The sequence below is a fragment of the Tiliqua scincoides genome, chromosome 11, assembly GCF_035046505.1.
Source record: "Tiliqua scincoides isolate rTilSci1 chromosome 11, rTilSci1.hap2, whole genome shotgun sequence".
Lineage (NCBI taxonomy): Eukaryota > Metazoa > Chordata > Lepidosauria > Squamata > Scincidae > Tiliqua > Tiliqua scincoides.
In genome coordinates, this window is record NC_089831.1 from 5383615 (window position 1) to 5455194 (window position 71580).

The window sequence follows — 71580 nt, forward strand, 5'->3', positions numbered from 1 at the left end:
TGCCCTCAAGCAAGAATGCTGGGTCTCGTTGTCCCAGGAGTCCTCTCTCCTGTTCCATAACCTCAAATTTTCCATGGCAGGAGGTGAGGTCTGGAGGTTGAGCTGTTGCCCTGCCAGAAGGAGCTAAGTGGGAGTAACTCTTGTCACAGCTTGGATGGGGGACTGAATCTGCAGAGTGGCCCTTGTTAGAGAACAGGGCCATGGGGAGTCCCTGTGATAAGCTGCCAGGAGACGGTGGAGGAGTGTGGAGGTCCTCAGCTGCCAAGACTGAATAACAGCCTGGCTGATTTGCCACTGCTCCCGCAGGAAGCTTGGAAGGCATTTGAGCTCTGCAGCAAAAAGAAGGATGACCCCACCCTGAAGGGAAACATCTGGAAATGAAGGGATGTAGTATAGCAGTGTAGAGGCACTGGGCTTCAGAGCTTTAGGCAAGACTTGGCAACAACTGGCGGGCACGCCCGCCCCTTCCGAGGCAAACCTTGGTATGGGCTTTGTGAGCGTGAGGACCAGTGCAGGAAAACAGGGATGAGCTATGGCTTTTTAGCTAAGAGTTAGTGCTCAGAAGTGAGGAATGTGTTGTTGCTTGAGAAAGAGTGTTTTATCAGTGGCCGAAAGCAACCCAAGTTTTGATCTGTATTGTTTTCTGGGAGGGTGTGAATAAAAGGCCAGAGAGCTGCTAGTATAACAAGTTTGCTCCCTGCACTCAACCTGACACCCCGACCTCCGTGTCTTCTTGGTGTCAACTGGTCATTGCTTCAGAAGGGATCTCGGAGGTTCTCTTGCCAGCCAGGGGGAGGAAGGAGGAATTTGTGACTCTGCCTCTGGAAAGGGGTGGTCAAATTCATACTCAATCAATACAGCAAAAGTGGCTCAATTCCTGTTTGCTCTTGCAGACTTCCTGGGAGCAGAGCAAATGCGGCTCCCTATGCAAAAGACTCTGGGGCTAACCAGGTGGAAGAATGTGGAAATCGTCACTCCACCTTGGCTGGGCACCACCAGTGAATATGCTGATGCCTGATGTTATGGAAATGGGTGGGAAAAGCTGAAGACAGACAGGAAGACTCTTCTCTCCAGCATCTCCATAGAACAGGAAAGGAACACTTTCCCATACGCAGAGGTGCCCTGATCCGCAATCCTCTCCTCATATCTAAAGGAGAGACCTGGTTTCCCAAGAGCCAGGGTTCAGGGAGCCTTCAGGGGAGGCTGACTGAGGGATGCTCAGTGCCAGCGAAGGACCTTAAGCAATACTGCCGGGTCCCTTTGACCAGGGTCTGCCCAAGGGCTATGTTGGAGGGCATCTGGTTCCACTCTACCAGATGGATTTTTGGGCTGTACAACTCCTTGTCCAGTTCCATTGCTAAGCTCTTGGGTCATTCAAGAGTTTGCCCTCCACACAAAGTTCCCATGAGGCTCTGTGTTCTCCACCTTCAGATTCCTCCTCGCCAGGTGTAAAGGTGTTGCAACGTCAATACGCAGTTTCTGCTTTTGCGTTACAGGTTCCTTGGCTGCCTCCTGGATCTCCATCCTCTTGCGGACGAAGTTCCGATCCCGCTTCCGTCCAAAACCAGCAAATCCATGAGGGCCTGAGACGCTGCGACTAGCTCACGAATTCTCTGTGGTGGGACCTTGTCTGCCATCTTTTCAGTCCTCGTCACTGGGTCAGCGAGGGAGGCGGCTGGGTCTGTGGAGCAAGCAGAGTCGGATTCAGAGACCAGGAACCCCCTTCGTTCCCCCCGCCACTCACTCTTTTGCAAAGGCAAGCCTTCCAGAGACAGGAGAGACGGCTTCCCCTCTGCCCGGGTCTTCTCCTTCTCCAGGACAGGTGGAAAGACTTCTCCGTCTTCAAGAGAAAACAAAGTTATTTCCAGGACATGGATTTCACCTAGTTGTTAAAATCATCTCTCTTGATTTAGTCTGTTGTTTCATTCAATATTACTGACAACTTCAGACTTGCTCTCCAGCAACTCTGGGGAAAACTTCTCGTCCACCCAGGCCTGCAAGTCCAAAGCAGGCAACAGACATCAAGGTGACCCAGACTCTGTGGCTCCCTCCCTGCCTTTCTCATCCTCTGATCACCCTCCCTAACACACAATGAGAACCCTACGAGGGTTCCATGAGGGCCTGAGACTCTGCGACCAGCTCACAGATTCTCTGTGGTAGGACCTTGTCTGCCATCTTTTCAGTCCTCGTCACTGGGTCAGCGACGGAGGCGCCTGGGTCTGTGGAGCAAGCAGGTGCTTCCGGGAGGGGTCCCTCATAGACGGTGGCATTCCAGGTCTCGGTGGAGAAGCTGTTCCATATGGAGGACCCGAGGGGGGCCCACTTGCAACCCTGCCACAGGCATCCGGACACCAGACCGCATCCCAGGGTGTTGGAACTGAGCTCCAATCCCCACAGGTCAGTACAGGGTGGCCCCGGCCAGGCTGGGTCCTCGCAGGAACTCACCTCCTCCCAGCCCCAGTCGGAGCAGCCTGTGAAGAAACAGAGACAGAGCTCCTGTTAGAAGGACTTTGTACAGGGGGTGAGGGAACAAGACCCCTTCAAGATTCAGCTGTTTTCACTCAGCAACCCATAAGTCCCTGCACTTCTCCCGGCACCCAGGGCAGGGCAGGGCCGGAACCAGGAGACAGGCGCACTCAACTTGACACCCCCCCAGAGCCCACCATCCGGGATGGAGCCCCTCAGAGAGGTGACACCCCCTCCATGCCCTCAGACTTTCCATGATCCTTCCTCTCTTCTTCAGCTCCACTTTCCCTTCATCCACCCACAGCCTCCTTAAGCAGCTGCCCTATGGCACCACCATAGAACCAGAGGCAGGCTCCCTGGATCCCTCCCGATATTCCGCCTCAGTGCACTCTCTCTCTCTCTCTCTCTCTCTCTCTCTCTCTCTCTCTCTCTGTGCGTGTGCGTGCGCGTGCGTGTGTGTGTGGGGGGGGGCTTTTTCTTTCTCACCTGGGGTGCTCGCCTCCTGTTCTCCAGCGCCAGCCACTTGGCCTCCGCCCTCCTCGCACAGAACTTGGACCTCCTATTCTTTTCAAATAGGAGGCCCAAATCCTCTGCCTGGGGGACCTGCATGAGATAGTAGAGAAACTGGTCAGGAGAGAGACAGAGGCAGTGCCCTCCAACAGAGAAGTGCCCCCCCCCCACAGAGGCCTTGGCCAGACTCGGCAGTAGTGCTTGAATACTCACTGGAGGTGCCCAGCCGAGGTGGAGTTTCCACTTCCAGGTCCCTCCACCCGACCGGCCGCAGAGTTGTTTACACAGCAGGCTGCATCTGCTCTCCGGCTCGGAAGTCTGGGAGGGGAAACAGAAGCCATTTTTGCCATCTTTACTGAGTGTCATATTTACCCTCCCCCTTCAGAAGAAGAGCCCTGCTGGATCAGGCCCAGGGCCCATCTAGTCCAGCTTTCTGAGTCTCCCAGAGTCCCACCAGATGCCTCCAGGAGCACACAAGACCACAAGAGACCTGCATCTTGGTGCCACTCCCCTGCATGTGGTATTCTGTTGACCCTCACACCCCCCACAAAGACACCACAGTGACTAACTTTAAAAACAGGAATCTTACAGAACATCCCTCTCCCCCCCCCCCATTCTGGGACAGGCGAAAGAACTGAAAGAAAAGAAATTATCCACGGATAATTCAGAGGACGGAAAAAATTCCTACTCGGCCCTCATGATGAGTGACCGGCCAATCTCAGCCTGTACGTGCCCATCATGGCTTGTAACCTGTGATGGAGTTTTGCTCAACAAATCGGCCCAATCCCCTTTTCAAGGTATCTAGGCCAGACGGCATCACCACATCCTGTGGCAAGGAGTTCCACAGACTAATTACACGCTGGTTAAAGAAATATTTTCTTTTGTCGGTCCTAACTCTCCAAACACTCAATTTTCAGGAACGTCCCCTGGTTATGGTGTTCTGTGAGAGGGAAAACAGCATCTCTGTCCACTCTATCCATCCCCTGCATAATTTGGAATGTCTCAATCATGTCCCCCCCGCCCCGGGCACCTCTTTTCTAGTCTGAAGAGCCTCAAACTCCACAGCCTTTGCTCATATGGGAGGTGCCCCTAACCAGAGACTTGTTAGGATTGTGCCCTTCATTTCTCTGCAAGTCCTCTTTTATCTGTCCCTTTCCTCTCTCGCCATCTAGGGGGCCAACGGCCTCTCTGGCAGATTTCCTTCTAAGATGCTTGAAGAGGTTTTGTTCCTCCCCTTCATGTTGCTGGCCGGGTGTTCCTCAGAGTCTTTCTTGGCCTCCTGTTTCAGCTTCCTACATTTGTTTTGTCCCAGTTTCTGTTCCTGTTGATTCTCCTCCTCTGGGCAAGACTTCCCCTGATGGAAGGAAGCTTCCTTGCCTTTTACAGACTCTCACTAGCCGTGCCGGCACCCTCTTGGACTCAGTCGAGCCCTTCTTTCTATGCGGTACAGACGTCTGCTGGGCCTCTACCACCGCTATTCTCAACAGCCTCCCTGCACTCTGGAGGGACTGGACTCTTTGGACCTTCCCTTTCCACTTCTTTCCAACAGCCTCCGCATCTGGGGCAAATCTGAGCCCTCCTACCAACACCACTGTCTCAGCCACGCATTAACACCCCTGAGCTCCGCCTGCCTAACTGGCCCTGCACGTGGAACAGGCTGCACTTGCAAGAATGCTACCTTTGGGGTCCTGGCTTGGAGCTGACACTGGGCTCGCTCCAGCGCTCCGCCAGCGCTGAGGACTCGCAAATGTGCTTTACAGCACATTTCCTACTGTGCGTGGTGGAATGGGCACTCAGTCACTTACCTGGGCACTTGGTCCCAGTGAGGCACTTGGTCCCAGGAGGCACCCAATGCTCGTCTTTACAGCACCTCCACAGAACCCAAAGGAAGGCTCTCTGGCTCCCTACCGATTCTCTACTGAAATTCCATTTCGTTGCACTCTCTCCTTCCGTATGTGTGTGCAGGAGTGTTTTTCTTCCTCACCTGGGGTGTTTCCCTCCTTCGCTCGAGCAGCAGCCACCGCGCCTTGATGCTCCGGAGTTTGCACTTGGACCTCCGTTCCTTTAAGAAAAGGAGGCCCAGCTCATCACCCTGGGGGACCTGCAGGTGACAGAAGAGAATCTGGTCAGGGAACAGACAGAGGCAGTGCCCTCCAGCAGGGAATTGCCGCCCAAAAGACTCCTTAGCCAGACCTGGTCAAAGAGACACAGCAATATTGCTTGAGGTCTTCCCCGGGCTCTGAGCACCCCTTGGGCAGCCTCCCCCGAACCCTGAGCCCTGGCTCTTGGGAAACCAGGTCTCTCCTTTAGATGTGGGGAGAAGATGGCTCCCCAGGGGTGTGGACACTTCTGTGTGTAGGAAAGTGTTCAGTACCCATCCTATGGAGATGCTGGAGAGGAGAATCTCCCTTGAGGTTCCCGGCATGTCCAGTATTTCCAGAACATCAAGCATAAGCATACTTACTGGTGGTGCCCAGCCGAGGTGGAGTTTTGCTCTCCACGTTCGGCCACCCGACCGGCCGCACAGTCTTGGTCCCGGGTGGCCCCTTTGCTGCCTGGAAGACTGTAAGAGGAAAGAGAAGCTGAGCCGTTTTTGCCAAATTTCTGAGTGTAATTTTTACACACTCCTTCCCAGAGGCAGACCCACCTCCCTGGCTGTGTCCAAGTCCAGCAGTCCCTCCGTTATCAGGCACTCCAGGACCCTGGCCCTCAGGTCACAGCACTAGGTAGGGAGTCACTGTCAAACCTTCCCAGCTCCTGCTCTGGGAACTATACCTATGGGTGGTGACAAAGGCTGCAATCCTGACCTCACTGTCCTGGAAGTAAGTCCCATTGAACACTAGAGGACTTACTTCTGAGCAGACCTGTTTAGGATTGCGCCCAAATGAGGCCGACCGCTCCCCACCTTTCTGCTGGGGGCACCTCAGCTGCTCCTTCCTCCAGGCTTTGAAAAGAAAGAGGAGAGGAGGATAGCTTGCTAGGGCAGGGCTCTGCAGACTTTTCAGAAAGAGGCCACACCGTGTATTTTACTCATTTTCTTGGGCCACCAAAAACCCGCATTCTATGGGGAGGAGAGGAGGGATGTAAAGCACACATTGCAGAACCTGGATGGTGAGGATTTGTTGACGTGAGGAAAAGGACACTCTTTCCTCATTACCATCGTTTTAAAGCACTGTTGGAAAGTCAACCTGCGGAAACCTGATTTGAGGCAGGCAGAACTGCACATGTCAACTTTCTGATCATGTGGCTGGGAATAAAATGGCTGTGGGCCCAATCAAACTTGGTGGCAGGCCAGCTGTAGCCTGCCACAGCTGTAGGCCCTAGTTTGGAGACCCTTGGCTAGGGTCAAGGGTGTCGCTTCATCTCCACCCTCCTCTTGGCTTGCTCTTCCATTCCATCCCCTGTTCAGAGCTCAGTGCAATGCCATGTGCAGGACCCTAAGGGGCAGCAGGCAGGGGGCCCAGATGCTGCCTCTCTCTGAACTTCACTCTTCTCCACTCGGATCTGTGGAGGCGCTTCCCATGTGGCCACCTTCCACTTTCTCTCCCGTCCTGGTTTGCACTGTCAGGCACCTTCCCCAGGAGCACTGCCCGGCCAGCATGGAGTCCGCCAAGCCAGGAGGTTTCACACAGCAGTGCCCAAGGGAATTGCTCTGGGATGCCCTGCTCCCAATTCTGGGACAGGCATTCTTCATTGGGGATATGCATACTACTTGGTGATCTGTGGTGACCAAATGATGGGACTATAGGACTCCATCTCTGACCGAACTGTCAAAAATGGTTGTTAGCTTAGATCAGGGTCTCCAAACTTTTCAGTACGCGGGCCACATTGTATATTTTACACATTTTCATGAGTAAAAAAAAATCAGTTTTATAAATGAATGAATTAAAATGTAATGAATGAAGAAGTTTTACTTGGATCTTTTTTTAATGGGCATGATGTGATTTAGAACCAAAGAGGAATGTGGTAATGACAAAGAAAAAAACACCTGCTTAAACCGAGAAATAAATCATGAGTACAAATGTACGTTAGCAATTAGTACATTAGCAAATGCTCTGAGAAAAAGTTAAGTTTGTCGCATGGTGGAGCAAATCTTGCGGAGGGCCAAATTTGGCCCCCAGCCGTAGTTTGGAGACCCCTGGGATAGATGATTAACCTTCAGCATTATCAATACGGATTGAGGCGTTCTGTTCCCTACGGAACCTAAAACCAAGCTAAACTACTGAGATGTTTTTAAGTCATACAGGCACCAAATAGGACTGGTGGTGATGATGGTTTTGACAGTCTGGTGAAGGGGATATTATTGGGCACTGTATTGGGGGGGGGGGGTCTGTAAATCATAAGAAGGTTGAGGACCCCGGTCTAGGTCCTGTGCTACTACCAACTGAGCTGTGTATTTTGCAAACTGTATTCAAGGTTTTTCTTTGAAAACTTCTTACTTCCTGGGTTCGCATTTTAGTTTAAGGGGCAAAGGAATAGAGATGGATGAGGAGGAATCGGAAGAGCCCTGTGACTCTGCTTCAGGTTGTTTTGGACATCTTCCAGAGACAGGAGGGTGATGTTCACCACCCTGACCCTTCAAGCATGGTAAACAGAGGGCCTTTTTACAACCACCACATAGAGCAGTGGTGCTCAAACATTTGAACACTGGGACCCACTTTTTAAAATGACACTCCGTTGGAAACCACCTAGCTTGATGCAACTTTCAAAAAGGGTGATCTAGAATGAAAATATTTTTATTTATTTACAAATCCTATTTATTTATCTACGTATAAAAACCTTGATCCATATCTCGTGATGAGGCAGCCCTAATGAACAGCCTCAAGGCTCGAGGGGCTTCCTTCTGTGACCCAGCCTTCTCATGCCCTGACGACCTGTCCTGGACAGACTTGGAACAAAAAACACACCAGAAAAAAAGACGCTCCAACATTGATCTTCCTGCATTTCCAACAAACTTGAAACTGAGCAGCAGCCCAGCTCTTTGCAGGGCAGTTAGCAGCTATCTGGTTACTGAAGAGCCTCAGGGCTTGCGGCAATGAAGAAACTTTCAGTCGCCTGTGTGTTCACTGGAGGCTCTGAGGAACCCACCAGAAATTGGATCACGACTCTCCAAGTGGGTCCTGACCCGCAGTGTAAGAAACACTGAATAGAGTACTTGGTCTGGTAACACACTTCCTTCTAAAACACTCAGTGCACTCTGAGTAAGTGATTGAACGTGTATCTGTGTTTGTTTGTCTGTTTGTGTCTGTCTGGGGGGGCGTTTCTTCTTACTCACCTTTGGTGCTTGCCTCCTTGCTTCAAAGGAGAGCAACCGGGCCTCCGCTCTCACTGCGGCGAACTTGCATCTCCTACTGTTTTGAAGTAGGAGGTCCAAGTCGTCAGCCTGGGGGACCTGCAGGCGATAGAAGAGAAACTGGTCAGGGAACAGACAGAAGTAGCGCCCTCCAACAGAGTAGTGCCCCTCCCCACTGAGCCCTGGGCCAGACCTGGTCAAAGAGACCCAGCAGAACTGGTTCTCCCCGGGCTCTGAGCACCCCTCGCCCAGCCTCCCCGGAACCCTGAAGGATCCCCGAGCCCTGGCTCTTGGGAAACCAGGTCTCTCCTTTAGATGTGGGGAGAAGATGGCTCCCCAGGGGCGTGGGCACTTCTGTGTGCAGGAAAGTGTTCACTACCCATCCTAGGGAGATGCTGGAGAGGAGAATCTCCCTTTCATGTCCAGTATTTCCAGAACATCCAGTGTAAGCATACTTACTGGTGGTGCCCAGCCGAGGTGGAGTTTAGTTCTCCACGTTCGGCCACCCGACCGGCCGCACAGTCTTGGTCCCGGGTGGCCCCTTTGCTGCCTGGAAGACTGCAAGAGGAAAGAGAAGCTGAGCCGTTTTTGCCAAATTTCTGAGTGTAATTTTTACACACTCCTTCCCAGAGGCAGACCCACCTCCCTGGCTGTGTCCAAGTCCAGCAGTCCCTCCGTTATCAGGCGCTCCGGGACCCTGGCCCTCAGGACACAGCACTAGGTAGGGAGTCACTGTCAAACCTTCCCAGCTCCTGCTCTGGGAACTATACCTATGGGTGGTGACAAAGGCTGCAATCCTGACCTCACTGCCCTGGAAGTAAGTCCCATTGAACACTAGAGGACTTACTTCTGAGCAGACCTGCTTAGGATTGTGCCCAAAGAGAGGCGGGCCAAGGCCAACCGCTCCCCACCTCTGCTCTGCACCTCTGCTGCTCCTGGACTTGAAAGGGAAGAGGGAAACGGAGTGAAGGAGAAGAGGACAGATGCCAAGGGCAGGGCTCTGCAACCTTTTCAGAACGAGGGCCACACTGTGTATTTCACTCATTTTATTGAACCACAAGAAGTCTGCTTTCGATGGGACAAAGAGGAGCACTGCAAGGCACACAGTCTCAGCCCGAGCGTTGCAGAAGCCTGGATTGTGATGAAACGTTTACGTGAGGAAAAGGACACTCTTTCCTCACTGCAATCGTTTTACAGCATGGTTGAAAAAATCAACCTGCGGAAACCTGATTTGTTTCCTTGGCAGGGGTGAGACAAACCGTGAAAATTAACGATTGGCTGGTCTTAGAGCTTATGGCCCAGCTGACTGGAAACGGGTCACCAGCCTGACACCGCTCTGGCCATATGGAAAGGAATGTGGCAGAACATAACTGTTTTGGGCGCTGTCCTGAGACAGGAGGATGATGTTCACTGCCCTGATCCTTACAGAGTGGTAAACAGAGGGCCTTTGCACAATAAGCAAACAGAGCAGTGGTTCTCAAAGATTTTGGCACCAGGACCCCATTTTTAAAATGCCACTCTACAAGAACCCACCAAAGGGGTAATCTAGAAAAAAGTCATATCTTTATTTATTTGCTAAAACCTGGATCCATTTCTCCTAATGAAGCAGCCCTAATGAATAGTCTCGAGGCTTGAGGGGCTTCGTTCACCTTCCCCCACCACCTGGCACTGATGGAAAACACACACCCGAAAAAAGACTTTCCAGCATTGAGCTTCCCAAATTGACTCAGGCCTGAAAACTGCAGGAGCTCAGCTCTTTGCAGGGCACACAGCAGCTATCTGGTTTTGGAACAGCCTCAGGGCTGGAGGCATGAGTTATCTTTCGCTCACCCATGTTTACTTTGTAGGATCTGAGGGACCCAGCAGAATAGGGTCACACCCACCAAGTGGGTCCCGACCCACAGTTTGAGAAACACTGAATAGAATACTTAGGCAGGGAACACATTTCCATCCAAGACATAAGAACAAGAAAGCCCAAACAAGCAATAGTGTCCACTTCAGTTCCTCTGGCACTTTCCCAGCCCAATCTGGCATCCATGACCATCAATCTCCAGACCAACTCTCTGCCTTAGCCATCCATCCCAGACATGGCTTGAGGCCCAAAAGGGAGTGACAAGGTCCAGGGCAGGGCAGGGCAAAGACTGCGGGGCAGAGGTTTGGCACATCACATGAGCAAAACCACCGGAGCAGGTCTGGCGAGGGCCAGTATAAAGTGGAGTGGCACATACACGATTCTGTACTTCAAAAGTGCCATGTGGCCTGCTGGGGATTTGCCACTCCTGATATACCGTAACAGACGGAGGTTGCAGTCATGAAATTGTAAGGCGCTTGCTTCTTGGGAGGAAAGCTATGGGAAGCCTAGACAACTTAGTGCAAAGCCGAGGCATCACCTTGCCGACAAAGCTCGGTATAGTCAAAGCTATGGTTTTCCCAGTAGTAATGTATGGCTGTGAGAGCTGGACCATAAGGAGGGCTGAGCGCTGAAGAACAGACGCTTTCAAATGATGGTGTTGGAGAAGACTTTTGAGAGTCCCCTGGACTGCAAGGAGACCAAATCAGTTCGTCCTACAGGAAATCAACCCTGACTGTTCACTGGAAGGACAGACGCTGAAGCTGAAGCTTCAACATTTGGCCATCTCATGAGAAGGGAGGACTCCTTAGAAAAGACCCTGATGCTGGGAGAAATTGAAGGCAAAGGGAGAAGGGGACGGCAGAGGATGAGACGGTTAGATAGTGTCATGGAGTCAATGAACAGGAAAGGACAAACTCTGGCAGTTAGTGGTAGACAGGGGGGGCCTGATGTGCTTTGGTCCATGGGGTTACGAAGAGTCGGACACGACTTAACGACTGAACAACAAGTTCCAATTTGAAAAGAAAATTAACTCTTTTCCCCCTGCCCCCAACCTAGTGAGAGAGATTCAGACACCTTTATTAGGCATTATTAAGCATACAAAAAAAGAAAAAAAAACAAACATACAGAAGTGCACAAGCATAACATAGCAAACTACAAATAACACCTATAACCAAACACTTCAGAGAGAAGGGGCACGCTTCAGATTAGTCGCCACGATTTGTGAGATAAATTTGGCTATCTGAGAGACAATGTCAAAATCATTGGAGTTTAATATAAATTGCAATCTAGCAAAATCCTCAGCAAGGGCGTTAAGGTGAAATTGAAGGGCCAGACATTTCCTTCTGGCCTCATTGTGAAGCGGACAATGAAGAAGGAGGTGGTCTAACGTTTCTACAGCCCACTGAGGACAGGGACAAATTCTTTCCTGAAAAGGAATGCCATTAAATCTACCCCAAAGAACAGAAGATGGAATAGAGTTACAACGGGCCATAGAAAAGGCCCTTCTAATCTTTGGGCATTCCAAAATATAAAGATAATTGGGAATTTCGCCTACTTTAACCGGTAAGTGATAAAATAAAGGTGAACAAGTTTTATTGGCTGCAGATAAAATATTGGAGGAGTGAATATCCAGGAGTCTCCCTTTAATGAGCCTGAGAGCCTCGGCTTGGGACAGATGACCAAGTAAGTCAGGCTCAACTCCCAATGGTTTTATTTTTGCACTCCAGAGAAATAAGGGTCAACAAGGAGGTGATATAAAAGAGTGTTAGGGTCTGAATTATAGAATATTTTGAGCCAAAATATTGAGCTTCTTTCACAGTAAAGGTGGCAAGTTTATTCCGGCAGCGTTGAAGGCCTTCAATGCGAAATGCTCCCCCCTATTATTATATGGGGTTCCACTTTGGATTGGGTCATTCAATAATTCACTAGAGCAGATTCAATCAACTTTCTTAAGAAGCACACTGGGTTTGCCCTGGTGTGTGTCTTATGTGGTGCTCTGTCTTGAATCAGGCCAAATCCAACTTGAAACACTGGCGTGGATTAGAGCAATTAAATTTTGGCTCAAAATATTCTATAATTCTGACCCAACCTAGTGTCAGAGAGATGATGTGGCCCTCCTGCTAAATATTTGCCCACCCCTGCGAAAGGCCATTCCACGTAATCAGACTCACCTCCATGATTCGTTTCTTGGCCCACCAGTATTCGGAAATGACTGCTAGTACTGGACAGGACAGGACCAACTGCCAGTACTGAGTGAGCTCACTGCCCAGTGATCTCCTGTAGCATCGTTTGAAGTTCTTGGTCTCCATGGATGTCGGAATCCTGGCATTGTGACACGGGTCTGTGTCAGAGCTGGGGGGGGGGAGGCTGAACTCTGGCATCAGAGGCTGTGTTTGGGGCTGCTTGAATTGAAGCGGAAATGCCCCTTTGGCCAGGGAGGGGAAAGAGGCAGTGACCAACCCATTCTCCTTTCATGGAGACTTTGAGTTTGCCTACATTGGGAAGCCTTAGGGTAGCCCCTGCGGCCTGGAACTTTGGTTCTGCGTTGCAGAATCCGCTCTTCTCGGGGCTGAGTTTGGTTATCTGAGCAATGAACTCTTCTTTGCCGAAGACCGAATGCCACCACCAGTGCCGGTGCGGGCTGCCCACGTCTTTGTACTGCATCTATCAGAACAGCCCGACACACAGAACAGCAGGAAGGCCGGGCCAGGCCCAGACTGCACCACTGCCTGAAAGGGTGCCATTGATCCATTACCCAAAGATCATGGCAGTGAGTCTGCACTAAGACCAGGTAGCCTATCAAGAGAGCCCTGCCCCCTGCTCCAGTCCTGTTTCCACTCACTGTTAATATTCTCCAAATGCCAGGGGTCTTAGCTGATGATTCTACAGAGGAGGAGGACAAGGGAGGGGCAGAGGATGGCTGGTGGGGCAGCACCTTCGAAACAAGGGGAAAAGGGGGTATTCTGAAGAGGGCAGTCCTGGGTTTTAATTCTGGCAACTGTCTCAGGAGGTGGCTGGTGCTATTTGTTGTCATTTCCAAGACACCTCAATCTGTGATGGCTCCATTCAGAAGTTACAGAAATGCCCAGATGGCTCCTGAAGTTTTCATGTGCAAAGTATGGCGGGGGGGGGGGGAGGCTCGATGAGACCTCGAGTACAGCACTCTCCAGCACAGGTGGGTTCACAAACACACCCCTTGCAAAAGGCAGTGGATGCTACTGGGCCGCCACGGCTCAGACAAGCACAGCAAAACAGTGCCACCTCCCAGATGCACACAGAACAGCAGATGTGCTCCTTTCCACCCCTCCAACCTCCCTTGGCTGCCAGCTTGGGGGGGGGGGCAAATCCTGCAGATCGGGCCTCCTGTTGCCATTTCACAGCACCCAGAGTAGTTCAGATGCCTGATCCCTGCCAAGCGAGCAGAGTTGGGTTCCCAGGGCAGAAAAGCATGGGAGATCTGGTCACCCAGCAGTCCTGGTGATATTTAATAAATCATCAGAACTCCTCCCACCCCCGAAAAGAAATAGTTGCCTGTATGTCTCTGAGGATGTTCAGATGAGCTGAACTGCCCCCAAAGCCACCAGGGGAGCGATGGTTTTGTACCGGATCAGGTGCTGAGAGTCTTCTTCCAAACCAGTCACATACTCACTGAAAGAGGCAGAAAGCAAGCAGGCTTACAGCACAAGCCTAGGCATGTCTACTCAGAAGTAAGTCTCATTGTGCTCAATTGCACTTACTCCTAGGAAAGTGGGCATAGGATTGCAGCCATAGGTGGCAATCCCAACCATGCTAATTTGGGAATAAGCCCCATTAAACATCATGGGACTTTCTTTCAATGGGGGTTGGAAATCACTCTCCTACACACATTGTCACGCCTATCTTTAAAAAGGGAAAGAGGGGGGACCCGGGAAACTATAGGCTGGTCAGCCTAACATCCATACCGGGTAAGATGGTGGAATGCCTCATCAAAGATAGGATCTCAAAACACATAGACCGACAGGCCTTGCTGAGGGAGAATCAGCATGGCTTCTGTAAGGGTAAGTCTTGCCTCACGAACCTTATAGAATTCTTTGAAAAAGGTCAACAGGCATGGAATTAGAGGACAGGTCCTCTCATGGATTGAGAACTGGTTGGAGGTCAGGAAGCAGAGAGTGGTTGTCAATGGGCAATTTTCACAATGGAGAGAGGTGAAAAGCGGTGTGCCCCAAGGATCTGTCCTGGGACCGGTGCTTTTCAACCTCTTCATAAATGACCTGGAGACAGGGGTGAGCAGGTGAGGTGGCGAAGTTTGCAGACAACACCAAACTTTTCCGAGTGGTGAAGACCAGAAGTGATTGTGAGGAGCTCCAGAAAGATCTCTCCAGACTGGCAGAATGGGCAGCAAAATGGCAGATGCGCTTCAATGTCAGTAAGTGTAAAGTCATGCACATTGGGGCAAAAAATCAAAACTTTAGATATAGGCTGATGGGTTCTGAGCTGTCTGTGACAGATCAGGAGAGAGATCTTGGGGTGGTGGTGGACAGGTCGATGAAAGTGTCAACCCAATGTGCGGCGGCAGTGAAGAAGGCCAATTCTATACTTGGGATCATTAGGAAGGGTATTGAGAACAAAACGGATAATATTATAATGCCGTTGTACAAATCTATGGTAAGGCCACACCTGGAGTATTGTGTCCAGTTCTGGTCACCGCATCTCAAAAAAGACATAGTAGAAATGGAAAAGGTGCAAAAGAGAGCAACTAAGATGATTACGGGGCTGGATATACCTTCCTTATGAGGAAAGGCTACGGCGTTTGGGCCTCTTCAGCCTAGAAAAGAGACGCCTGAGGGGGGACATGATTGAGACATACAAAATTATGCAGGGGATGGACAGAGTGGATAGAGAGATGCTCTTTACACTCTTACATAACATCAGAACCAGGGGACATCCGCTAAAATTGAGTGTGGGAGGGTTAGGACAGACAAAAGAAAATTTCTTTACTCAGCGTGTGGTCGGTCTGTGGAACTCCTTGCCACAGGATGTGGCGCTGGCGTCTAGCCTAGACGCCTTTAAAAGGGGATTGGACAAGTTTCTGGAGGAAAACTCCATTATGGGGTACAAGCCATGATGTGTATGCGCAACCTCCTGATTTTTGAAATGGGCTATGTCAGAATGCCAGATGCAAGGGAGGGCACCAGGATGAGGTCTCTTGTTATCTGGTGTGCTCCCTGGGGCATTTGGTGGGCCGCTGTGAGATACAGGAAGCTGGACTAGATGGGCCTATGGCCTGATCCAGTGGGGCTGTTCTTATGTTCTTATTGTATGTTGCATGTTTTGGTTCCATGACTGGGTTGCATGTTTGTTACTGAGACTTTAAAAAATTCACTTTGGGCACAATCCTAACCCAGTTTCCAGCACGGACATAGCTGTGCCAGTGGGGCATGTGCTGCTTCCTGCAGTTGGGGGGGGGCAGTCACGGAGGCCCCCTCAAGGTAACACAACATTTGTTCCCTTACCTCGGAGGTGCATTGCCCTTCTGCCAGTCAGTTGGTTAGGATTGCAGCCTTTGTCTCTCTGCCTCACCAGCCTCCACTTCCCACACACACCCGCCCAAGATGGCATCCATCATAACACAAACACACCTGTGTTCAGATTTGGGACTCTCCAAAAGTCTCCAACAGACTCAGCCCCACCCAAGTGAGAGTGAAAGCTGGTTTCATGATGTGGATGGATTCAGACCCCTTGGCCAAAGCAATCTGGGGCAAGGCTGGCATTCACCAGCCATCTAAAACAGCCATTTTCATCTCACAGCACACTCTGAAGGTGCTCAAAATGCTCAAGGCACATCATCGGTTTTGGGACAATTGACACCGCACTGCCGGTGGGGGGCTCACATCCCCCAGTGACCCTACTAATAAATGACCCTCCCACAAACTCCCGTGGCACACCAGCAGACCATTCTCCGCACACTTATGTGCCACAGTAGAGTGGCTGAAAATCACTGATCTAAAAGCTCAAAGGGGTGAAGCCCAAGAACCATGTGGTTTTCTGCATCTAAGGTGCCCAACTGTCCCAGCTTCTGACCTCTGCTCGTCGGTCTCCGGCTCCACCAGGATGTTCTCTTGCTCCTCCTTCACCCGCAGGGACACAAAGGAGTCCAGATCAGGCTTGGGAACTGCAAGGAAGAGCGAGGAGCACAAACACACATGCACATGGGGAAGAAGGTTCTGCTGTTTCACTACATTAACCCGAAGAAGAGCCCTGTTGGCTCAGGCCAAAGGCCCCTCTTGTCCAGCTTGTTTGCTGGAGTCTCTTCTTCTAAAAAAAAAAAATTGGAAGCCAGTGGGGGCAGGGAACCAGGCTTTCATTCTTCTGGTCATATCAACCACTTTGTGGACTTTGGTTGGAAAGCAATATATAAATCCTCTTACCAATACAGGTGGGACTTTGGCATCCACTGATTTGACTCACCACTGCTACTGGGATCCACCTTTAAATGCCTTGTGACAAGGAGAAAAATCCCTTGTTTTTCCCATTTGCCAAAATTTCCCATTTCCCATTTCACAAAATCCCATTTCCTACCTTTGTGCTGTGAAATAATTAGAATTTCATTCCACTAGATTCCATTATTCACCCCACCTAGTGGCTGAATGCCGTTTCTCAAACTGTGGTTTAGGACCCACCAGGCTTCCAAGTGGCTAGTTGCACGGGCTTCCAAGGACTGGCTTTCCTCTCTCCCCTGTTACTGTGTGAGGATGTTCAAACCACTGGCCTGGCCTTTGTCTTCGTTTTGGATATTCATTTTGTTCCCTCTTCTGTTCTCTTCAGTGCCCCAGACTTCTATTTCTACTCCATACTGTTAATTGCACGTTCCAGCAATGCAAAAACACACATGATCCAGGGCCATGTGTTCCAGACACACATGAAACTAGCAGGGGGGGAGCTGATTGGAACCTGGGAATTCTGAGAACTGAACTGGGTGATCTGCTGCTGGGACCTGGTCTTTTGGGTCTGAAGGTATAAGTTTCACTTCCCTGGGTTTGGATTGTACTAACACATTGTCAGGAATATGTGCAGTTCAGGCCTAGCAGCATTGCAAAGCCTGAAAAAAAGTAACCCAGTAACCTAGAAGTGGCTTGCATCCTAGCTGCAAGGAATTTACAACTCAATGGAAGGGGATAATGTAGCACCTCAGTAGCCAGAGAGGCGCCCAGGAATCCCCATTGGGGAGGGGGAGAACGAAGAGGGCTAGCATCCAGCCCCACTTCAAGAAGATTCTGTCCCCAAGAGTTCTGATTGGTCAGTTCAAATAAGTACAGAATCACCCCATCCTGTTGGCATGAGAAGTGTAAGAACAGAGCCCAGGGGGGTGTGTTGGTCTTTTTTTCCTTTGTCTTTTGCCTTGTCTCTTGGTGGTAAAGGTGGTGGGTGCACATCCTGCCCCACCAGGACCATGTGGCCTCATAGGTAACTGGGCTAAAGGTCTACAAATGAAGCTGACCCGGGCGAGAGTTAGAAAATAATAGAGATAGCCAGTTAGCTTTATTATTTCAATGCTGATATATAAGTTTTTATGCCTCTAGCATTTGCTGACTTTTGCAACTTTTGTAACCCTATGTACTTAATAAAGTAAAAATCCTTTTACTATGTTGTTTCATTGTCTGTTGGGGACAAAGGTTCAGAATCCTGGCTAGCCGTTCAGCAAGCTACCAAAAATCCTCATTGTGGACTAGTAACTTGAGGACTGAGACTTTAAGTAAAGAAAGTGCTCAATGCCTACAAGGGATATAGTTAAGCCTAGAGGGTCTCAGTGTCCCTGCACGGAGGCACTGGCACATACAGGGTGGTGGCAGTTCTACCGAACAGGGGTTCTTGAAGCTCTAGGATTCAGGAATCAAGAACTCTGAGCACCCAAAACCCTGGGAGTGTAAGACGAAGTATACGACACACATGTTCTCATTCATACAGGGAGCATGTGGGGCAACGTTCTGTATGGTGTCTTGATTGTTTTTTATTAGGCTAATAAAGTTTTTAAAAAAATAATAATACATTTTGGTGCTTCTGGAGAAGACCTGGGCTGCATTTCCACTACAGCTTTAACCCACGGTCAGTGCACTTCTCTCCCTCCAATGCATTCTGGGTGGGGGGGCTGTCATTTGTTGAGGAATCTGGGACAGTGACCACCCAGCTCCGTGCCTCGGGGCAAAGACCCATTATGGCGCCCCCTGCAGGATGATGCCACCTCCCAAGCGCAAATCAGCTTTCATTTCCATCCACCCAGCCAGAATTGTGCAAATTCCAAACCAGTCTTTGTGGGTACAAAAACCTGGGAGCCTCCGAACTGACTTGAAGTCAATCGGACCCACACCCGCTCCTGGCAGCCCAGCCAGAGACCCTCTCACTGCGGATCTCCTCACCCAATGGCCTCTGTTCAGGGCTTATTTTTTACACGAAGTGCTCTCTGCTCAGGCCCCAGGTGACATCCTGCTAATTACCTGGACAGGTCAGCCTTCCCCACATTAGACCATGGCTGCAAAACTAACCATGCTTTCCTGAGAGTAAACCCCATTGAACAAAATCGGTCTTACTTCTGAGTAGACCTGGTCAGGATTGTGCCCCATCTCTCTGACTCCCCCTTCCTGCTTCTCGGGTAAGATGAATTCTGAAATGTTACATGTTCAAGGGGGGAGTAAACTGATATGTCCTTGCAGAGGTGGATCTGGAAGGGAGCAAGTGGGTCAAATTCCCCAGGTGTGAGGCCAGGCTAGCTGGAGAGGGGTGCTGATGCAATGCACCCCCCCCCCCCGGCATGGATCCCTGTTTAAAACAAAAAAAATTGGTTGTGTTGGCGAAGCGCTCGTCTTCGCAGCTTTTTTTTTTACAAGCCGTAGCATGTTTGGGGCTTAGGGAGGCCAATTTGCTTTTCCCCGCCCCCTGAGCCACGGAGCTTCCATCCTGCAGCCTCGCTGGCCCTCCTCAGCCTTCTTTGCAGCTTTCTTCCAAGCCACAGTGTGTTGAGGCTTGCCTTTCCTGCTCCTCCTTTACCTGGATGGTCCAGTGTTTGCTTTTTTGTCAGTGCTCAGGTGCTCCTCTGTTCATCAGCCAATGACATGTATTCAGATGTGCTTTCCCCTGCCCCCTGACCTCCTGTCCTACTGTTCCCATCCTGCTGGCATCCTTTTTTACTTCCTGGCACCAGAGCATTGCTGGAGTTCAACAGAAAGCATCGCCCATCCGTAAGCAGGAGGAAAGAAACCTGTATTTCCTTTCTTGGGAAGCGGGTAGAGGCAAGATGGAGCAGTGCTTTCCATGCTGGTGTCTCTGGACACTCAGTGCTTTTCCATGCTGGAGTCATCTAGCAGGACTCTTCCTCTGTCTTATGTCTACTGCTGGACTAGATGGGCCTTGGTCTGATCCTGCTGGACTCGTCCCTCTGCTCTTCAGTGAACCATCCACACAGATCCCTATTGTTCTCAGTCTAGGTGCTTTCCAATGCTGGTGTCTGTGGACCAATCCAGCAGGGCTCTACCAATGCTCGGATGTGAACTGTTCATGCCTATTATTGGGTGGTCTTTCCAAGCTTTCCAAGCTGGTGTCTCTGCACTGATCCAGCAGGGCTCTTCCTATGTCTACTGCTGCAAATCTAGCCTTTTGTGCTGTTGTGCTGCTTTTCCCCTGGGGGCTGGGGATAAGAATAGGCCCTCAGTTTGGCTGTACTTGTCGTAAGAGGCAACTAAACAGCCACTGGGTAGATGGGACTCGTCAGCCTGGGAAGGCAGCTCATCTGAGAGAAGGAAAACTCTGATCCCAAACCTCCACTGCCTTGTGGCTACATCCAGTTATGGAAAAGGCTTCAGGAATCAACCTCGAGGCAAAATCTGGAGCCGGAGTCCCTGAGGCAGTTCATGGCTGAACACAGTCACGTTCTGGCAACTCCTGCGATGCTGGAACCAACCGTATTGGCCTCTGCCTTTCTATTGGACCATTTCAGCGACGTGGAGAGGGGGGATTTGCTGCATGGGTAACAGCCTATCCTCCATACCTACTTTACCCAGGCTTCGCGCACTGGAGAGGACACTCTGTTCCAGAACCACCATTCAGAGTGTGACACCATAGTCTTCCGAGACTGAAGGATGCCAACAAGCTGCTTTTCAGCACTGCGCTGTGTCCCTTTGGCAGCTCTATGTGGGAAACCTCTGCAGCTGCAAAACACAGGACCATGTTGATGTTTTCCCCAATATTAACATTAACAGCACATGCATGCTGGAGAATAATGCAACCACTCAGAAGAATTCTCATTATGTACGCATCCTGCAGACATCTATTCGTGATACTCAACAGAAGGGTCCATCGAGTTCCATATTCTTCATTTTATTCATTGAAAATTAACCTAACATCATACATGGTGTGTTTTTAAAAAAATAAAATCACATAGTTTTAAATCAAAGTAACACAAAGAAAACATTTAATTAATTAATTAATTAATTAATTAATTAATTAATTAATTAATTAAATGGAGGACTCCAAAATTTTCCACTCCCCGAGTGACATTTCCCCAGCCGACAAAAGGGTCCCCTATATAACCAATAAAAATAACTCATAACCCATGTAAATGAGAGAGACCATCTGATTGCGCAGAGCAGAAATGGCCAGCGGAACGGAGAGGTCAGCATCTGCAGCCAGCTTCCAGTGTTGATCTTGAAAAACTTGGACCTATTCAGAATGCATCAGAGGAAGAAGTTCAAAGAAAGGAGGATGGAGGCCAGGTGGCTCAGAACTGCAGTGCGAAGAGAAATGAGTGAGGTGAGGAAGATATGAAGTTCCTAAGAACTAAGAGAGCCAGGGACCATCTTGCATCTGGCTGGGGAGGGAGGGCGGGGGAATGCTACATTTGATCAAGAGGGCAAAGAAGTCTAAACATCTGTTTCCTCTGCCAGTGTTCCAGAAAGCCAAAAACCAGGTGGGTCATCAGAGTGCAGCTGGTCTGGTGGGGGAACCTAGGGTTCTTTTCTCCACCTCGGTGGGCACCACCACTGGACAGGAGAAGACGACAGTGACGCTGGGGGAGGCAATGTTCTCCTCACAGCTAAAGGAAAGTTCTGGTTTCCCAAGAACCAGTGACCGAGGCCCCTGGCTGAATACCCAGCTTTCCGGGTTCGGGAGAGGGTGGCAAAGAGGTAGTCTGTGCCAGACACTGCCCTCAAGCAAGAATGCTGGGTCTCGTTGTCCCAGGAGTCCTCTCTCCTGTTCCATACGCTCAAATTTTCCATGGCAGGAGGTGTGGTCTGGAGGTTGAGTTGTTGCCCTGCCTGAAGGAGCTAAGTGGGAGTAACTCTTGTCACGGCTTGGATGGGGGACTGAATCTGCAGAGTAGCCCTTGTTAGAGAACAGAGCCATGGGGAGTCCCTGTGATAAGCTGCCAGGAGACGGTGGAGGAGTGTGGAGGTCCTCAGCTGCCAAGACTGAATAACAGCCTGGCTGATTTGCCACTGCTCCCACAGGAAGCTTGGAAGGCATGTGAGCTCTGCAGCAAAAAGAAGGATGACCCCACCCTGAAGGGAAACATCTGGAAATGAAGGCATTTTGAAATTTCTCTTGCCAGCCAGGCGGAGGAAGGAGGAATTTGTGACTCTGCCTCTGGAAAGGGGTGGTCAAATTCATACTCGATCAATACAGCAAAAATGGCTCAACTCCTGTTTGCTCTTGCAGACTTCCTGGGAGCAGAGCAAATGCGGCCCCCTGTGCAAAAGACTCTGGGGCTAACCAGGTGGAAGAATGTGGAAATCGTCACTCCACCTTGGCTGGGCACCACCAGTGAGTATGCTGATGCCTGACGTTATGGAAATGGGTGGGAAAAGCTGAAGACAGACAGGAAGACTCTTCTCTCCAGCATCTCCATAGAATGGGAAATGAACACTTTCCCATACACAGAGGTGCTCACGTCCCTGATCCGCAATCTTCTCCACATATCTAAAGGAGAGACCTGGTTTCCCAAGAGCCAGGGTTCAGGGAGCCTTCCGGGTTCAGGGGAGGCTGACTGAGGGATGCTCAGTGCCAGGGAAGGACCTCAAGCAATACTGCCTGGTCCCTTTGACCAGGGTCTGCCCAAGGGCTGTGTTGGAGGGCATGCAGGTCCACCAGGTAGATGACTTGGATCTCCTATTCCAAAAGGATAGGAGGTCCAAGTTCACAGCAAGGAGGACGGAGACCCGATGGCTGGCACTCAAGGGCAGGAGGCAAGCACCAAAGAAATGGAAGAAAAAACATTCCCCCCCCCACACACACACACATTCACTCACTTGCTTAGAATGCACTGAGAGTCTTGGATCAGAACTTGTTACTCGACCAAGTACTCTGTGTCAGAGCAAGAAAAGATAACCGCCTCTATGCCTTTATTTCTACTGGTAGGAACACGGTAGCCTCCATGTAATTGATTTTAACGACTCTTGTATGACTGGACACCATTTTGTCATTTTTCAAAAGAACCGCACTAGAAGCATGCTTGAGGCATGCTAGAAGTGTCACTTCCTCCTATCTCTCCAGCATCTCCATAGGACAGTAAATGAACAATTTCCCATACACGGAGGTGTCCCCATCCCTGATCCGCAATCTTCTCCTCACATCTAAAGGAAAGACCTGGTTTCCCAAGAGCCAGGGCTCGGGGAGCCTTCAGGGTTCAGAGGAAGCTGGCTGAGGGGTGCTCAGTCCCAGGGAAGGACCTCAAGCTGTACCGCCGGGTCCCTCTGAGTGCGTCTGGTCAAGGGATGTGTTGGGGGGCACTGCCTCTTTCTCTTCCCTGATCAGTTTTTCTTCTATCACCTGCAGATCCCCCAGGCTGACCTGGGCACCCCAGGTATATACATATATATACTGTACCTCCAGGTATATACCACCCATAGGTATAGTTCACAGAGCAGGAGCTGGGAAGGTTTGACAGTGACTCCCTACCTAGTGCTGTGTCCTGAGGGCCAGGGTCCTGGAGCGCCTGATAACGGAGGGACCGCTGGACTTGGACACAGCCACGGAGGTGGGTTTGACTCTGGGAAGGAGTGTGTAAAAATTACACTCAGAAATTTGGAAAAAATGGCTCAGCTTCTCTTTCCTCTTGCAGTCTTCCAGGCAGCAAAGGGGTCACCTGGGACCAAGACTATGCAGCCGGTCGGGTGGCAGAAAGTGGAGAGCTAAACTCCACCTCGGCTGGGCACCACCAGTAAGTATGCTTATACTTGATGTTCTGGAAATGCTGGGGAGCTAAAGGGAGATTCTCCTCTCCAGCATCTCCATAGAATTGGGTAGTGAACACTTTCCTACACACAGAAGTGCCCACACCCCTGGGGAGCAATCTTCTTCCCACATCTAAAGGAGAGACCTGGTTTCCCAAGAGCCAGGGCTCAGGGTTCGGGGGAGGCTGCCCAAGGGGTGCTCAGAGCCCGGGGAAGACCTCAAGCAATACTGCTGGGTCTCTTTGACCAGAGTCTGGCTAAGGAGTCTTTTGGGCGGCAATTCCCTGCTGGAGGGCGCTGCCTCTGTCTGTTCCCTGACCAGAGTCTCTTCTATCACCTGCAGGTCCCCCAGGGTGATGAGCTGGGCCTCCTTTTCGTAAAGGAACGGAGGTCCAAGTGCAGACTCAGGAGCATCAAGGCTCGGTGGCTGGCGCTCCAGCGCAGGAGGGATACATCCCAGGTGAGGAAGAAAAACACTCCTGCACAGACATACGGAAGGAGAGAGTGCACCAAAATGGAATTTCAGTAGAGAATCGGTAGGGAGCCAGAGAGCCTTCCTTTGGGTTCTGTGGAGGTGCTGCATGGGAGCTGTCCCTTGGGGACCTCAAGGGAGATTCTCCTCTCCAGCATCTCCATAGGATGGGTAGTGAACACTTTCCTACACACAGAAGTGCCCACACCCCTGGGGAGCCATCTTCTCCCCACATCTAAAGGAGAGACCTGGTTTCCCAAGAGCCAGGGCTCGGGGATCCTTCAGGGTTCCAGTGAGGCTGGTTGATGGGTGCTCAGAGCCCGGGGAGGACCTCAAGCAATACAGCTGGGTCTCTTTGACTGGGTCTGACCCAGGGCTCTGTGGGGGGGCACTTCTCTTTTGGGGGGCGCTTCTCTTTTGGGGGGCACTGCCTCTGTCTGTTCACTGACCAGTTTCTCTTCTATCATATGCAGGTCCCCCAGGCTGACGACTTGGACCTCCTATTTCTAAAGAGTAGGAGAGCCAAGTTCGCAGCACAGAGGCCCGGTTGCTCTCATTTGAAGAAAGGAGTCAGTCACCAAAGGATTATGAAGAAACGCCCCCCCACACAGACATACATAGAGCCTTCAGCGTACAGGAGAGGCAGGCTGTGGGGTGCCCAGTGGCAGGGAAAGACCTCAAGTCTCCCTGCATCTTCAGCTGGTAATAGACTCGATCGTCTCACGGATCTTGACATCCATGGGCGCTGTTTCCTGCTGCTTAGAGGTGGAGCCAAGAAGTTGCTCATTTGGGCCTTCGAAGGATCATCCACCTCCACACCACTGTCTCAGCAGGCTGGCTTTGTTGATCATTACAGTCCACACTGATCACATAATTGATGGGATCTGGGTGTTGTGGAAGCCCCACTGGTTTCCTGGGGATCTCAGAGAATCACATGCAAACGCAGCCAGAGATCTGGTCAAACTGCTTCTCAAGACTGTCTTGGAGCTTGTTGTGTTTGATGTCGAGCCAGACGGCCTGAATGATGCTGGCACGAGTCTGTGTGTGAACGCCCAGCAAGCGAGCCAGACAGGGTCCGGTTTGTACTATGCAGGCTGGTGGTCCAGCCTGAGCAGCAGGGTGCATTTCACCTGGACACTGCCTGGGAACTTGGCCTGGAAGCCATCAGTCTCTTGGGTTGTGGGCATCTGGTTCCACTCTACCAGATGGTTTTTTGGGCTGTACAACTCTTTGTCCAGTTCCATTGCTAGGCTCTTGGGTCATTCAAGAGTTTGCCCTCCACACAAAGTTCCCATGAGGCTCTGTGTTCCCCACCTTCAGATTCCTCCTCGCCAGGTGTAAAGGTGTTGCAATGTCAATACGCAGTTTCTGCTTTTGCGTTACAGGTTCCTTGGCTGCCTCCTGGATCTCCATCCTCCTGCGGAAGATGTTCAGATTCGGCTTCCATCCAAAATCAGCAAATCCATGAGGGCCTGAGACTCTGCGACTAGCTCACGAATTCTCTGTGGTAGGACCTTGTCTGCCATCTTTTCAGTCCTCGTTACTGGGTCAGCGATGGAGGCCGCTGGATCTGTGGAGCAAGCAGGCACTTCCGGAAGGGATCGATCATAGACGGTGGCATTCCAGGTCTCGGTGGAGAAGCTGTTCCATATGGAGGACCTGAGGGGGACCCCACTTGCAATCCTGCCACAGGCATCCAGACACCAGACAGCATCCCAGGGTGTTGGAACTGAGCTCCACTCCCCACTGGTCAGTATAGGGTGGCCCTGGCCAGGCTGGGTCCTCGCAGGAACTCACCTCCTCCCAGCCACAGTCGGAGCAGCCTGTGAAGAAACAGAGACAGAGCTCCTGTTAGAAGGACTTTCTACAGGGGGTGAAGGAACAAGACCCCATCAAGATTCAGCTGTTTTTGCTCAGCAACCCCTAAGTCCCTGCACTTCTCTTGGCAACCAGGGCAGGGCAGGGCAGGGCAGGGCAGGGCAGGGCAGGGCTGGAACCGGTAGTCAGGCGCACTCAGCTTCACACGCCCCGAGAGCCCACCATCTGGGATGCAGCCCCTCAGGGAGGTGACACCCCATGCCCTCAGACTTTCCATGATCCTTCCTCTCTTCTTCGGCCTCACTTTCCCTTTGTCCACCCACAGCCTCCTTAAGCAGCTGCCCTATGGCACCACCACAGAACCAAAGGCAGGCTCCCTGGATCCCTCCCGATTCCCTGCTGATATTCTGCCTCACTGCACTCTCTCTCTCTGTATGTGTGTGTGTGTGGAGGGCTTTTTCTTTCTCACCTGGGGTGCTCGCCTCCTGTTTTCCAGTGCCAGCCACTTGGCCTCCGCCCTCCTCACAGAGAACCTGGACCTCCTATTCTTTTCAAATAGGAGGTCCAAGTCCTCTGCCTGGGGGACCTGCATGAGATAGAAGAGAAACTGGTCAGGAAAGAGACAGAGGCAGTGCCCTCCAACAGAGAAGTGCCCCCCCCCCCCACACACAGAGCCCTTGGCCAGACCCGGCAGTAGTGCTTGAATACTCACTGGAGGTGCCCAGCCAAGGTGGAGTTTCCGCTTCCAGGTCCCTCCACCCTGCTAGATTCTACCCCTTCTTGGACATACATGGCCACCCTATCTCCATCACGCCCCTCCCTGTCCCTCCTATAGGGTTGATAACCTGGGATTGCTGTATGTCATTGGTTCAAGAGACATAAGAACAAGAAACCCCAAACAAGCAATAGTATCCACTTCAGTTCCTCTGGCACTTTCCCAGCCCAATCTGGGATCCATGACCATCAATCTCCAAACCAATTCTCTGCCTTAGCCATCCATCCCAGAGATGGCTTGAGGCCAAAAAGGGAGTGACAAGGGCCAGGGCAGGGCAGGGTAAAGACTGCAGAGGTTCAGCACATCACATGAGCAAAACCACCGGAGCAGGTCTGGTGAGGGCCAGTATAAAGTGGAGTGGCACAAACACATTTGCCAAGAACATAAGAACATAAGAACAGCCCCACTGGATCAGGCCATAGGCCCATCTAGTCCAGCTTCCTGTATCTCACAGCGGCCCACCAAATGCCCCAGGGAGCACACCAGATAACAAGAGACCTCATCCTGGTGCCCTCCCTTGCATCTGGCATTCTGACATAACCCATTTCTAAAATCAGGAGGTTGCGCATACACATCATGGCTTGTACCCCGTAATGGATTTTTCCTCCAGAAACTTGTCCAATCCCCTTTTAAAGGCGTCTAGGCTAGACGCCAGCACCACATCCTGTGGCAAGGAGTTCCACAGACCGACCACACGCTGAGTAAAGAAATATTTTCTTTTGTCTGTCCTAACCCGCCCAACACTCAATTTGAGTGGATGTCCCCTGGTTCTGGTATTATGTGAGAGTGTAAAGAGCATCTCCCTATCCACTCTGTCCATCCCCTGCATCCCCTGGGCCAAGGCCAAGGCCCAGTGTTTTTGCGCCTGTTTACTTCAGTCAGCCAGCCTCCCCTGAACCCTGATGGCTCCCCAAGCCCTGGCTCTTGGGAAACCAGGTCTCTCCTTCAGATGTGAGGAGAAGATTGCGGATCAGGGATGTGGGAACCTCCATAGATGGGAAAGTGTTCATTTCCCATTCTATGGAGATGCTTTAGAATAGTCTCGGGGCTTGAGGCAATGAGTAATCTTTCACTCACACGTGTTTTCATTGGAGGCTCTGTGGGACCCACCAGAACTTGGGTCAGGACCCACTTTGTGAGAAATCCACAGTGTGAGAAACCCTGACACCCACAGTGACCCACAGTGTGAGAAACCCTGACATCAAGTACTTGGTCAGGTAACACATTGCAATCCAAAACTCTCAGTGCACTCTGAGTGATTGATTGAATTTGTATGTCTGTTGGGGGGGGGGGGCGTTTCTTCTTCCTTACCTTTGGTGCTTGCCACCCACCAGGCCTCTGCCCTTCTTGCTGTGAACTTGGACCTCCAATTCTTTTGAAATAGGAAGTCCAAGTCATCAGCCTGTGGGACCTGCATGTGATAGAAGAGAAACTGGTCAGGAAAGAGACAGAGGCAGTGCTCTCCAACCAAGAGGTGAGCCCCCCCACAGAGCCCTTGGCCAGACCTGCTGAAAGGGACCTGGCAGTATTGCTTGAGGTCCTTCCCTGGCACTGAGCACCCCTCAGCCAGCCTTCCCTGAAGGCTCCCTGAACCCTGGCTCTTGGGAAACCAGGTCTCCCCTTCAGATGTGAGGAGAAGATTGCTCCTCAGGGACCTGGGAATCTCCGTATATGGGCAAGTGTTCATTTCCCATTCTATGGAGATTTTGGAGAGGAGAGTCTCCCTACATGTCCCCAGCGCATCCCATACCTTTCCATAACGTCTGGCATTGGCATACTCACTGGTGGTGCCCAGCTGAAGTGGAGTAACAATTTCCTCATTCCTCCACCTGGCCAGCCACAGAGTCTTTTGCACAGGGGGTCGCATTTTCTCTGCTGCCAGGAAGTCTGCAAGAGCCAACAGAAGTTGAGCCATTTTTGCTATATTTACTGAGTGTAATATTTATGCCCTCAGACTTTCCCTCCTCCTTTCTCTCTTCTTTCTGCCTTCACTTTCCCCTCAGTCCATCCAGAACCTCCTTAGGCAGCTCCCCTACAGCACCACCACAGAACCCAATGGCAGGCTCTCTGGTTCCCTACTGATTCCCTACCAATATTCCTTCTCAGTGCAAACTATCGGAGTAGTCAAACATAAGGCTCATGAACCGAATGTGGCCCCCGGAAGCAATTTATCCGTCCCCTGTTATAATTGGGCTGTCCCAGCTTGATAATTGGGCTCTCTCATACAAGATTTGCACATTTTCTCTTTTGTCATTTGCAGATAATGAGTTTCTATTTGAGAACAAAAAGTTTATTTCTGGCCACCATCTGCTTAATGACAACACTTTCTCCTTAATGACATCACTTCCAGCCCTCAGCAGGCACCATGAATGCTAACTTTGGCCCTCTAGATGAAATGCTTTTGACATCCAAGCCTTATATCAGTGGTTCCCAACCTGGGGTACGGATACCCCTGGGGGTACTTGCCAGGACCTTTAAGGGTACTTCAAAAGGAAATGAATAATGGCGGGAAAAGGCAGGTCTGAATTAGAATGCCTTGAAAGGTTGGCAAGGAAGGAAGATAAGGAAACAGATCAGGGAGGTGTCAAAGAGGGACAGGGTTGTAATCATGGAGGAATTCAATTATCCTCACATCGACTGGGTCAATTTGTGTTCTGGTCACGAAAGAGAGACCAGATTTCCTGACATTCTAAATGACTGTGCCTTAGAGCAGCTAGTTATGGAGCCCACCAGAGGACAGGTGACTCTGGATTTAATATTGTGCAGTACTCAGGAATTGGTTAGAGATGTAAACGTTACTGAGCCATTGGGGAAAAGTGACCATGCTGCAATATGTTTTGACATGCACATCAGGGGAAGAGTACCAAGCAAATCTGACGAAAAACTCTTTACTTCCAACGAGTGGACTTCCCTCAAATGAGGAGGATGGTTAAAAGGAGGTTGAAAGGAAAGGTAAAAAGAGTTAAATCTCTCCAGAGTGCACGGAGGCTGCTTAAAACAACAGTAATAGAGACCTAGTAGAAGTGTATACCGCAAAGCAAGAAGGGCTCAACTAAGTCCAGGAGGGTGCCCACATGGCTAACGAGCCAAATTAGGGAGGCTATAAAGGGCAAGGAGGCTTCCTTCCATAAATGGAAGGCTTGCCCTAATGAGGAGAATAAAAAGGAACATAAACTGTGGCAAAAGAAATGTAAGAAGGTGATATGGGAAGCCAAGAGAGACTATGAGGAACAAAATGGCCAGCAGCATTAAGGGGAATAATAAAAGCTTCTTCAAATATGTTCGAGGGAGGAAACCCACCAGAGAAGCAGTTGGTCCTCTGGATGGTGAGGGAGGGAAAGGGGAGATAAAAGGAGACTTAGAGATGGCAGAGAAATTAAATGAGTTCTTTGCATCTGTCTTCACGGCAGAAGACGTTGGGCAGATACTGCTGCCTGAACGGCCCCTCCTGACCAAGGAATTAATTAGGATAGTGGTTAAAAGAGAAGATGTTTCAGACCTAATAGACAAATTAAAGATTAATAAGACACTGGGCCCTGATGGCATCCACCCAAGAGTTATTAAGTAACTGAAGAATAAAGTTGCTGATCTCTTGACAATAATATGCAACTCATCCCTTAAAATAGACACGGTACCACAGGAGGATAGCAAATGTCACACCGATCTTTAAAAAGGGAAGGAAAGGGGACCGGAAAACTATTGGCCGGTCAGCCTAACATCTATTCCAGGTAAGATGGTGGAATATCTCATCAAAGATAGAATCTCAAAACACATAGACGAACAAACCTTACTGAGGGAGAATCAGCATGGCTTCTGTAAGGGTAACTCTTGCCTCACAAACCTTTTAGAATTCTTTGAAGAGGTCAACAGGCTTGTGGATGCAGGAGAACCCATGGACATTATATATCTGGACTTTGAGAAGGTGTTCGACACAGTCCCTCACCAAAGGCTACTGAGAAAACAGTCAGGGAATTAAAGGGCAGGTCCTCTCATGGATTGGGAACTGGTTGAAGACCAGGAAACAGTGAGTGTCAATGGACAATTTTCACAATGGAGAAAGGTGAAAAGCGGTGTACCCCAAGGATCTGTTCTGGGACCAGTACTTTTCAACCTGTTCATAAATGACCTGGAGTCAGGATTGAGCAGCAAGGTGGCTAAATTTGGGGACACACTAGACTTTTCCAAGTGGTGAGGACCAGAAGCGATTGTGAGGAGCTCCAGAAGGATATCACCAAACTAGGACAAAGGGCAGCAAAATAGCAGATGTGTTTCAATGTAAGTAAGTGTAAAGTAATACACAATGGGGGCAAAAAAATCAAAACTTCATATATAGGCTTATGGGTTCTGAGCTGTCTGTGACAGATCAGGAGAAAGATCTTGGGGTGGTGGTGGACAGCTCGATGAAAGTGTCGACCCAATGTGCGGTGGTAGTGAAGAAGGCCAATTCTATGCTTGGTAAGAAAAGCATAGCATCTTTCCTATGCCAGAGCAAATGCTCAAGTTGGCTTACAATTCAAGAACTAAAAATATACAATATATGAAACAAGAAATAAAATCATATGGTAGAGGGCAACTATTTCTACTGAAGCACTGCTATATAGACACAGGGGACAGCCAATGACACATCACCCTAATACAGGATGGTTTAAGCCCTCACCAAAAGACCAGGAGGTCTTAGTTCCCCCAGTAGAGAATTTCAGAGTTGTGGCTCCACTATAGTCTCACCCCCATCCCTTTAACTTGGGATAATGGCAGTACTTGAAGGATGACCTAAAAGAGTGGGCTGGAATGTATGGCAGACCATGAGGGAATGGGGAAGTTCTTCGTTCCCCTGGTAGGGAATTGCATTGCTGTGATGCCACTATAGAGAAGTCTCACCCCCTGTGCCACCATCCCTCTAACTTGGGATAATGGCAGCACTTGAAAGAGAGCCCCTCAGATGATCTAAGAGAGCAGGCTGGAATGTATGAAGGCTGTCTCTCAGATAACCTGGACCTAAACCATGAAGGGCTTTAAAGGCCAATGCCAATACCAAATCTCTGATTTTACTGATGTTTTATGTGCCTGTGTTTCTGCAGCCATCAGTGCCTGCAGTTTCATGTGCCAGCAATGTTTCTGCAGCCTGACCGTGCCATGGCAGTCCCATGCTGAGGGATGTTGAGATACTGTGATTATTCCACACCCAGCTGTGCCAAGCTTATGGTTAGGATGAAACAGGCATGTCATTTAAAGCCCCTCTTTGTTCAGAATGAGATGTCCAACGGGTGCACAAATGCACCACTGCTGCATCTAGCCTATGGTGACATTCAAAATGTTGGGGTTGGTGCATAGCACCTCCCCTAATTGTCTCCCCTAATTTTTATTTATTTATTTGAAAGATTTCTATTCCATCTTTCCTTTAACAGAGCAAACGGTTCACAATTCAAGATAAAAAATGTACAATAATGTACATAAATGTACAATATATAAAACAACTTTTAAAAAAATCAGAAAAGCAATAGCAACTTGGAGGAGGGCAATGATTTAAACCAAAGCACTGTTGTGGTTGTGGCGGCACTACAGAGAAGGCTTGCTGTAAATATATAAATATAAATATATATTTCAAAAATAAATTTGCAATAACAGCAACTTTATGAATTACAAACATTTCACTAATATGAGTACACAGGGGAAAAAACATTGGGAACCACTGCCTCATGTGATGCACTGCGTGCCGGACCTTTCATTCTAAGCCTTCAGTTTGGTTCTCCCTCAATGCCCCCTCTCTCTTAACGGTTTTTCCCGCCCTTTTCAGCCTGAGGCAACAGGCCTGCCTATGCTGCACTCCTGAGGGGAAAGGCAGCCATTTTGGACCAAGGTGTGCCTTCTGGGTTTAACCAACCAAGGACACTGTACACCTGTGCAAAACTCAAAAACTTCTCCCAAAGCAACCATTTTCCATAGTCAAAGAAAAACACAGCTCTGTGGAACAACTGATTGATTGAATGATTGATTGATTGATGTCCTGCCTTTCCTATGGCATAGCAAATACGACCTTGAAGCAGCTGACAAGCTGAGCCGAGTTATTCCATCTGCTCTGAGCATGGGAGGATGGAGGCGAGAATGTGAAACCAAATCAGAAAGAAACATCTGAAATGTTGTGGTTCTTGAAAGATAGAACCTTCTTTCAATTTGTAAAAATCCCTACGGGGATTTAAATAGCCTGCCTATGTAAACCGCCTTGAATAAAGTCTGAGGAGAAATCGGACGACCAAGAAAGGCAGTATATAAATACCTGTATTATTATTATTAAAATGCTCAAGGTGGCTTGCAATTCAAGAACTAAAGATATACAATATATAAAACAAGAAATAAAATCATATGGGCAACATATAAGTTTCTGTGTGAGAACAAATAACTTATTTCTGACCATCATTTGCTTAATGATGTCACTTTTTGCTTAATGACATCACTTCCGGGCCTCAGCAGGCACCATGAATGCTAACTTCAGCCCTCTGTATGAAACGCGTTTGACATCCATGCCTTTTATCAGTGGTTATACCCCAGGGGTACCTGCCAGGACCTTTAGGGGTACTTGAAAAAGTACTGAGTAATGGCGGAAAAAGACAGGTCTGCATTAGAATGCCTTGCGGGGCTGGCAAGGAAGGGAGGAAGAGAGGGAGCTGCAAAAGCCTGCGCAAGTGCTAGTTTCTGAACATCAATTAGTGTATTATCAGATATAGATCAGTTGTAAAAAACATTAATTTGATGTACCGGCAACTATATTAATTACAAACATTTTGCTAATATGGAGGATACACATGTGAAAAAACATTGGGAATCACTGCCTCATGTGATGCACTGAGTGCCGGACCTTTCATTCTAAGCCTTCCGTTTGGTTCTCCCTCAATGCCCCCTCTGTCTTAACAGTTTTTCCCACCCTTTTCAGCCTGAGGCAATAGGCCTCCCTATGCTGCACTCCTGAGGGGAAAGGCAGCCATTTTGGACCGAGGCACTTTGGTTCTCCCTCAATCCTCCCTCCCTCTTAATGGATTTCCTCGCCCTTTTCAGCCTGAGGCAACAGGCCTCCCTATGCTGCACTCCTGAGGGGAAAGGCAGCCATTTTGGACCGAGGCACTTTGGTTCTCCCTCAATCCTCCCTCCCTCTTAATGGATTTCCTCGCCCTTTTCAGCCTGAGGCAATAGGCCTCCCTATGCTGCACTCCTGAGGGGAAAGGCAGCCATTTTGGACCGAGGCACTTTGGTTCTCCCTCAATCCTCCCTCCCTCTTAATGGATTTCCCCGCCCTTTTCAGCCTGAGGCAACAGGCCTCCCTATGCTGCACTCCTGAGGGGAAAGGCAGCCATTTTGGACCGAGGCACTTTGGTTCTCCCTCAATCCTCCCTCCCTCTTAATGGATTTCCTCGCCCTTTTCAGCCTGAGGCAACAGGCCTCCCTATGCTGCACTCCTGAGGGGAAAGGCAGCCATTTTGGACCGAGGCACTTTGGTTCTCCCTCAATCCTCCCTCCCTCTTAATGGATTTCCCCGCCCTTTTCAGCCTGAGGCAACAGGCCTGCCTATGCTGCACTCCTGAGGGGAAAGGCAGCCATTTTGGACCAAGCTGTGCCTTCTGGGTTGAACCAACAAAGGCACTGTACACTCGTGCAAACACTCAAAAAGTTCTCCCAAAGCGACTGCTTGCCATAGTCAGAGAAACACAACTCTGGGGAACAACAAGTCTGCGATTTCACCCAGAGGTGTAGCTAGGTCATTTGACACCCGGGGCCCATACAATTTTGTCACCCCATATGATATAATTAATTAATTAATATATTATATTATTAATTAATTAATTCACATTAATTCAGCCTCCAAACTGACTTGAAGTCAATTGGACCCACATCCGCTCCCGGCAGCCCAGCCAGAGACCCTCTCACTGTGGATCTCCTCACCCAACGGCCTCTGCTCGGGTTATTTCTTACATGAAGCGCTCTCTGCTCAGGCCCCAGGTGACATCCTGCTAATTGCCTCGACAGGTCAGCCTTCCCCACATTAGACCATGGCTGCAACCCTAACCACACTTTCCTGAGAGTAAGGCCCATTGACCAAAATTGGTCTTACTTCTGAGTAGACCCGGTTAGGATTGTGCCCCATCTCTCTGACTCCTCCTTCCTGCTTCTCGGGTAAGAGGAATTCTGAAATGTTACATGTTTGAGGGGGGTTAAAGTGATATCTCCTTGCAGAGGTGGATCTGGAGGCAGGCAAATTCCCCAGGTGATTGCACAGAGCAGAAATGGCCAATGTAATGGAGAGGTTGGCATCTGCTGGCAGCTTTTCCAGTGGCGATCTTGAAGAACCCCAAACTACAGCAGCAGAGACACTAAGTGGGAGGAAAGTCACCCAGGAAATGGGAAGGAAGGAGGACAGTGCTGGACTTGATGCCTGTGGTGTCTCCTCCCGAAAGGGGCAGGCCTATCCTATGGTTCTGATGCATGGCCCTCAGGTGGGGGTGTAGGAGCAGCATGTGCTCCATAAACTACTGGAGGGTGCCCCAGAGCTTTTGGTCCCTCAGGAGGCCCTTCCTCCTTCTCATTCTGCTCAGAATCCAGTGGCTGCCCTGCCCTGACTAGCTGCTCTCCTGTTCACGCAGGGCCCCCAGGTGAATGACTTGAACGTCTTATTCGGATCTCTACAGTGCTCTGTGCAGCACAGACAAAATTTGGGAGGAACACAGGTTGTGAGCTTCTGTGCTGGAGGATGAGTCTTCTCCCCATCACCACTCAAAAGACATAAATACCCAAATGTGCGTTCCTGCTGCCCCCACTCCTCACCCCTTTACCCCCGTGGAGAGTTAACATCTGGTGATGGCCAGAAAATGGCAGCTCTTCTCCAAATGGCTGCAAAATGTTGTTCAGGGCAAGTGGGCTTGACACACAGAGGTGACACACTCAGCGTGTTTCAGGTGAGGCACCAGGGAAGGCTGTGCCACAGACAAAGACCCTTTTTCTGTGGTCTTGTTCTGGGCACTCTGGGCCTCTGTCAACAGGTCTCATGGCACAATCCTTTGACCATGGTGGGATGCAAAGAAGATGGCACGACTGCCATGCCATTTTGAGGAAGGGCCACAGAGCGGTTGGAGGTGATGACCCCAGCGCTGTGGATCCCAGACTGTGCCAGGACAGGAGAGGCGGGGGCAAGGGTGCGATGTGGTGGGGAGGGGGTGTTTCAGGGCGAGGAGGGGTAAATCTTGGCAACACTGCCTTATGCCAGAGGCTGATCCCAGAATCCCCCACCAGAAATGCCTCCTGGCTCTCCCTAGACTTACAACAGAAATATGGCTGGCAAAGGTCCTCGGAGACCCATCCTTAGAGGTCTCTGACAATAGTAAATGCAAAATAACACCATATAATACAACATTCACCTCCCAAAAAGGAGAAATAAAACCATCTGAAGTAATCAAATGAAATTTTGCTCCCTCAACACTGACACTTGGTCCTGTTTCCTTCCCAAAAAAGTTGCAGAGGCCTCTTCATGGCCTCTGAAGGCAGGAGAGATCCAGCAGGGCATCAGGAGTTCCTTCACCTTCTTGGCGCAATACCGGTTTCCAGCGCTACATACCTGCAGCTGGCATTTCCCAGAAGGCACCATTCCTCTCCAGGGGCTTCTTCTCATCACCCCATTCCCCAGCGGCAAGAAGATGAGGTGCTGGGCCTTGCAAGCAAGCGCACAAGCTATGGTTGTAGAATGAACAGAGCATGACCACTTGATGCTGGAACAATTCTGGGCTCAAATTGCCTCTTGAAAAAGGTACCTGAGGGGGGGACATGATTGAGACATACAAAACGGCAGGGGGTGGATTGAGAGATGCTCTTTTCCCTCTCACACAACACCAGAACATCCACTCAAATTAAATGTTGGGAGAGTTAGGAAATATTTCTATACCCAGTGTACAATGGTCTGTGGAACTCCTTACCACAGGATGCAGTGATGGCGTCTGGCCTAGATGTCTTGAAAAGGGGATTGGGCAAATTTCGGGAGGAAAAGTCCATCACGGGTTCGAAGCTGTGATGGGTATGTGCAACCTCCTACTTTTAGACGTAGGCTGTCTCAGAGAGCCAGGTGCAAGGGAGCGGGAACAGGATATGGGTCTCTTGTTGGCTTGTGTGCTCCCTGAGGCATCCTGTGGGCCACTGTGAGACACAGGAAGCTGGACAAGATGGGCCTTTAGCTTGATCCAGTAGGGCACTTCTTATGTTCTTATGATGTGTGCTGTGAATTCCCTCCCCCCAATAAATACTGAAGAATGTGTGTTGGCTGATGTTCTGGGTCTCAATCTGGGCTGTCCTCAGGGATGTTGGACTTGCGGCTTGCCTGCATTGGCTCCTGTTGGACTTGATGATCCTGAAGTTTGCTGCCACATGCCATTCTTTGAGTCACAAGATGGGGCACAGATGTACAAGGCAAGGAACAGTGAATCCCCCATTGTCCAGGTCATCTCACCCCAGAGCCATCTTTGGTGCAGAGAGACAAAAGGGCCCACGTACCTCCAAAGGGAAGTGCCTCAGCCCCCCACTTCTGCTGTTCAGCCAATTATCCCTTTGTTGCCCTTCTTGCGGCCTGAGTCGGGCCAAGCGCTTCTCAGAGAGTGTCAGACTGTGGCCAAGGCTTCCAGAGATTTGCAACACCTCTGAAGGTCCCAGTTTTCTGCTCAGTCAGCCTCCAGGATGGGCCAGCCCTGTGTGCCCCTCAGAGAAGAAGCACTTAATGAGAAGTCTCTACACAAATCCTGTTCACCTGATGTGCCATCTGTGCACAGTGGTACAGGTGACAGTCAATATGTGCTTACGTTATGTCGAAGACATAGATGTTCTATCAATGTTGAAGAAGCGCATGTAGTCTCTGGATGCTTGAAAGGTCTAGTCTCCAAGTTAACTGGTGCAATAAACACAGACCGACATTCATGCAAAAGAAACACATTGACCAGGTATCTCCCACATAAGCGCATGTGACACTGTATTGGATGGACATGAAGACCATAGTTACTTATTGTACAGCCGGACAACAATCTCACTGCCCAAAGATTGGGGTGCACTGCCAAAATTCTATTCAGAGCACATCCGAGTAGGCTACCCAGCCTGGGTGCCACCCCAGGGTTCCGACACCCATGGCGACAGGAATTCCAAATGATGCTTCAGGAGGCTGTTGGCTTCAGAGCGGAATCCGCATCCCAGACGGGGATGGAGATGGGGACGGTCAGGCAGTCCTGAAACGGCTCTGGAAAGCCTTCACAGACGGTAAGAAGGATCAGCTTTTGGGAAGTGGAAGCTAGTGGTGTTGGAGGCTGCTGGGAGAGAGGGAGGTGGGCACCTGGAAAGAAGGAGGGGAGCCGGTTCCCAGTGGAAGCAGGCGACTGAATCGGATTTCCCGTGGACTTAAATTGAACTTCTGGGAAACTAGAAGTACTGTCTCCGTTTGTGTCGGGAGCCTCAGTAAGGGTACCCACGTGTAGGGTAGGGTAGGGTAGGCTACCCTGCAGTTGTGTGGGCTCAGCGCCGTGCCAAGTCCACCGCTGTGCGTGGAGCCCTCAGACCCTTCTGTGGATCCCTCCTGAGACGCTAAACGGCCCCAATTTGTGATCAAGAGCTACTTCTGGACCCAACTGAAAGTAGCTCCTGATTGCATTTGGAGGGATCAGAAGCAACACCTGATAATCATTTTTGTGAAACCTATGACACTACTAGAGGAGTAGGAAAATGTGTAGGTGGGCAGACAAAGAAAGGGGGACCAAGACTGTTAGAGGAGGTGGCCCCAGAAGGGAGAATCTAAGGAGACAAGTGAGTTGGCAGTGGAAGGGGAAGTGAAGGAATGTGAGGTCCAACTGGAGCTGAGAGGAGAATGAGGAAGTGGGAGGAAGACGGACAACAGACGCTGAAGACCCAATGAGATAGAAGAGGTGGAATCAGGACCGAATTTGAGGAACAAGAGGCCAGATTTGGGGCAAGGGTGGAGCTGGTGAAGAGGAGAGGGCCCAAATGCAGCAGGCTCTGGGGAAGGCTGCAGAGGGCTAAAGGAGGATGACAGGGATGAACGGTGGTCAAGGCAAAGGAGCAAGGAGCTTTTGGGTTCGAGGCAGCAACCAGAGGAAACATCAGTGAAGAATCCTCTGCAATCCCTTCTCCTTTCCTACAAACTCTCCCCCTGTGTGGCACTTCCACCCTGATGGATTGGTGTTCACTGGAATGGCGTTGAACCCGCCTGCAAACTGAAGCTAGACCACCTCCCGGATGATTTCTGATTTCTCATTCCTGATGTTTGATTTCTGCTTTCTGTTTCTTCTCCTGAATTCAGGAGATCCCCTGATCTCAGCGGGCCTGACTGCAGAGGGTCAGCCCAATGACGAGGCCAACCTCTGTTTTGACCTGCAGGTGCACCTTCGGGCATACGTTGAGGAGCGTGAAACAGACGAGCCCCCTACCAAGAAGAAAAAGCTGGAAGAGGTATGGCTGCAGATGTTCTAAGACTGGGGTCTCCAAACCCTGGCTTGGGGGCCACATGTGGCCTGTGGTGAGCCTCTATCCAGCCCACAGCCAGGCTCTGGTCCCCAGAGAACCACTGGTTCACTCAACCGAACCTGACGAGAGCTGTGCTCCGGTCCCATCCGGAGGGTGTTCCGAGAGCTGCATGCAGCCTCCCTGGCCATGAGAAGGCCTTGGAAAGGTCTGAAAACCTCACTTCCTGCTTTTCCTGGAAAACCAGAAGTAACGTTTGGTGCCCTCTGAAGGCCTTCGAAGGCTTGCTGAGGGTTGGGAGACCTCCTGTCAATTGAAGTAAGCTGCTTGGGAGGTGGGGGAAAGGGGTCCATTTGTCCATATGCTTCATTTGTGTGGTCCGTGTTGGTGCTTGGAGAAATCCTGGGAACGTCCTGTGATGGGCTTTTCTATTTTCTCCTGTACATTTAGGAAGCTGCTTGTGGGGTGAGGAAATGGGAGTCCGTTTAAGTGTGTGATTTATTTCTCTAGTGTGTGCTGGTGCTTGGAGAAATCCTGGAAATTGAGCCCATTCATTCATTCGTTCATCAAAGTTCCACCTCTAATGTATTTATTTAAATTTTTTATTTAATTTTTTTTTTCTGGCCCTCAACACCATGCCAGATATTTGATGCAGCCCTTGGGCTGAAAAGTTTGCAGACCCCACTCTAAGAGATGGCTCAAGAGTGGGGTGAGAAGCTGCCAGCCCTTCAAGTCTCAGAAGCCCGAGTCCAGTCAAAGGGGCCCTGGGGTGTGCTTAGGATAGGGTAGGGAAGGGTTTCCAGGAAAGGTTATCCAGCACAAAAATCTTCCCAGAGCAGTAAGGAGGTGCAGGAGGTAGCAAGTTTTTTTTTTGGGGGGGGGGAACAAGCAGAGCTTGACACTCATGGCCAACATTGTGAAAACCTTGGTATGTACTAATAATACCTTCATGTTCTATATCGGGGTGCCCAAACCCCTGCCCTGGGACCACATGCGGCCCTCGAGGCCTCTCAATGCGGCCCTCAGGAAGCCCCCATCTCCAATGAGCCTCTGGCCCTCCACTGGCTCAATGCAACTGCTCGCAATGTGAGGGCGACTGTTCGACCTGTCACATGAACTGTGGGATGAGGGCTCTCTCCACTTCTTGCTGTTTCACGTCTGTGATGCAGTAGCAGCAGCAAAGGAAAGGCCAGCCTTGCTTTGTGCAAGGCCTTTTATAGGCCTTGCACTATTGCAAGACCTTCATTCATTCATATAAGTTCGTCTTTCATATATTCATTTATGTTAACTTATGTAAATTTATTCAAATTTTAAATGTAAATTAATCCTTTTTACCCGGCCCCCGACACGGTGTCAGAGAGCTGATGTGGCCCTCCTGCCAAAAACTTTGGACACCCCTCTTCTATATCATAGAAAAAGTCATTTAATGCAGAATGCAATCAGACCAACCACACTGGAATATCTGCATTCGATCAGAAGTTAAGCTCAATTAACCAGGATGTGAAAACACAACTGCCTTATGGAACAGAAAGTGGATTTTTAAAACTCAAATCTGACCTATGAAACTGATAGATCTGATAGCCAATGATGCAGCATGGAAGCAATAAGGTGCTTCTATGAGTCAGCTCTCATTTCCATGTGCCTTAATACAGTTACCCCTGTGAACTGGGTAGAGGCGCTTTTTCATGTGTTGCTCCTCTTATATTATATATTTATATTTATATTTCATGTGTTGCTCCTCTTATTATAGCCAGGGGGAATAACTGTCCTTTTCATCCCAGGACAGTGTCTCTAACCAATAAGGAGCATACTTTTTATTTATTTACTTAATTAATTTGATATGATTTTGTCATGGAGGGGGGTGCTACAAAATCTTCTTTCATCCCAGGAAGCAGATCAAAGCCTTAGCTATACCACTGGCTGGGGAGAAGTGGCAGAACTAGTGGGTGGTGATCTACTGGGGGGGCAGGTCTTCCCCTGATTTTCACTCTTTTAAAAGCCTGGGCATGACATCACTTCCGGTTGTGATCATGACTCCCAGGGCACCATTTTGAGCTTGGCACCTGGTTACATGATCATCAACTACCCCACTGCCCGAGGGTTATATTTCTGAAGAACAGGAGAGAACTCTCCCTTGGCAGAACTCTCCCATGGAAGAGGCACGTCACAAACAGAACCCGACCAGCTCGAAATTAGCGGGGCCATAAACCCATCAGCCCCCACTAAGCACGCTTGGCTTCTGTTTACTTTCCCCCAATTTCTTAATTACCTTGACCAATAACGCCCTGCAACCAAATGATGAAAAATCCAAGATTGTGGTTTTGGGGCACTCTTGGAAACCACAGTCTTCTGGAGACAGGTACCATCTATAAAACATTTTGTATATATTTTCTTTCATTGTTACTGCCTTAATTATCTTCATATTTCTCTTAGATAGATTAGCAAAAATGTATCCTGGCACAATGATCTTAGACATATTTTGTTGTATGCAATTACTGCAGCGAGATTGGTGTATTACTTACTTTAAGACATGGGTACAGGAAAAATCACAAACATATATGTACAGGGTAATACACAAGGGAAAAAACACCAGGAAATCGCAGAACTGTAGCCGATACTCTTATGTTTCCCTACCTATCATCCTTGAATAACTTATTGTTTATCTAACCACTCATACAATGGTTTCCACAATTTCTGTATTCTCTCTATTTCGCCATCTCCCAATCTTTCCGTCAACACATCTATTTCGACCATCTCATATAATTTCTCAATCCACATCTCTACAGTGGGAGTATCAGGGTTCTTCCACAATCTATATATTAGACTGTCTGGTGTTGTTATCTGTAAAACTCTATGTCTGATAAATGTTTGTTGAGTTGAGTTAATTACCTTCTGGGTAGCTGAGAACGGAGCCAAAAATGAATCAAGATATAATGAGAGCCCTTCTATGTTTCCAATGAAAACACATTTGTGAATAGAAGGAATTTATTTTAGAAATAACTCAAACACTCAGCAAAGTATAACTTGCATCTAGTCCAAAGATCAGAGCTGCCTAGGCCAAGATGTGTGGCCAAAGCTCAGGTCTACAAAGCGAGACACAGGCTAGGATGAAGAGAGTAGCAAAAGGGACCCAGAAGACTCTCCAAAAGATGACTCCTACACCTGAGGCTGGCCCATTAGCCAATCAAAAGTCAGGCCTGCCCACCTTTCGAGAATGACTATGTACTACAGCACTGTCCACTCTTGGTGGCATTCCTCCCTTTCTGAAATGCACAGCTACTGCATATCAGGCCGTCATGGTGTCCTTGAGCCAGTTAACTGTCATCTATGTGCTGGCTAGTTGCAGAGAATGGGATGGCTGCTCCCAATCTGCCAGCAACAAAGTCTACTGTGATGTACCTACTGAGGAACTTTCTCACCCTTTAACGACACCCAACTAGTGAACAGGATGGCTCCGTGCAGAGGCCTACAATGGCTTTTACCCATTTTGGTCACAGGCAGCATCAAGACTCCTCCAGTCATCCCTCAGACATTAGTCATCATAAATGTTTTCTCCATAACATCACACCCTAGTTCCTGGGGTGTCCAGGGGCCTTGGGAGCCCACAGCAAGTTGAAGAAAGAATGCAAGGTGTCTTTTGGCAGAAAAGCTTGGCCGTGGCATAGGTGCCACCAAGACGTTCTGCCCCGTTCTCCTAACACATGTTTTGGAATGAATTCAGGGGGTGGGAACAGGTAGAGAGTAGCTGCCCAAACCCCAAGAGTTCGAATCCATCAGGCACAGACACCCAGCCACCCCCTGCAGGAGCAGACGGAACGATCATTCCCGTGACACGTACTTAGGGTGGAGGGACTAGAGTTGCCTTGAAGAGGGAGTTGTTGGGTTCAGATTGTCAATGTCAGGGAACAGGATCTTGCTGAAACTGAACGAAGGCCAACCAATGAGGGTGGATACTGAAGGGAGAGCTCCTCACAGATGTCTTCCATTTCCCAGGTCCCTGTGCAAACCCAGAGGCCGAAGCGGCGGCAGATTCCTCTTCTGCCCTTGAAGAAACAGGAAGAGGTAAGGAACAGCATCCAGTCTGTGCCTGCCTGGGAGGAAATTGGCTGTGGACGGAAGGGAGGTCACTTCACAGGCGCCTTTCCTTTCTTCTCTCGAACGCAGGTTCATGAAGAGGCAGTGGCCGAATGGCTGGAGAAGATGAGGCAGAGAGAGAAGAGGGTAAGACCATGGATGCTGCCCACCTTCAGCCACACTGCATTGCTTTGACTGGGACAGGTCCTCCTTTCCTTTTCTGGATTTTCCTGGCAGTTGTGGCCAATCTGGCTGATGCCGCCATAGCCTTCGAACAGCCTGCAGTAGCAGAAGAGCCCCTTAGAAAATGCCACTCGGATGAGGAGTGGACAACTCTGATCCAGCCCCATCAGGGCAACCAGCCAGCTTCAGATTCTTCCAAGAGGATGGTGGGAAAAGTAGGCCTCGGTTGAACCAAACATGCTTTTGTGAACAGCCTCAACAGCTGTTTTTATGATATCCGCTTGCCCCAAAACACTCCGTGGGCTGCAGGAGATTCCTTGCCTCGCCTTGTGGCAGTTTCCTTGCCTCACCTTTCTGGCAGTGGAGGGGCAGAATTCTGCTCCCTCCCTACCCCTGCCCCCCAAACACCTTCTCTTCCTGCCTCCCAACACTTGCAACTTCCTGTCAAGGCTACTTGTGCCTCTCCCTTGCCCCCTGCTGCTCTCACCTGCTCTTTATCTTCTGTGTGCATTCAGGCCTCAGAGAAGATCAGGTCTGCAAGACTGAGAAGGTCCTGGAAGCGCCCCCGGGTTGAGGCCGAGGTAAGGAACTGCTCCTTTCCGTCTGCAGCACATCACAAAGACATGTGAGACGTCTTCTTGCACTCGCTCAGGAACACACATGGGCGGCCCCGAAACAGACACTGTACAAAGGGATGCACACGCTCAGCAACAATGTCAGCGCCGAGCAAGCCCTAAGTCAGAATTCTAGTGGCTCGCCTGCTGAGGGCAGTTCTGAGGAGGAGGAGAACGAATGGGGGGGGGAAGCCCCCTGGGATGGGCGTTCACCCGTATCCAGGGTTTCCGGTATCTGCAGGGGTTTCCCGAAAAGAACCCCTGTGGAGAAGGGGGTGTGCCTGTGCATGGATTTGGCTTGTTGGTTTGAATCCCCTTCACTGATGTTGTTTCCACTGTGAATCTACAGCAGCACCCGTGGGCATCCTTGGAGGAGCACGAAGCAGAGGGGCCCCCAGCCAAGCCGAGTGAGGCAGAAAAGGTGTGGCTGTGGAAGCTCCAAGAGTGTGGGGACGGAGGAGAAATGGCCAACCCTTCCAGACTCAGAAATCTGAGTTTTACCCAAGGCTAGATCCTGAAAAATGACCTGCCAGGAATTATTCCCAAAGAACTGTACAGTCTCTAATTTAGTAACAATATAGTGAAAGATCATAAGATATATTTTTATGTATTAACTTTCCATTCTGGTCTTCACATCCTTTTTGTAAACACTGTCAGAGGAAGTGTACTGTAAACAGCAAATCAGTAGAACCCTCAATCAAATCCTTCTTGAAGGTGCCTGGTGTGTTAAGCCAGAGGCTGAACGTATAACGTACAACATAACTGGGAGTGTGCAATTCAATTCGCAGCAGAGAGAGAAGCAACAAGGAATGAGTACCAGCAAGTGCAGCTACACATAGTTGCAACCCAATTTACTCAGAACCCAATTTACTCAGAACTAGACCCACTGCTTTCCATGGGTGTTTTTCAGTAAAGGTGCACTGAATTCTCGCCTGGCACTTTGTTTCCGATGGAAATGAAGCAGTGTGAAGGGTCTTCTCTTTGGAAGTGGAAGCTGGTGGTGATGGAGGAAGGAGGCTGGTGGGAGAGAGATGTATCAGGCAGGGGCCATGAGGAGCCTTGTCTGTGGCAAGAGGGACTTCTTAGGGAAAGCTGTGTATTCCCGTGATGTGTGTCTGAGTATTCCCATGAAGGGTCTGAGTTCCCCTTTGGGGAAGCTTGGAGGAATCCTCAGATCTCTGGCTCTGTATTCCTCTTCTTCCTTGAAATGTGGACATCTTCTGAGCAAACAGCGGTTCAACCCTCCAGTTGCTGACTACACTTCCTTTCATTCACAGAGCACAACCAAACATGGGAATCTGGACCTGGGCCGCCCCAGCCATGCAGCCAAGCAGCTGTTCCACAAGATCTGGCAGGTAAATGCTCTTGCTTCCAGTGCTCTGGTGTTCTGTTCAGAAGAGAAGCAGCTGAGGGAGCAGAGCCCCAAAGAAGGAGGTTTCTTCTCCGGAGTGTTCTGGAGTTGAGACAGAAGGGGGCACTTTCTCCAGGGCCTGTATCTAGCAGGGGAGAGTAACTGTCCCCCCTCGCCCTGGCACCGTCTCTTTTGTGGTGGCTGCTGCTGGGGCTTCTTCGGCACCTCTTTGGAGATGGTGAGCCTTGTGGGACAGGAAGCCAATGATTTCTTGTTTGGGGTCTGGAAATGGCTTTGTGAACATTTTATTGAAGAAGCAATATGAAATATGATTGTTATCCAATGGTGGTAAAACACCTGCGTGAAGGAGGGGAATTAACCCATCAGGGACTGAAAAGGGAGCTGGAAATCGAGAAGCAGGAACAGACAGCTCTGCGTAGATCCCAGCGGAGCACAGAGAACGTACCTCCTAAGCGGTACAGCCCAAGCGAGGCCACTCGGGTCACGATTTAGAATTTGTTTAACGAAATACCAGGAGGTGTTGCAGTTGCCCAAGGCTGAGAGGCAGAAGTGGGCATCTGCCAGGGAGGAGGGACCTGAGTGCAAAGGCAAGGTGTCGGGTCATCCCTGTGTGTCCAAAAAGGGTCTGGAGGTTCCCAAGCTCGGCATGAGAGTCGTACTCAGACGGACATTTGGAGGGGTGTCAGGATTATTGGGTCAAAGACCCCTGGGGAATTTACTGTCTGAACAGAGCACGGCCTATGGATGCAGGCCCATGTATATGCATGTGCGACCCCGTGTAACTCTTTGTGTCCCACGTGTCTCCTATGTGTCCAATGGAATGCAGCTGTTGCCAAAGTGTCCAGCTGTTTCACTGGGTTCTGCCCAGTACTGATCTGCCCTCCATTGCTCCAGGCAGGGACCCAGGAGGGGCCTTGTCTGTGACAGGTGGGCGTTCTTTGGAAATGCTGAGCGTTCCCATGATGTGTCCGCAGTTTCCCCTTTGGGAAGCTTGGGGGAATCCTGAAATTCTGTGGCTCATCCTTCCTCTTCTTCCATGAGATGCTGACGCCTTCTGTCCCAGTGATGCCACATTTGTTCACAGGTTGGCAGCAGGTGCTGGAACCTGGGCCTCGACTGCACCAAACGTCTTGTGGGAAAGATCCGTCAGGTAAATCTTCCGGTTCTCCAATGCGCTTGAAGGGGAGAGAATCAGTCGAGGTGGCAAACCCCAAAACAAGGAGGCTTCTTTTCCATTGCGTTTTGGGGTTGAAATAGAAATGGGTCTCCCAAAGGGAGAGCGGTTTAGCACATTCTTATCCCCAGAGGGCTCTGGGAAGTTCACTAATACCTCTTGTGGGGAGGCCTAGTTTCATTGCCAGGTCGTTAGTGACAGGCCCACGCCGAGGCCAAGCACCCCAAAGGGTGTATCATTGTCAGGAATTGCAGGTTGAAACAGGTCCAAGCTCACTGAGAGGAAAGGCAGAGCCGACTCTCCTGTGGACTGACCAAGTATTGATCCTTTTGATCACAGACGAAGTGGCGACAGAGGAGGCTGCAGTCTGCCGGTTCAAGAAAAGGGGCCCAGCAACCAAGTGCATGGCCGGCCACCCGCAGTCCTTCCCAGGTAACACCTCAGAGGAATTCACACACCTTACAGAGCAGGAAGCCAAAGGGCTGCCTTTCAATAGAACTCACCATGTTTTTTCCTTTCCATATCTTAACACCCCCCCCCCCCTTATATAGGGGCTATACAATGCAAAACAAAATTTTTGGCAGACATCTCAAGACATCCTCCCGCAGTCAGATTCTTCCAGTCTGAAAGGGACATTTAACTCTTGAAATGCGGTTCTAAGGATATCCAGAGAGTGAGAAGTCGCATCAGAAACAAGAAAACACACCAGAATAGTTCTAGATACACCATACTACGAGAGAGCCTCACACTCCATCACAAACCACTACGTCCTCCATGCTCTCCAAAAGGAGATCAGGGAGGGGTGGGCCTCCCTTCGGAGAGCATCTCACTGTGATGCTGCCATGACCCAAAAGTCCCTGCTTGCCGGCCCACCATATTCGGAAAGGGGCAGGAGAACCTGGAGCTGGAGCTTGGAAGCCATGGGAGGAAAGCTGGTGCAAAAGTGCCATAGATAGGCCAGGCCCTTAGAGATCTATACCATTTTGACCACGAGCCTCCTGTGGAAGCGCAGTCACGGCTTTTGTAACACACACTGCATCTCCCACTCTGGCTGAAGCTCTGGGGGATTCTGGGGGACACCAAAGCCAGATCTCCTCTCAGTGTCTTCCATTTCCTCTTAGGTTCAAGAAGACGTGCCAGGAGAGAGGAGTGCCGAAGACCTGGTGGCACTCCTTTGTCAGAGGCCTAGAGTGCCCCTGATAAATTTAACGGGCTGCAGAGAGAAGAAAGAGGTAAGGTTGTTGGTGCCCCGAGAGGTAGGTGTGAGACAGTGGGCAAGATGTGGCCAACACCTCCGGGCTCAGAAATTGGCGTGGTGTCAGAGAGAATTCCTGCTCATCTCCCATATAGCAAAGTGGGGAGGGGCGAGTGGGGGGGGGGAGATTTCCCAGCCAAGGTCCGAGCTGGCTGAGCCATTTGGGGCAGTGACAGCAGCACATTGCATGTTGCCGGTGCTGCCCCAATGGCAAGAGGGGTGGGCTGCTTACACAGCAAGTGGCAGCGCTGGCCGTACTTCCTGCACTTGGTGGGGGGTTGCTTTGAAGGACATCAGGCTCACCCCCCTGCTTTCAAAAGTGATGTCTTTGCACCAGGAAAGGCCGACCAAAGAGTTGGCATCCCAGTCAGTGCCTGGGAGGGTAACTGCTGCACGCTGGACGAAGATGGCCTCACAGGTGTCTTTTCTTTCTCCTCTTGAACCCAGGCCCGTGAGAAAAGACTCCTCAGCCAACAGGAAGACAGGGGGAAGGTGGAGGCGACGGAAGTGAGGACGATTCCACCTGTCCTGCAAGGACAGCAGACTGCAAGGACTGCGAGGACAGCAGAAGGTAAGACATGGATGCTCCAGGAGGTGGGCCTGACTGTGGTGGGGAAAGGACAGCAGCAGCCCAACAAGATGAGTGCACTTGGAGAAAGAACCACCATCTCTTCCTGGCTTCTTGCCACGGATCTTCCCAGCCTCGAGAGCCGTTCTCACTCTTTCCCACCTTCCCCCAGCTCCTTCCTCTCTTCCGCTGCTTCCAGGGTCACTTCCCCCCGGAATCCCTTCTCCTTTCTCTACATCCTCCTCTCCCCCTTCATGCTTGCACCGTTACACCAGAGGTATCACAAGCGTGTATTGCACCTCGTGCAGCGCTTCTTGCGGAGCTCAGGGTTCTGGAAGCTTAAAGGTGACCTGCAACATCATCACCCTGCGGCCCCAACTCATCCTTCTTTTTCTGTTTGTGAATTCAGGCATCAGAAAAGGAAACACCTGCAGGAGTGGGAGGCTCTCTGCCCCTGCCCACAAAACACCATCCCTGCCTGCCTCCCATTCCTCAAGCAGTCAGAACTTCCCGGCAAGGCACCTGTGCCTTTCCCTCACTGCCTGATCTGAGGAGGTCAAGGAAGCGAACGCTGGATGAGGCCAAGGTAAGGAACCGCTTGCTCTTCTCAATCTTTAGCACTGCCACAATGACCTCTGAGACATTTTGCTTCACTTAGTCTAGAATACAATGAGTGGCCCCCAAACAGGCACCTTAGAAAGCATCTCTATTCATTAGTCATGGCAAACTTAGGAGGAGTGGGTGGTCAGAGGGATGGTCAGGTCTTCTTCAGGGACCCACACTCTTGGCAAAGATGTCAGTGCTGAGCAAGCCACAAAATGGCTCTCCAGAGGCTCACCAGCTGATAGAGGTTATGAAGAGAAGGAGAATGGGATGTGGAGGTGGGAGGATAGAAAAAAGGAGGACTAGGAGGAGGCCAGGAAGGGAGAGAGAGCAGGCTGGAAGTGGCAGGGAGATCAAGCTGTACCCCCAGGGTGGCAACGTGGCATTCCATGTGCCTTTCCCTGATTTTCCTCTGTCACTTTCTTCCTTGTACATAGTCAGAGGCCAGTTGTGCGACTAAGTACAGTTTAGTGGCCAGCACCAATAGGCATTCTAGAAAAGCCTCCTTGCCCCCAAACCCGCACTGGGGTGCAGGAGAGACAGCACTTCACCTTGAGCAGGGACAGAAGAGCAAATATGCCTCTCCCTCACCCCCTGCTGCCCCAACTCATTCCTTATCTTTCTATGTGTGGATTCAGGCATCAGAGAAGAACATGCTGGCAGGACGGAGGCAGTCAATGAAGCGACCCCTGGGTGAGGCCGAGGTAAGGAATTGCCTGCTCTTTTCAATCTGAGGCATGGTTACATTGGGATCGTAGACTTCACACTGCACTTTTCCAAGAATATGAAGGGGCCCTAATGAAGGGACCCAAAACAGACACGTTCCAAAGGATCTCTACCCATTAGTCCTGGCACACTAGGGAGAAATGGGTGCTTTAGAGGGATGGCAGCCACTTGACATCAGCATCAGGACTCCTCCACCCATTTCTTTGTCCCTTTAATATCAATCCCTGTAAAGCTCTTCCCCATCACATCACACCCCAGTTACTGGGGTGGCGCCTCCGGGCCATGGGATCCCACAGTAAGTTGGATCAAGCAAGTAGAGACAAGCTGTTGAGTTCCTCCACAGTGAACCAAACTCCTTTTCCCTCTTCCCAAAGGTTGTACCATCACCCAAGAAGAAGAAGCCCAACGACACAAGAGCACCGGATGACATTGAGGACCTGTGTCAGAAGCTGAGGAAGCTGACACTGAGGGTTCTGCCCGCAGGTTTCTGAAACTTGGGTTCCCTCGGTCCCTGGGGGGAGTTGTATGGGGGTCTCTCAAGACACTTGGGTATGCCCCTCCCAGTCAAGACCCTTGGGTATGCCCCTCCCACTCCAATGTGACTCCTCCCCCATGGAAGGAGGGGGGGCCCTGCCTATTCCGGAGCTAGTCCCCTAGTCCGGCCCTACTATTCAGGAGCTCAGTCAGTTGTTGGCCATGCTCTGAACCACAGCCCTTTTTTAAGTCAAAGAGAAGTTTTATAGAGATCCTTCTGTTCTTCGGAAGTAGGACTGTTGAGGCATGGAGGAAGCCACAGCCATTCCAATGTAGGGCCCTGTAGCTGGGCGGACTGAGCAGCAGTTTGTGTGTCTTGGTCCCTTCCCATGATTGCGGGTAGCCGAGGGAAGAGGGTGGAGTGGAGAGAGGCCGGGAGCCGAGGGGCTGAGAGGATTTGTGGTTGTTGGCAGAGGAGCACGCCTCCACGTAGTCCGGCGCCACAAGTGCATGCCGGCAGCCAGGCTCCAAGCAGCTTGGCGTTCAGAGCGTGGTGAGCTCTGACCACTCCCTGCACGAGGGTGGCGGAGGGGTTTGGAGGGGTGCTTGTGCTCCTGTCTCCCTGACTGACCTGCCGACCGTCTTGGAGCAGCAGGGAGGGTGCTTGGCGAACCTTCATTTTCCCACCATTGGGATGCAGTGCTGGAGCCTGAGGCCGCAGGAAGGGCACCCCAGGAGGAGGGCGAGGGGTGTTCCACTGCTGGAGAACAAGCAGGGGAGGGCATCTCTAGGGAACCTCCTGCAGAGCTGGCAGAAGCACCAGATTTGGGAACTGGTCAAGGAAGCATTTGAGGATGAGGATCAAACCAAGGAGTTGGGACAACTCGGAAAGAGGCACCCGAGAAGGGTGGCAAGACTTGAAATCCCTGCTGAAGAGGCTTCCTCTTACACAGAGGGAGGAAACTGCAGGCTTTCAGGCCTCTGCCCTTCAGAGACTTGAAAGACTTGCTGCGCTTCTTGGGTGCCTCTCTGTGAGTTGTCTCTAACTTCTCCAGTGCTTCCTTGAGCAGTTCACGAGTCTGGTCCTTCTGCAAGCTCTGCTGGAGGTTCTCTTTCGTTAAGAGCCCTTCCCTGCTTGTTCCGTAGCAGTTGAACGCCCCCCGCCTTCCTCCTTGGATGCCCATCCTGTTACCTCGAGCTCCAGCACCGCATCCAAAATACTGGGAAGATGAACGTTCGCCAAGCACCCTCCCTGCTGCGCCAAGATGGTCGGCTGCTCAGTCAGGGAGACAGGAGCACGATCGCCCCCACCGCCACCCTAGCACAGGACCCAGTCAGAGCTCACCACGCTCTGGACCCAAGGCCCTCAGAGGCTCGCCGGCAGCACATACCTGCGGGGGTGGCCTACTGAAAGGCATGCTCCTCTGCCAGCAGCTGCAAATCCTCTCCACTCCTCAGCTCCCAGCCTCTCTCCACACTGCCCTCTTCTCTCAGCACCTCCACAATCTCAGAGAGGCACCGAGACACAAAAACCGCCACTCAGTCCGGAGCCTCAGTCCAGAGGGCAACACCTGGTAATCTGGGGCAGGTGCTGCTGGAGGAAGGCTGAGAGGACAGGGAAGGTTGAAGGGACAGGCAAGGAGGGCAAGGAAGGAATGGAAAAGATCTCCTCAAAAACTTCTCTTGGACTTTAAAAAGGGCTGTTGATCAGAGCACAGCCACCAACTGACCGAGCCCTTGAAATGGCAGGGCCAGACTGGGGGCTGGAATGACCAGCAGGTGCAACTTGGCCAGCCAACCCCGTCCACCTGCCCGCCCGACATCCAGTCTGAGACTAGCTGGACGCTTGTTAGGGCCGGGTAGGAATTTTTGGCTGCTAACCTGATTGGCACCAAAGATTGGCAGTTTTTTTCGCCTACCCCAGACTGTTGTGAGCGGAGGGTTGTTGTTTTAGGTTAAGTTGGTCACTTTACAGGTTGGCAGGGAGCGTGCGGGTCTGGTCGGAAGGAGCCGTTTCCCCCAGCCAGGACCCGCACGCCTGTGGGAGTGTTTCTCCCCAAGTTTAGTTGCTTGATTCAATAAAGTGACCTTTTCTTCAAAAGCCTCTGCCTTGTGTGCTTCTTGAGCGCTGTGTGGGAAAGACAGTGGAGGTTTTGTGGGCTCCAGGAAAACGTGGAAGCCCATGGAGAGTATATATCTGGACTTTCAGAACACATACTGTCCCTCACCAAAGGCTGCTGAGCAAACTCCATAGGGAATAAGAGGGCAGGTGCTCTTGTGGATGAAGAACTGGCTGAGGACCAGGAAGCAGAGAGTGGGTGTCAATCGGCTGTTTTCACAATGGAGAGAGGTGAAAAGCAGGGATCTGTCCTGGGACCGGTGCTTTGGAACCTGTTCAGAAAGGACCTGGAGACAGGGATAAGCGGTGAGGTGGCCAAGTCTGTGGATGACACTGAATGTATCTGGGTGGTGAAGACCAGAAGGGACTGTGAAGAGCTCCAGAAGGGTCTCTCCAGACTGGGAGAATGGGCAGCAGAATGGCAGATGCATTTCCATGTCATTAAGAAGAAAGTCATGCCCATTGGGAGAAAACATCATAACTTCCCCTATAGACTAACGAAGCGATTCTTAAACCTTTAGCACTGGGACCCACTTTTCAGAGTGACAATGTGCCCAGGACCCACTGGAAGTGATGTCATTAGCCTGGAAGTGGTGTTATGCCCAGAAGTGACATCATCAGGCAGGAAGCGCTTTTGCCTGAACCAACACCTTGCACTCCTCTTCACCTGACCTTCCACAGGAGCCAGTGACACGTTTGCTTACTCACAAGGAAGCATGAATGTGTAGCTTGGTTTTGCTTTTCAAAGGGCTCAATGTATTCATCAGCATGGAGGGAGGGACTTCCTTCTCAGGTGTTTTTGGGTGGCTGTGTTTATTGGATTGGGACCATTCTGGTGACAGTGGATTCCTCTCCACCTGTCCTCTGCAATGGACCCAGGCACGCTGATCTACTCACAAGTAAATGCGCAGTATTGCTCAGTTTCACTTTCCATAGGGCTTGATGCATTTTGCTTGTCTGTCCTCGGCTTGACAGTTGCAGCTTCGTGACCCACCCACAATCAGGTTGCAAGCCACCAAGTGGGTCGTGCCCCACGGTTTGAGAAACACTGGGCTAGTGGGTTCTGAGCTGTCTGTGAAGGATCAGGAAAGGGTTCTTGGGGTGCTGCTAGGCAGCTTAATAACAGTGTTGACCCAGCATTTGGCGGCAGTGGAGAAGGTCAGTTCCATGCTCAGGGTAATTAAGAAGGGGATGGAGAATAAAGTGGTCAGTTATTATTGTTATTCTAATGCTATTGTAAGAAATGGATGGTAAGGCCACATCTGGGGTATTGTGTCCCGTTCTGGTTGACACATCTCAAAAAAGGTCATAGTGGAACTAGAAAAGGTGTCAAAGAGAACGACCAAAATGATTTCTGGGCTGGGGCACCACCTTTATGAGGAAAGGCTACAGTGTTTGGGGCTCTTTAGAAAATTGGCCCCCCCAGTGGGAACATGATTGAGACATACAAAATGATGCAAATGATGGAGAGAGATGGAGAGTGATCCATACCCCAAAAGAGGGATGTTCTTTTCCCTCTCTCACAATACCAGAACCAGGGATAATCCTCATGAGCCTCAGAAACATATGCACTGTAGTTGAGAGCTCACCTTCCTACATTGATTCAATGAAAATGATTTGTCCTTGTTCCAACAAGGAGAATGCAAGGCCAGATAGCACCAGTGGATTACTAGGTAGCAGAGAGAAAGTGTGAAGCGAGAGCCACAGCAATAGCCAAGGACTGAGGAATAGGTGGTTCCCATTATCACCTTACCATCACACAGCACATCATTAGCGTCTGTAGGATACACTTCCAAAAGAGCAAGGAGTTGGCGATGGCCATCAGCCGGAAAGACTGAAGGGCATTGGACGAATTTGTGGAGGAGAAGTCCATCACAATGGTTATGTGCCGTCTCCAACTTCAGAAGTAGCATTCCCCTCTGTTGCAAGAGCGCAACAGTGGGAAAGGAAGATGACCTCCATGTGGCAGAGGCAAATGTGGGGAAATCAGGTACTTAGATAGATCTTGTGGTCTGATATGCTAGCTGTCTAGGTGCATGGAATACTGCCCTCCTCACCAGCTAAGGGATAGCTTTGAGACCCACAATCTGCAAAGTCATTGAAGACGTTTGCAAAAACATTTATTTTCCTGTTTTAAAACACCTTGTGAATACATCGATTTCCATATATACAAACATACATACATGCACAATGCGTGACCAGTTGGCCATATAAATATAGAGAGCCCGCCCCGTATGTGAAGGCAGTGGCTGCGTGCTCAAGGACAAGATCAAGTGTGTCAAATCACTAGTTGGAAAGGCAAGAAATAATAACAGAATCAGGCATGACCATTACATTATTTCACATTCTGCAACACAAGGATTTCCTGCTGGAGATGAGGTGGCAGAAGACTCTAGGAAGAAAAATCTCAGAGCCTTCCTCCTTGCTGACTTGCAGCTTCAGGAGAGAGATCTTGGGGGGGGGGGGTGGACAGGTCGATGAAAGTGTGGCGGCAGTAAAGAAGGCCAATTCTATGCTTGGGATCATTAGAAAAGGTATTGAGAACAAAACGGCTAATATAATGCCATTGTACAAATGGATGGTAAGGCCACACCTGGAGTATTGTGTCCAGTTCTGGTCGCCACATCTCAAAAAAGACAGAGTGGAAATGGAAAAGGTGCAAAAGAGGGCAACTAAGATGATTACTGTACTGGGGCACCTTCCTTATGAGGAAAGGCTACGGCGTTTGGGCCTCTTCAGCCTAGAAAAGAGACGCTTGAGGGGGGACATGATTGAGACATACAAAATTATGCGGAGGATGGACAGACTGGATAGGGAGATGCTCTTTACACTCTCACATAACACCAGAACCAGGGGACATCCACTCAAATTGAGTGTTGGGAGAGTTAGAACAAAGAAAATATTTCTTTACTCAGCGTGTGGTTGGCCTGTGGAACTCCTTGCCACAGGATGTGGTGACAGCATCTGGCCTGGACACCTTTAAAAGGGGATTTGACAAGTTTCTGGAGGAAAAATTCATTACGGGGTACAAGCCATGATGTGTAAGTGCAACCTCCTGATTTTAGAAATGGGCATGTCAGAATGCCAGATGCAAGGGAGGGCACCAGGATGGGGTCTCTTCTTAGCTGGTGTTCCCCCAGGGGCATTTGGTGGGCCGCTGTGAGATACAGGAAGCTGGACTAGATGGGCCTATGGCCTGATCCAGTGGGGCTGTTCTTATGTTCTTAAGTGTGGAGAGGATGGCAGCCTTTGGGATGTTTGGGGAGCTTTTTTTCCAACACAGGGTTAGGGGGCTGCTTCTTATTTGAAATAAATGTTTAAACTTCTACTTATTGTAAACTTGTAATTTATTTAATTGAATTTGATTTTATCTTAGTTTATCTTAGTTTTATCTTAGTTATCTGCTATAACTCTTCCTAATTAACGGTGCAAGTGTATCCTGAATTCTCCTTATCTGTCTCTCTTTTTCAGTTGCAGTTCTTTCTAGTTCCAATTAATTCTGTCACCTTGAGTCTACAAAGATATACAGAGTTCTTACCTGCAAGGAATACAACATTTCTTAGACCAGTGTTGGTGAACCTATGGCACGCATGCCAGAGAGGGCACTCCGAGCCGTCTCTGTGGGCACGTGCGCTGAGCCAGGCAGCCTGGAGAGGGGCGCTGAAGCTGCTGTCGCTCTAAGGAAAACTGAGGCTCTCCAAGACTCCCTGTGTGGGGAGGGCGGGCTGCTTCCCTCCGCCCCTGAGCTCACTGCCCTCCTCTCCCTTCGCTCTGTTGCCGCCCTCACCTGCCTGCCTTTGCTTCCCTTTTCAATTTTGCCCACTCTGCAGCCTTAAGGTCCCTGCTTTTCCCTTCCCCAACTCTCCAGCAGGCTCAGCCAATCAGCATCCAGCAGGCTCCTGGCTTTTTCTGTTGGAATGGCTCAGGGCCCTTCACTGGCTGACCACCAGCCAATCCTGAGCCGCCCTCCTCCTCAGCCATTGTGAGCCTTTGCAGCCCACCTTTCCCTGAGCAGCTCCCCACTCAGCGCCAGGAGAGGCTTTTCCTCCACAGCTGAGGAGACATCCTGTGTGTCTACTCAGTAGTAAGCCCCATTACAGTGGATGAAGCTTACTCCCAGGAATGGGTGCCTGGGAAGGCAGCCTTGGAGCCAGTGGGAGCCCGCGCAGGTCTGTTCGAGAGTAAGCCCTGATGTAGTAAGCCCTCTCAGCACCAGGAGAGGCTTTTCCTCCACAGCACTGGCGCAGCTGGGGGTGAGCAGCGCAGCCAGAGACAAGTCCTGCATGTCTACTCAGAAGTAAGCCCCATTACAGTGGATGAGGCTTACTCCCAGGAAAGGGTGGCTGGCCTTGCAGCCTTGGAGCCTGCTCCTGTGCGTGACTACTCAGAAGTAAACCCCATTACAGTGGATGAGGCTTACTCCCAGGAAAGAGTGGTTGGGGTTGCAACTTTGGAGTCCACTTCTGTGGGTGGGGTTTAAAAAAATATATATATTTTATTGTTTGAGAAAATGAGCAATGGCAAGGTCTTGCAGCCACCCCCTCCCTGCCAATATTTCTTTACCCAGCATGTAATTAGTCTGTGGAACTCTTTGCTACAGGAAGCAGTGATGACAACTTGCCTAGATGCCTTTAAGAAGGGATTGGACAAATTTCTAGAGGAAAAGTTCATTATGGGTTACAAGTAATAGTAGGTAAAAGATGTTAATGTATGAGTTGTTTTTTTAAACTAAAACCTCAGTATTCAGGTTAAATTACCGTGTTGGCACTTTGTGATAAAAAAGTGGGTTTTGGGTTGCGGTTTGGGCACTCGGTCTCTAAAAGGTTTGCCATCACTGTCTTAGACTCTCTTAATTAGCTTCAACCAGACATCTGCCTCTTACAGGGATATAGCTCCCATATTCCATATCTGCAAGACATATTACTTCTGCCAAGGTTGCATCTGACAAGCTTATGGCTTTAAGTAAAACTCAATAATTTTCCTTTTCTGTGTATTTCTATACTATTATTTAACTTTCAATTGTATTGGCAACCTTCAGTCTCGAAAGGCTATGGTATCGCGCTCTGAAAGGTGGTTCTGGCACAGCGTCTAGTGTGGCTGAAAAGGCCAATACCGGAGTGACAATCCCTTCCACACCAGGAGCAAGTGCAGTCTGTCCCTGGTCTGTCTCCCTGGCTATGGGCCTTCCTTCTTTGCCTCTTAGCCTCAGACTGTTGGCAAAGTGTCTCTTCAAACTGGGAAAGGCCATGCTGCACAGCCTGCCTCCAAGCGGGCCGCTCAGAGGCCAGGGTTTCCCACTTGTTGAGATCCATCCCTAAGGCCTTCAGATCCCTCTTGCAGATGTCCTTGTATCGCAGCTGTGGTCTACCTGTAGGGCGCTTTCCTTTAACTTTCAATAACATCAGGCTTTACTCTAATAGCTAATTTATATGTTGATTACACTTAAAGCATTGAACAGTATTTGCAAACAAGCAAGCATTATCTATGAAACTTTGTTCTAAAACAGCTTTTCCCTGTGTTTACCAAACTGCATTTGGTTCAAAAGGAAAGCCAGTTTGAATTATATTTTAAAATGTAAAATGCTTCTTTTCCCTTTTCAAAGGCTTGAGATGACTTGGGGTGCTTCTCAGCAACTCTGTGTTTCAAGCAAAAGGGAGTATATTTTTGATTCAAAAGGGAACTAATCTGTTCAGTTTAGTTTCATTTATCATTTTACCAATTAAACTTGACAGCTGGAAATTCCAGCTTCTTAGTGCTTTGAAGCTTGAATCATTATCTGGTGTCATTGCTAGTATGACAAATGATTTACAGCCTGCTTGCAATTGCTATTTCAGGCCTCTTCAGACTGAGAGACAGCAAAATGGATTTTTTGTGAGTCTTTGTGAAATGCTAAGCATATTTGTTTGTGAAGTGAATAACAGTCTGCTTCAAACTAATTTAACTATAAACATCCATAAACATAAACATTTCAACATTTTGTCCATTAAACTGCTTAACACTTGCTCTGTTTAAATGACTTGTTTTTGCTTGGGCCCATGGCCTTCACCAGACTGCATCACAGTGACCGTGTGAGCATGTGGGGCAACGTTCTGTATGGTGTCTTGATTGTTTTTTATTAGGCTAATAAAGTTTTTTTTTAAATAATACATTTTGGTGCTTCTGGAGAAGACCTGGGCTGCATTTCCACTACAGCTTTAATCCACGGTCAGTGCACTTCTCTCCCTCCAATGCATTCTGGGGAGACTGTTGAGGAATCTGGGAAAGTGGCAGACCACCCAGCTCTGTGCCTCGGGTCAAAGACCCATAATGGCGCCCCCTGCAGGATGATGCCGTCCCCCCAAGCGCAAATCAGCTCTTATTTCCATCCACCCAGCCAGAATTGTGCAAATTCCAAACCAGTCTTTGTGGGTACAAACACTTGGGAGCCTCCGGACTGACTTGAAGTCAATCGGACCCACACCCGCTCCTGGCAGCCCAGCCAGAGACCCTCTCACTGCGGATCTCCACACCCAACGGCCTCTGTTCAGGGCTTATTTCTTACACGAAGCGCTCTCTGCTCAGGCCCCAGGTGACATCCTGCTAATTACCTGGACAGGTCAGCCTTCCCCACATTAGACCATGGCTGCAATCCTAACCACGCTTTCCTGAGAATAAACCCCATTGAACAAAATTGGTCTTACTTCTGAGTAGACCTGGTTAGGATTGTGCCCCATCTCTCTGACTCCCCTTTCCTGCTTCTCGGGTAAGATGAATTCTGAAATGTTACATGTTCAAGGGGGGATATGTCCTTGCAGAGGTGGATCTGGAAGGGAGCAAGTGGGGCAAATTCCCCAGGTGTGAGGCCAGGCTAGCTAGAGAGGGGTGCTGATGCAATGCACCCCCCCCCCCGGCGTGGATCCCTGTTTAAAACAAAAAAACATTGGTTGTGTTGGCGAAGCACTCGTCTTTGCAGCTTTTTTTTACAAGCCGCAGCATGTTTGGGGCTTAGGGAGGCCAATTTGCTTTTTCCCGCCCCCTGAGCCATGGAGCTTCCATCCTGCAGCATCGCTGGCCCTCCTGAACCTTTTTTGCAGCTTTCTTCCAAGCCACAGTGTGTTGAGGGTTGCCTTTCCTGCTCCTCCTTCACCTGGATGGTCCAGTGTTTGCTTTTTTGTCAGTGCTCAGGTGCTCCTCTGTTCATCAGCCAATGACATGCATTCAAATGTGCCTTCCCCTGCCCCCTGAGCCCCCTGACCTCCTGTCCTACTGCTCCCATCCTGCTAGCATCCTTTTTTACTTCCTGGCACCAGAGGGTTGCTGGAGTTCAACAGAAAGCATCACCCATCCTGTAAGCAGGAGGAAAGAAACCTGTATTTCCTTTCTTGGGAAGCGGGTAGAGGCAAGATGGAGCAGTGCTTTCCATGCTGGTGTCTCTGGACATTCAGTGCTTTTCCATGCTGGAGTCATCTAGCAGGACTCTTCCTCTGTCTTATGTCTACCGCTGGACTAGATGGGCCTTGGCCTGATCCTGCTGGACTTGTCCCTCTGCTCTTCAGTGAACCATCCACACAGATCCGTGTTGCTCTCAGTCTAGGTGCTTTCCAATGCTGGTGTCTGTGGACCAATCCAGCAGGGCTTTACCAATGCTCGGATGTGAACTGTTCATGCCTATTATTGGGTGGTCTCAGTGCTTTCCAAGCTGGTGTCTCTGCACCGATCTAGCAGGGCTCTTCCTATGTCTACTGCTGCAAATCTAGCCTTTTGTGCTGTTGTGCTGCTTTTCAGCGCTGCGCTGTGCCCCTTTGGCAGCTCTATGTGGGAAACCTCTGCAGTTGCAAAACACAGGACCATGTTGATGTTCTCCCCAATATTAACATGAACAGCACATGCATGCTGGAGAATAATGCAACTACTCAGAAGAATTCTCATTATGTATGCAACCTGCAGACATCTATTCGTGATACTCAACAGAAGGGACCATCAAGTTCCATATTCTTCATTTTATTCATTGAAAATTAACATCATACATGGTGTGTTTTTAAAAAAATATAATCACATCGTTTTAAATCACAGTAACACAAAGAAAACATTCAATTAATTAATTAATTAAATGGAGGACTCCAAAATTTTCCACTCTCCGAGTGACACTGCCCCAGCTGACAAAAGGGTCCCCTATATAACCAATAAAAATAACCCATAACCCATGTAAATGAGAGAGACCATCTGATTGCGCAGAGCAGAAATGGCCAGTGGAACGGAGAGGTCGGCATCTGCAGCCAGATTCCAGTGGCCATCTTGAAAAACCCCAAACTACAGCAGCAGAGACACCAAGTGGGAGGAAAGTCACCCAGGAAGTGGGAAGAAAGGAGGACAGTGCTGGACTTGATGCCTGTGGTGTCTCCTCCCAAAGGGGCCGGCGAGGACTTGGGTCTGTTCAGGACGCATCCAAGGTAGAAGGTCAACGAGAAGAGAACGGAGGCCAGGTGGCTCAGAGAGGGCCAGGAGTTGGTCCTGTTCAGGATGCCACAGAGGTAGAAGTTCAAGGAGAGGAGGATGGAGGAGAGGTGGCTCAGAGTTGGGGCAGGAAGGACAATGAGGAGGGCGAGGACTTGGACCTATTCAGAATGCATCAGAGGAAGAGGAGGATGGAGGGCAGGTGGCTCCGAACTGCGGTGCGAAGAGAAATGAGTGAGGTGAGGAAGATATGGAGTTCCTAAGAGAGCCAGGGACCATCTTGCATCTGGCCGGGGAGGGGGCCGGGGGAATGCTACATTTGATCAAGAGGGCAAAGAAGTCTAAACTTCTGTTTCCTTTCACAGCATTTCAGGCCAAGAAAATTCCTGAGCCCCCTGAGCCTAAGCAAGTGTGGCAGCTGGGTGAGCAAACCAGACTTATGTTCCTCCAACTCGCTTGGGCACTACCGGTGATGTGATGGAGATGTATGTGTGGGCTTCTCTGTCAGCAGCTCACCACAGGCTGGCTCCTCCAGGTAAGGCACAGGGTGAAGGTCCCTGTGTTTCATAGGGCCCAGTGGGCATGACCAACCCTTGACACATCACATCAATACCAGTTTCTCTGGCAGCACCCATGCACCACTGGAACTTTCGATGTCAGCGAGAGTAGCCTCCTGGCGAGTCTGAGAGAGGACTGAGAGAGTGCCAGGGGCCAGTCTGGGAAGGGCGGGATGCTATGTTTGATCAAGAGGGCAAAGAAGGCTAAACATCTGTTTCCTCTGCCAGTGTTCCAGACCCCAAAAACCGAAAGCCAGGTGGGTCATCAGAGTGCAGCTGGTCTGGTGGGGGAACCTAGGGTTCTTTTCTCCACCTCGGTGGGCACCACCATTGAGTCTGGTATGCTACAGGGTAAGGGGGCATCATTTTGCATACCACCTCAGGCACTGGGCGGTCTTCAGCAAGCCCCCTGCATGCTCTGCTATTCACCATCCATTTGCCTGTCCTCACAGAGGCACAAAATCATTACTTTGGGATGCACGGCCTCAAGTTAGATGTGGGGGAACAGTGTGCGTGACCACGTGCGCTATTGGCGATTGCACAACTGTGAGCTATGGAACAGCGAGTGTGGAACAGGATAGTCATCATGTGGGGTGTCCTCTACTCGAAGATTCTCTTCTCCAGCATCCAAGAGCTCTCAAAGGGGCGGGCTGCAAACCCTTTCCCGGACAGGAGAAGACGACAGTGCCGCTGGGGGAGGCAGTGTTCTCCTCACAGCTAAAAGAAAGTCCTGGTTTCCCAAGAACCAGTGACCGAGGCCCCTGGCTGAATATCCAGCTTTCAGGGTACGGGAGAGGGTGGCAAAGAGGTAGTCTGTGCCAGACACTGCCCTCAAGCAAGAATGCTGGGTCTCGTTGTCCCAGGAGTCCTCTCTCCTGTTCCATACCCTCAAATTTTCCATGGCAGGAGGTGTGGTCTGGAGGTTGAGCTGTTGCCCTGCCTGAAGGAGCTAAGTGGGAGTAACTCTTGTCACGGCTTGGATGGGGGACTGAATCTGCAGAGTGGCCCTTGTTAGAGAACAGGGCCATGGGGAGTCCCTGTGATAAGCTGCCAGGAGAAGGTGGAGGAGTGTGGAGGTCCTCAGCTGCCAAGACTGAATAGCAGCCTGGCTGATTTGCCACTGCTCCCGCAGGAAGCTTGGAAGGCATGTGAGCTCTGCAGCAAAAAGAAGGATGACCCCACCCTGAAGGGAAACATCTGGAAATGAAGGGATGTAGTATAGCAGTGTAGAGGCACTGGGCTTCAGAGCTTTAGGCAAGACTTGGCAACAACTGGCGGGCACGCCCGCCCCTTCCGAGGCAAACCTTGGTATGGGCTTTGTGAGCGTGAGGCCCAGTGCAGGAAAACAGGGATGAGCTATGGCTTTTTAGCTAAGAGTGAGTGCTCAGAAGTGAGGAATGTGTTGTTGCTTGAGAAAGAGTGTTTTATCAGTGGCCGAAAGTAAGCCAAGTTTTGTTCTGTATTGTTTTCTGGGAGGGTGTGAATAAAAGGCCAGAGAGCTGCTAGTATAACAAGTTTGCTCCCTGCACTCAACCTGACACCCTGGCCTCCGTGTCTTCATGGTGTCAACTGGTCATTGCTTCAGAAGGGATCTCGGAGGTTCTCTTGCCAGCCAGGGGGAGGAAGGAGGAATTTGTGACTCTGCCTCTGGAAAGGGGTGGTCAAATTCATACTCGATCAATACAGCAAAAGTGGCTCAACTCCTGTTTGCTCTTGCAGACTTCCTGGGAGCAGAGCAAATGTGGCCCCCTGTGCAAAAGACTCTGGGGCTAAGCAGGTGGAAGAATGTGGAAATCGTCACTCCACCTTGGCTGGGCACCACCAGTGAGTATGCTGATGCCTGATGTTATGGAAATGGGTGGGAAAAGCTGAAGACAGACAGGAAGACTCTTCTCTCCAGCATCTCCATAGAACAGGAAAGGAACACTTTCCCATACGCAGAGGTGCCCTGATCCGCAATCCTCTCCTCATATCTAAAGGAGAGACCTGGTTTCCCAAGAGCCAGGGTTCAGGGAGCCTTCAGGGGAGGTTGACTGAGGGATGCTCAGTGCCAGGGAAGGACCTTAAGCAATACTGCCGGGTCCCTTTGACCAGGGTCTGCCCAAGGGCTGTGTTGGAGGGCATCTGGTTCCACTCTACCAGATGGTTTTTTGGGCTGTACAACTCTTTGTCCAGTTCCATTGCTAGGCTCTTGGGTCATTCAAGAGTTTGCCCTCCACACAAAGTTTCCATGAGGCTCTGTGTTCTCCACCTTCAGATTCCTCCTCGCCAGGTGTAAAGGTGTTGCAACGTCAATACGCAGTTTCTGCTTTTGCGTTACAGGTTTCTTGGCTGCCTCCTGGATCTCCATCCTCTTGCGGACGAAGTTCAGATCCGGCTTCCGTCCAAAACCAGCAAATCCATGAGGGCCTGAGACGCTGCGACTAGCTCACGAATTCTCTGTGGTGGGACCTTGTCTGCCATCTTTTCAGTCCTCGTCACTGGGTCAGCGAGGGAGGCGGCTGGGTCTGTGGAGCAAGCAGAGTCGGATTCAGAGACCAGGAACCCCCTTCGTTCCCCCCGCCACTCACTCTTTTGCAAAGGCAAGCCTTCCAGAGACAGGAGAGACGGCTTCCCCTCTGCCCGGGTCTTCTCCTTCTCCAGGACAGGTGGAAAGATTTCTCCGTCTTCAAGAGAAAACAAAGTTATTTCCAGGACATGGATTTCACCTAGTTGTTAAAATCATCTCTCTTGATTTAGTCTGTTGTTTCATTCAATATTACTGACAACTTCAGACTTGCTCTCCAGCAACTCTGGGGAAAACTTCTCGTCCACCCAGGCCTGCAAGTCCAAAGCAGGCAACAGACATCAAGGTGACCCAGACTCTGTGGCTTCCTCCATGCCTTTGGCATCCTCTGATCACCCTCCCTAACACACAATGAGAACCCTACGAGGGTTCCATGAGGGCCTGAGACTCTGCGACCAGCTCACAGATTCTCTGTGGTAGGACCTTGCCTGCCGTCTTTCCAGTCCTCGTCACTGGGTCAGCGACGGAGGCGGCTGGGTCTGTGGAGCAAGCAGGCGCTTCCGGGAGGGGTCCCTCATAGACGGTGGCATTCCAGGTCTCAGTGGAGAAGCTGTTCCATATGGAGGACCCGAGGGGGGCCCACTTGCAACCCTGCCACAGGCATCCGGACACCAGACCGCATCCCAGGGTGTTGGAACTGAGCTCCAATCCCCACAGGTCAGTACGGGGTGGCCCCGGCCAGGCTGGGTCCTCGCAGGAACTCACCTCCTCCCAGCCCCAGTCGGAGCAGCCTGTGAAGAAACAGAGACAGAGCTCCTGTTAGAAGGACTTTGTACAGGGGGTGAGGGAACAAGACCCCTTCAAGATTCAGCTGTTTTCGCTCAGCAACCCATAAGTCCCTGCATTTCTCCCGGCACCCAGGGCAGGGCAAGGCCGGAACCAGGAGACAGGCGCACTCAACTTGACACCCCCCCAGAGCCCACCATCCGGGATGGAGCCCCTCAGAGAGGTGACACCCCCTCCATGCCCTCAGACTTTCCATGATCCTTCCTCTCTTCTTCAGCTCCACTTTCCCTTCATCCACCCACAGCCTCCTTAAGCAGCTGCCCTATGGCACCACCACAGAACCAGAGGCAGGCTCCCTGGATCCCTCCCGATATTCCGCCTCAGTGCACTCTCTCTCTCTCTCTCTCTCTCTCTCTCTCTCTCTCTCTCTCTCTCTCTCTCTCTCTGTGCGTGCGTGCGTGTGTGTGTGGGGGGGCCTTTTTCTTTCTCACCTGGGGTGCTCGCCTCCTGTTCTCCAGCGCCAGCCACTTGGCCTCCGCCCTCCTCACACAGAACTTGGACCTCCTATTCTTTTCAAATAGGAGGCCCAAATCCTCTGCCTGGGGGACCTGCATGGGATAGTAGAGAAACTGGTCAGGAGAGAGACAGAGGCAGTGCCCTCCAACAGAGAAGTGCCCCCCCCCCCACAGAGCCCTTGGCCAGACTCGGCAGTAGTGCTTGAATACTCACTGGAGGTGCCCAGCCGAGGTGGAGTTTCCACTTCCAGGTCCCTCCACCCGGCCGGCCGCAGAGTTGTTTACACAGCAGGCTGCATCTGCTCTCCGGCTCGGAAGTCTGCGAGGGGAAACAGAAGCCATTTTTGCCATCTTTACTGAGTGTCATATTTACCCTCCCCCTTCAGAAGAAGAGCCCTGCTGGATCAGGCCCAGGGCCCATCTAGTCCAGCTTTCTGAGTCTCCCAGAGTCCCACCAGATGCCTCCAGGAGCACACAAGACCACAAGAGACCTGCATCTTGGTGCCACTCCCCTGCATGTGGTATTCTGTTGACCCTCACACCACCACAAAGACACCACAGTGACTAACTTTAAAAACAGGAATCTTACAGAACATCCCTCCCCCCGCATTCTGGGACAGGCAAAAGAACTGAAAGAAATGAAATTATCCACGGATAATTCAGAGGACGGAAAAAATTCCTACTCGGCCCTCATGATGAGCTACCGGCCAATCTCAGCCTGTACATGCCCATCATGTCTTGTAACCTGTGATGGAGTTTTGCTCCACAAATCTGTCCAATCCCCTTTTCAAGGTATCTAGGCCAGACGGCATCACCACATCCTGTGGCAAGGAGTTCCACAGACTAATTACATGCTGGTTAAAGAAATATTTTCTTTTGTCGGTCCTAACTCTCCGAACACTCAATTTTACAAAGAGAAAAAAAAAAACTGTTTGTCCAACCAGGACTATAACTACAACTATAACAGTTTTTTCTCTTTGTAAATTTCTCTTTCAATTCATGTCGCTTATGTGACATATTTTATGGTATTATTGTCTTGTAATTTATTATTTATTGATGTATTTATGCCATTAAAGGTTTACTACTACTACTACTACTACACTCAATTTTCAGGGATGTCCCCTGGTTCTGGTGTTCTGTGAGGGGGAAAAGTGCATCTCTGTCCACTCTATCCATCCCCTGCATAATTTGGAATGTCTCAATCATGTCCCTCCCGCCCCGGGCACCTCTTTCCTAGGCTGAAGAGCCTCAAACTCCACAGCCTTTGCTCATATGGGAGGTGCCCCTAACCAGAGACTTGTCAGGATTGTGCCCTTCATTTCTCTGCAAGTCCTCTTTTATCCGTCCCTTTCCTCTCTCGCCATCTAGGGGGCCAACGGCCTCTCTGGCAGATTTCCTTCTAAGATGCTTGAAGAGGTTTTGTTCCTCCCCTTCATGTTGCTGGCCGGGTGTTCCTCAGAGTCTTTCTTGGCCTCCTGTTTCAGCTTCCTACATTTGTTTTGTCCCAGTTTCTGTTCCTGTTGATTCTCCTCCTCTGGGCAAGACTTCCCCTGATGGAAGGAAGCTTCCTTGCCTTTTACAGACTCTCATTAGCCGCGCCGGCACCCTCTTGGACTCAGTCGAGCCCTTCTTTCTATGCGGTACACACGTCTGCTGGGCTTCTACCACCGCTATTCTCAACAGCCTCCCTGCACTCTGGAGGGACTGGACTCTTTGGACCTTCCCTTTCCACTTCTTTCCAACAGCCTCCGCATCTGGGGCAAGCCCTCCCTTTGGGATTTGGTGTCCGATTTGCTTGGCTCTCTTCCCCTGACATGCCTGGCAAAACGGATTGCAGCACTGCCACTGTTCCCCAACGGCTCAGTAACCATTACAGCTCTAACCAGGTCCTGAGTACCGCACAATATGAAATCCACAGTCATCTCTTGGCTCTCTGGCGGGCTTCCTGACTAGCTGCTCCAAGGCACAGCCAGTTAGTGTGTCAAGCTACCGGGTCTCTCTTTTGTGACCAGAGCAGGCATTGACTCAGTCGGTATGAGGATAATTGAAGTCCCCCATGATGACACCCCTGTCCCTCCTCGACACCTCCCTGATCTGTTTCCTCTTTCTGAGGTCCCCTTCAGGTTTTTGGTCTAGAGGACGATCGCACACCCTATGACATCGTTCTTCAGGCCTGGTAGTTTAACCCACAGTAGTTCTGTGGTGGAGGCAGTCCCGCCTTCCATTGCAACCCTGCTAGATTCTACCCCTTCTTGGACATACATGGCCACCCCATCTCCATCACGCTCCTCCCTGTCCCTCCCATAGGGTTGATAACCTGGGATGGCTGTATGTCACTGGTTCTCCGCATTCCACCAGGTTTCCGTTCTGCCCACTGTATCAATGTTCTCCCCAGCCACCAAACATTCCCGCTCTCCCATCTCTGCTCAGAGACTTCAGGCATTCACATAAAAGCACCTGTATATGGAGTCCCTGAAATATTTGTGCCTTGATCCCCACAGCCTCTCATTTTGCTGGCCTGGTTGTCAACGACCATCATGCTTCCATCCTAATTCGCACTCTGTCATTTGCTTGTTGTTCTCTATCTGCCATAACCCCTAGGGATGAGGAGTCCGGAACCAGCCGCCCCTCGGCTCTTGTTGGCTTTCCCCCAGAGTTCAGCAGAAAAGCTGCTCTGCCACCTTTTTCATGTTACGTGCCAGCGGTCCGGCTTCATTTTGGTCCAAGTGAAGACCTTCCCTCTCCTACAGGCCCAACTTGTCCCAAAATGCTCCCCAGTGCCCAGCAAATCTGAACACTCCTACCAACACCACTGTCTCAGCCATGCATTAACACCCCTGAGCTCCGCCTGCCTAACTGGCCCTGAACGTGGAACAGGTCGCACTTGCAAGAATGCTACCTTTGGGGTCCTGGCTTGGAGCCGACACTGGGCTCGCTCCAGCGCTCCGCCAGCGCTGAGGACTCGCAAATGTGCTTTACAGCACATTTCCTACTGTGCGTGGTGGAATGGGCACTCAGTCACTTACCTGGGCACTTGGTCCCAGTGAGGCACTTGGTCCCAATGAGGCACCCAATGCTCGTCTTTCCAGCACCTCCACAGAACCCAAAGGAAGGCTCTCTGGCTCCCTACCGATTCTCTACTGAAATTCCGTTTCAGTGCACTCTCTCCTTCCGTATGTCTGTGCAGGAGTGTTTTTTTTCCTCACCTGGGGTGTTTCCCTCCTGCGCTCGAGCAGCAGCCACCGCGCCTTGACGCTCCGGAGTCTGCACTCGGACCTCCGTTCCTTTACGAAAAGGAGGCCCAGCTCATCACCCTGGGGGACCTGCAGGGGATAGAAGAGAATCTGGTCAGGGAACAGACAGAGGCAGCGCCCTCCAGCAGGGAATTGCCGCCCAAAAGACTCCTTAGCCAGACCTGGTCAAAGAGACCCAGCAGTATTGCTTGAGGTCCTCCCCAGGCTCTGAGCACCCCTTGGGCAGCCTCCCCCGAACCCTGAGCCCTGGCTCTTGGGAAACCAGGTCTGTCCTATAGATGTGGGGAGAAGATGGCTCCCCAGGGGCGTGGGCACTTCTGTGTGTAGGAAAGTGTTCACTACCCATCCTAGGGAGATGCTGGAGAGGAGAATCTCCCTTTCATGTCCAGCATTTCCAGAACATCAAGTAAAAGCATACTTACTGGTAGTGCCCAGCCGAGGTGGAGTTTAGTTCTCCACGTTCGGCCACCCGACCGGCCGCACAGTCTTGGTCCCGGGTGGCCCCTTTGCTGCCTGGAAGACTGCAAGAGGAATGAGAAGCTGAGCCGTTTTTGCCAAATTTCCTGAGTGTAATTTTTACACACTCCTTCCCAGAGGCAGACCCACCTCCCTGGCTGTGTCCAAGTCCAGCAGTCCCTCCGTTATCAGGCGCTCCGGGACCCTGGCCCTCAGGACACAGCACTAGGTAGGGAGTCACTGTCAAACCTTCCCAGCTCCTGCTCTGGGAACTATACTTATGGGTGGTGACAAAGGCTGCAATCCTGACCTGGAAGTAAGTCCCATTGAACACTAGAGGACTTACTTCTGAGCAGACCTGCTTAGGATTGTGCCCAAAGAGAGGCGGGCTAAGGCCAACCGCTCCCCACCCTTTCCCCTGGGGGCACCTCTGCTGCTCCTGGACTTGAAAGGGAAGAGGGAAACGGAGTGAAGGAGAAGAGGACAGATGCCGAGGGCAGGGCTCTGCAACCTTTTCAGAACGAGGGCCACACTGTGTATTTCACTCATTTTCTTGAACCACAAGAAGTCTGCTTTCGATGGGACAAAGAGGAGCACTGCAAGGCACACAGTCTCAGCCCGAGCGTTGCAGAAGCCTGGATTGTGATGAAACGTTTACGTGAGGAAAAGGACACTCTTTCCTCACTGCAATCGTTTTACAGCATGGTTGAAAAAATCAACCTGCGGAAACCTGATTTGTTTCCTTGGCAGGGGTGAGACGAACCGTGAAAATTTACGATTGGCTGGTCTTAGAGCTTATGGCCCAGCTGACTGGAAACGGGTCACCAGCCTGACACCGCTCTGGCCATATGGAAAGGAAGGCGGCAGACAGAACTGCACACGTCAACTTTCCGACCAAGTGGTTGGGAAATAGTATTTTAAGTTGCTGCAGAGCGGATAAAATCCTGTGGCAGGCCAGATCTGGCCCCCGGGCCATAGTTTGGAGACCCCTGGGTTAGATGGTTCACCATTACCAATGCAGATTGAGGCATTCTGTTCCCTACCATCCATATGGAAAGGAAAACCCACTGAGTAAAAGCCACTGAGATGATTTGAACTCATACTGGGACCTAGTAGGACTGGGGTGATGATGGTTTGACAGACTGGTGAAGGGGGTGTCATTGGGGACATTGTAGGTACTGTGTTGGGGAGGGGTCTGTGAATCATAAAGAGGGGAAGGACCCCAGTCCAGGACCTGTGCTACTCCCAGCCGAGCTGTGTACATTGCAAACTGTAGTCAAGGTTTCTCTTTGAGACCTTGCTATTGCCTGGGTTCCTAGTTTATTTTTAGGGGCAAAGGAGTAGTGGAGGAATCGGAAAAATATTCTTCTGCTCTGTGACTCTGCTTCAGCTTGTGTTGGGCGCTGTCCTGAGACAGGAGGATGATGTTCACTGCCCTGATCCTTAAAGAGCGGTAAACAGAGGGCCTTTGCACAATAAGCAAACAGAGCAGTGGTTCTCAAAGATTTTGGCACCAGGACCCCATTTTTAAAATGACACTCTATGACAGTGATGGCAAACCTTTTAGAGACCGAGTGGCCAAACCACAACCCAAAACCCACTTATTTATCGCAAAGTGCCAACACGGCAATTTAACCTGAATACTGAGGTTTTAGTTGAGAAAAAAACTTTTACCTACTATTACTTGTAACCCATAATGAACATTTCCTCAGGAAATTTGTCCAATCCCTTCTTAAAGGCATCTAGGCAAGTTGTCATCACTGCTTCCTGTGGCAAAGAGTTCCACAGACTAATTACATGCTGGGTAAAGAAATATTGGCAGGGAGGGAGTGACTGCAAGACCTTGCCGCTGTTCATTTTCTCAAACAATAAAATATTTTTTTTAAAAAAAAAACCACCCACAGAAGTGGGCTCTAAGGCTGCAATCCCAGCCACTCTTTCCTGGGAGTAAGCCTCATTGACTCTAATGGGGCTGACTTCTGAGTAGACACACACAGGAGCAGGCTCCAAGGCTGCAATCCCAGCCACTCTTTCCTGGGAGTAAGCCTCATTGACTCTAATGGGGCTGACTTCTGAGTAGACACACACAGGAGCAGGCTCCAAGGCTGCAATCCCAGCCACTCTTTCCTGGGAGTAAGCCTCATTGACTCTAATGGGGCTGACTTCTGAGTAGACACACACAGGAGCAGGCTCCAAGGCTGCAATCCCAGCCACTCTTTCCTGGGGGTAAGCCTCATTGACACTAATGGGGCTTGCTTCTGAGTAGACAAGCACAGGAGCAGGCTCCAAGGCTCTAATCTCAGGCTCTCTTTCCTGGGAGTAAGCCTCATCCACTGTAATGGGGCTTACTTCTGAGTAGACACGCAGGACTTGCCTCTGGCTGCGCTGCTCACCCCCAGCTGTGCCTGTGCTGTGGAGGAAAAGCCTCTCCTGGCGCTGAGTGGGGAGCTGCTCAGGGAAAGGCGGGCTGCAAAGGCTCACAATGGCTGAGGAGGAGGGCGGCTCAGGATTGGCTGGTGGTCAGCCAGTGAAGGGCCCTGAGCCATTCCAACAGAAAGAGCCAGGAGCCTGCTGGATGCTGATTGGCTGAGCCTGCTGGAGAGTTGGGGAAGGGAAAAGCAGGGACCTTAAGGCTGCAGAGCGGGCAAAACAGAAAAGGGAAACAAAGGCAGGCAGGTGGGGGTGGCAACAGAGCGAAGGGAGAGGAGGGCAGTGAGCTCAGGGCGGAGGGAAGCAGCCCGCCCTCCCTGCCCACACAAGGAGTCTCAGAGAGAGCCTCCATTTTCTTTAGAGCGACAACAGCTTCAGTGCCCCTCTCCAGGCTGTCTGGCTCAGAGGCGTGCCCACAGAGACGGCTCGGAGTGCCCTCTCTGGCATGCGTGCCATAGGTTCGCCACCACTGCTCTATGAGAACCCACTCGATGAGACTTACCAAAGGGGTGATCTAGAAAAAAGTCATAGCTTTATTTATTTGCTAGAACCTGGATCCATTTCTCCTAATGAAGCAGCCCTAATGAATAGTCTCGAGGCTTGA

The 71580-nt window shown here is 50.5% G+C and overlaps 1 pseudogene; it reads right to left on the reverse strand.

The window, feature by feature from the left end:
• Positions 1-24490: 24490 nt before the first annotated feature.
• On the reverse strand, positions 24491-28303 carry LOC136662427 (SWI/SNF-related matrix-associated actin-dependent regulator of chromatin subfamily D member 2-like; annotated as a pseudogene).
• Positions 28304-71580: the final 43277 nt, after the last annotated feature.